We start from the raw sequence: 72,089 nt of genomic DNA, 5'->3' as shown, positions 1-72,089 counted from the left end.
TCCCATTTATCTATCCTGTTACTTACATCCTCAAAGAACTCCAATAAATTTGTTAAACACGACTTCCCTTTCATAAAACCATGTTGACTAATCATATTATGATTTTCTAAGTGCCCTGTTACCACTTCCTTAATAATGGATTCCAGCATTTTCCTGATGACTGATGTCAGGCTAACTGGCCTGTAGTTCCCTGTTTTCTCCCTCCCTCCTTTCTTGAATAGCGATATTACATTTGCTACCTTCCAATCTGCTGGGACCGTTCTAGAATCTAGGGAATTTTGGTAGATCACTCACACACCATTTAATTCTCTGATCTGTTTGTCCCTATACCAATTTGCACGTGGCTTAGGTAGTAATTCAGAGATTATTACCTTTGAGGTTCTGCTTATTAATTTAGACCCTAACCTCCTCAAACTGTCTCAGCAGAACCTCATTTTTAGTTCTACCTATATTGTTGATTCCTACATGGACCATGACAACTAGATCCTTCCCCTCGTGCTCCAAGTTCTTTTCCAGCAGCAAGGAGATATCCTCAACCCTGGTATCGGGCAGGCAACACCCCCTTCGGGACTCTCGGTCGCGGCTGCAGAGAACAGTATCTATCCCCCTTACTATATTGTCCCCTACCACTACTCCCTCCACTTGAATGGCCTCCTATACCATGGAGCTGTGGTCAGTTTGCCCATCCTCCCTGCAGTCTTTGCTGTCATCCATATAGGTAGCAAGTACTTCGTACCTGTTGGACAAGGTCAAGGGCTAAGGCTCCTACATCACTACATCCTGGTTTCCCATACCTGCCTGACTCGCAGTCGCATCCTCCTGTCCCTGATCACTGACTAACTCTAAAGTACTACTTAACCTAAGGGTTGTGACTGCCTCCTGGATCAAAGTGTCCAGATAACTCTCCCCCTCCCAGATGCATGGCAATGTCCGCAGCTCAGACTCCAGCTCAACAACTGAAGTTCCTCGAGTGGCAGGCATTTACTGCAGATCTGGTTGCTCGGGATCTCGCTGGTCTCCACCAACTCCCACATTCTGCAGTTACGACACACCACCTGCCCTGTCATCTCTATCTAACCTTGTTTTATTTAATTTGTTTTAAAAAGTTTTTATTTAATCAATTATTTATGGTTTTATTAATGAATTTGTTAATCTAGTTTAAGTTATTAAGCTATTAATTTAATAAAGTAATAGCAGTTTAATTCTCCCAGCTCTTAATTTAACCCACTGCACTAACTTAGAGAGGGAATAAAGCTATAACACTCACCAATTAATCACCTACCTGCTGTCCTGTGACATCACTCCTTGATTTTTGTTTTTGATTTCACGGTGAATTCTGTGATTACAGACCAATTAAATAATCTCTTTACATTCTTTTTATCCTCCCACTATTTTAATTTCTTGAATCATGGCCTCATTCAATCTTCTTTTCTCCAGTTCAGTTTTTTGAGTCTTCCTTCATAATTTAAAACCCTAAAACTCAAAGTCAAAGTCATCCATCTTGCTTTTCTCCGAACTCCCGTCAATGCATCAATAACCATCTGAAGATACAGTTACCAGGACTGCACACAATATTCTAAAGGTGACCTTACCGATTATGCAGCCAAAAAGATGTCATTCCATATAAAAAATATTAAGCAATACTTTTCTTTGTGAAGAATTTTTTTTAAACCTCTGGAAATTACTTAGCATTGCTTAACAACAATGAAAACCAAACTTTCTGTTTTTTTAAAAAAGACCTAGCATCAGCCTGTTCAAAATTACATTAGATTTTGTGGAGTTTATGTTATAGATTTACCTGGCTAGTTGAATAGTTCCTTTGCTCCTCTTCAAAGAACAATGCTATGCATTTCCTTTCTGCAACAGTAAATTATTCTTTGATGGAATGTTTGCCAGAAGTGGGCTTTCTGAAAATACTTAATTCCAATATATCTTTCTATGACTTACTCTAAATTCTTTAGTTCTTATGATTACCTTGATCACAGAGGAGTCATTAATTTTCACTGTTATGCCCTCTCAGAAATGGCCTTTACGTTGTTTTTCTGTGGTTAATTTCTCCTCTCACCATCATTTTGAAATGTCACTAAATGAATCATGTGTGCTCTTGAACTGTATTATAAGGATTTCCAATAATCTAGCATCAAATGATTAAAGAATAACAACTAGATTTATTATAGCTTTTCACAACTTTATGTACAGCTAGCTGTGTTTAGCAGCTTTGCTATATTACAATCTCATTGCAGACTGCCTAGTCTGGATCTAACCAGTTGCTTAATTGCAAAATTAATACAGCACTTAATGCTGTTAAGGGAACATACTCAAACTGATATATAATCACAATGTGATTTTTAAAAAGGAATGCATATGTAACATTTGATTAATATTTAAATCCCGTAAATGCAATTTTTGATTGGTGAAAATGCAGTGCCAGTGCAAATCGAACTGCCCAAAGGTGCAAAGTTTGAACTTATGCGTGGGTTCAGGTTTAGGGTATTTTTTGCTGCATTAATGGCAACTGCAGCATTAGCAACAGCTAAAGGGAAAACTGAACCTACACCAAACAACAGTATAACTTAGTAATAGTTCCTTCCACTCCATTTAGTTTGAGTACTCTCAACTAAAATGTAGAGCTTTGATGTATAACAAACAAAAATAAAGGCCTTTGTTAAGATCTGCTTTCTATCTCTTGTATTCTGGTGATTGAAGTAAAAATATTAGTCAAACTATCTTGGTACATTGTTATATTCACTCGTGGATACTTTGGCACATGGCATAATTTATTTTGAATCGAATAATATAGGTTAATGTTTTTTTTTCAGTTTTAGTACTTGTTTGCAAATAAGAAAAAGATCACTAATGAGTTTTTAATTCTTAAGGAACAGAATGGTAGCCAAATTTACATGTCAAACCAGTTAATACTTAGCACCACTTGCCTCACTCAAACTGCCACAGTGGTGGTGTGGCCCTTATCACCAAGTCACACCTTGGTCACTACCTCTGGCACCTTCTCCTCTTTTGAGCACCTCACCTTCTTCCCTTCCTCTCACCGCCGTTAAAATCCTGGTTGTCTACCATCCCACTCAAGCCCTACCCCTAATTTCTAACTGAGATATCCTCTTTCTTTTCCTCCCTCAGCCTGTGATTTTAATTTCTATCTCAATTTCCCTTTGCCCGCTGTCCTCTGAAGTCACTGCACCTTAACTGCAAAAGAACTCTGTTTACTGAATGGGCTATTCCCTTGTGATCTCTCAATGAGACTTCAAATTCACAGTATATTTTGCCAAATTATGTCTGTTTGCATTTGACTGAAAACTGGATTGAAACCACCCATGCTCATTTTATGTAGGACCGTAGATAGAGGACATGTTCATTCAGTCAGTCTGGGTTGGATTTGCAGCCAGGTCCCAGAGGTGAAAAGATAATGTTCCAACCTACGGTGCCTTGTAGTCCCTTAACAAGAAATATCTCCAAACCAGCTCATTTTATTACAAGCAGAGGTCTAAGAATGATAAAATGGGAATGCAAGAGTTTGCAAAAATAGAACAGGACAAGGTTCTCCCCAAAGAACTCATGATGCTAAGGCTAATGAGCAATAGTACATCGGAGAAAGAAGGTTGGAAAAAGTTCTTCTGACAGAAATGAGCCTGAGGACAGTAAATGTCAAGATAAGTGGCAGTAATGATAATTGTCCTGGGCCTAGGAACTAGAAAACATACAGTTCAATTGGATTTCAATGCCAAAGGTCAGGACATTTCATTTGGGGGTAGGAACATAAGAACGTAAGAATTAAGAAATAGGAGCAGGAGCAGGCCATCCGGCCCCTCGAGCCTGCTCCACCATTCAACAAGATCATGGCTAATCTTTTACATCAATGCCATTTTCCTGCACTATCCCCATATCCCTTGATGCCTTTGATATCTAGAAATCTATCGATCTCTGTTTTGAATGTACTCAATGACTGAGCCTCCACAGCCCTCTGGGGTAGAGAATTCCAAAGATTCATCACCATCTGAGTGAAGAAATTTCTCCTCATCTCAGTCCTAAATGGCCTACCCCTTATTCTGAGACTGTGACCCCTGGTTCCAGACTCCCCAGCCAGGGGAAACATTCTCCCTGCATCTACCCTGTCGAGCCCTGAAGAATTTTGTATGTTTCAATGAGATCACCTCTCATTCTTCTAAACTCTAGAGAATACAGGCCTAGTTGACTCAATCTCTCCTCATACGACAATCCCGCCATCCCAGGAATCAGTCTGGTGAACCTTCATTGCACTCCCTCTATGGCAAGTATATCCTTTCTTAGGTATGGAGACCAAAATTGTACACAAAACTCCAGGTGCGGTCTCACCAAGGCCCTATATAATTACAATAAGACATAGAAACATAGAAAATAGCAGCAAGAGTAGGCCATTCGGCCCTTCGAGCCTGGTCTGCCATTCAAAATGATCATGGCTGATCGTCTAACTCAGTACCCTGTTCCCGCTTTTTCCCCATATCCCTTGACCCCTTTAGCATTAAGAAATATATCTCTCTCCTTCTTGAATATATCTAATGACTTGGCCTCCACTGCCATCTGTGGTAGAGAATTCCACAGGTTCGCCACCCTCTGAGTGAAGAAATTTCTCCTCATCTCAGTTCTAAATGGCATACCCCGTATCCTGAGATTGTGACCCCTGGTTCTGGATTCCCCAGCCATCGGAAACATCCTCCCTGCATCTAGTCCGTCTAGTCCTGTTAGAATTTTATATGTTTCGATGAGATCACCTCTCATTCTTCTAAACTCTAGTGAATATAGGCCTAGTCGACCTAATCTCTCCTCGTACGTCAGTCCTGCCATCCCAGGAATCAGTCTGGTAAACCTTCGTTGCACTCCCTCCATGGCGAGGACACCCTTCCTCAGATAAGGAGACCAAAACTTCCCCCCATACTCCAGATGTGGTCTCACCAAGGCCATTTTTAACTGCAGTAAGACATCTCTGCTCCTGTACTCAAATCCTCTTGCAATGAAGGCCAACATACCATTCGCCTTCCTAACTGCTTGCTGCACCTGAATGCTCGCTTTCAGCGACTGGTGTACAAGGGCACCCAGGTCTCGTTGCACCTCCTCTTTTCCCAATCTATCACCATCCAGATAATAATCTGCCTTTCAGTTTTTACAAACAAAGTGGATAACCTCACATTTATCCATGTTATACTGCATCTGCCATGTTCTTGCCCACTCACCCAACTTGTCTAAATCACATTGGAGCCTCTTTGCATCCTCCTCACAGCTCACATTCCACCCCAGCTTTGTGTCATCTGCAAACCTGGAAATGTAACATTTAGTTCCCCCACTAGTCACTGCCATCTACCCGGAATAAGACCCATTTATTCCTACTCTCTGTTTCCTGTCTGTCAACCAATTCTCAATCCATGCCAGTATATTCCCTCCAATCTCATGTGCTTTAATTTTGCACACTAACCTCTTGTGTGGGACCTTATCAAAAGCCTTCTGAAAATCCAAATACACCACATCCACTGGTTCTCCCCTATCTATTCTACTAGTTACATCCTCAAAAAACTCCAGTAGATTTGTTAAGCATGATTTCCCTTTCATAAACCCATGCTGACTTTGTCCAATCCTGTTAATGCCCTCCAAGTGTTCTGTTATCACATCTTTTATAATAGACTCCAGCATTTTCCCCACTACTGATGTTAGGCTAACTGGTCTGTAATTCCCTGTTTTTTCGCTCCCTCCATTTTTAAATAGTGGGGTTACATTTGCCACCCTCCAATCTGTAGGAACTGTTTGAGAGTCTATAGAATTTTGGAAGATGATCACCAATGCATCCATTATTTCCAGGGCCACTTCCTTTAGTATTCTGGGATGTAGATTATCAGGCCCTAGGGATTTGTCAGCCTTTAGCCCCATTAATTGCCATAGCACTATTGTTTTACTAATACTGGTTTCCTTCAATTCCTCCCTCTCACTAGACCCTTGGTTCCCTAACATTTCTGGCAGGTTATTTGTGTCCTCCTTTGTGAAGACAGAACCAAAGTATGTGTTTAATTGTTCTGCCATTTCTTTGTTCCCCATTATAATTTCCCCCATTTCTAACTGTAAGGGACCTACATTTGTCTTCACTAATCTTTTTCTCTTGACATATTTATAGAAGCATTACTCCTGTACTCAAACTCTCTTGTAATAAAGGCCAACATATCATTTACCTTCTTAATTGCTTGCTGTACCTGCATGTTAACTTTCAGTGACTCATGTACAAGGACACCCAGGTCCCTTTGAATATCAACATTTCCCAATATCTCACCATTTAAAAAATACTCTGCATTTCTGTTTTTCCAACCAAAGTGGATAACTTCACATTTTTCCACATTATATTCGATCTGCCATGTTCTTGCCCATTCACTTAACCTGTCTATATCCCCTTGAAGCCTCATTGCATCGTCCTCACAACTCAAATTCCCACATAGTTTTGTATCATCAGCAAACTTGGAAATATATCACATTTGGTCCCCTTATCCAAATCATTGATGTAGATTGTGAATAGCTGGGGCCCAAGCACCGACCCCTGTGGTACCCCACTTGTCTACGTCTGCCAACCTGAAAAAGACCCGTTTATTCCTACTCTCTGTTTTCTGTCTGTTAACCAATTCTCAATCCAAGCCAGTTTTTTACCCCCAATTCCATGTGCTCTAACTTTGTTCACCAACCTCCTGTGTGGGACCTTATCGAAAGCCTTCTGAAAATCCAAATACATCACATCCACTGGTTCCCCCTTATCTATTCTACTAGTTACATCCTCAAAGAACTCCAATAGGTTTGTCAAACATGATTTCCCTTTCATAAATCCATGTTGACTCTGGCAAATCTTACTATTTTCTAAGTGTCCTGTTATCACATCCTTTATAATAGATTCTATATTTTCCCTACTACTGATGTCAGGCTAACAGGTCTGTAGTTCCCTGTTTTCTCCCTCCCTCCTTTCTTAAATAGTGGGGTTACATTTGCTACCCTCCAATCTGCAGGAACCGTTCCAGAATCTATAGAATTTTGGAAGATGACAACCAATGCATCCAATATCTCTATAGCCACCTCTTTCGAAACCCTGGGATGTAGATCATCAGGTCCTTGGGATTTATCGACTTTCAGTCCCATTAATTTTTCTAGTACTATTTTTTTTACTAATACTAATTTCTTTCAGTTCTTCATTCTCGCCAGATTCTTGGTTCTCTAGTATTTCTGGGAGGTTTTTTGTGAAGACAGACACAAAGGGCTCGATATTGCCAGGGCTGCGGGTTCACGGCGGGGGGGCTATTGGGCGCGTGGGTAACGTGCCCGGTGAAATCAGTCTGCCCCACGTGCGATGACAGCCTAATTGGATCCACTTACCTGGTCTTCCCGATTCCCCGCTGCTGATCTGCGCGTCGGGCAGACTGCGCATGCGCAGTAAGGTCTGTCAGCTGGAGGAGCTCTATTTAAAGGGGCAGTCCTCCACTGACTGATGCTGCAACAAATAGGAAAAATTACAGCATGGAGCAGCCCAGGGGGAAGGCTGCTCCCAGTTTAATGATGCCTCACTCCAGGTATCATTAGATGGGGTGAGGAGGAGGGGGAGGACAGAGATCTTCCCCCCGGCGGGCGGGAGGAAGCGGCCTGCTTCTGCCACCAGGAAGGCCTGGCTCGAGGTGGCAGAGGAGGTCACCTGCACCACCAACATATCGCCCACCTGCATACAGTGCAGGAGGCGCTCCAATGACCTAAGTAGGTCAGCCAAAGTGAATACACTTACTCATTCCCCTGCACTCCGTCTGCCACATCACTGCCCCCACCCCACATCTCCTTCTGCACTGCCAACACTACTCTGTCACATCACCCCTCACACCCACTCAAACCTCATCCTCATCTTACCTGCACTTACTCACCTCGCCAGTACTCATCCCGCCACTACCACTCAACCCAATCCTCATACAATCTCATGGCTCTATCTCATACTCACCCTCTCGTGCATATCTTTCACGGTCAGCCTCACTCAACCTGCCACTACCTGTGCTGCAGCCACAGGGCATGCATCACATATGTGCAGTAGGAAGCGTAAGGCAAACGTGTCGTGAGCATGAAGGGGATGCACAAGGGTGTTTGAGGGTTTGTCATGGTTTTTACTGCTATTTAATTTCTGAGCAACTCACATCACATATTATATTGGCACCATTACTGCCACGTCTTTGCGAATCTTGTCTGGTTTGTGCAATAATGCCCTTTCATGAGGATCACTATGAAGACCCACACCTGATGCCACCCATTGTGTCACTGCAGAGTGGGTGTAGGTGTATTTGCAGGGCTCTTTTGTGCAGACGACTGAGAGACGTCGGCGATGTCCCCGGTGGCACCCTGGAAGGATGCGGAGGAAAAGTTGTTGAGGGCAGTGGTGACGTTGACAGTGACAGGTAAGAAGATGGTGCTCGGGCCAGCCGGGAGCAGCTCGGCATGAAGGAGGCTGCAGATGTCCACGACTACATGTCGAGTGACTCTGAGCCTCTGTGTGCATTGCTGCTCAGAGAGGTCCAGGAAGCTGAGCCTTGGTCTGTGGACCCTGTAGCGAGGGTAGTGCCCTCTGCGACGCATCTCTCTCTGCCGTTGCCCTCCCTCCTGCTGTACAGGTGGATGTGTTACAGCACTGTGTTGTGGAGCTCCATGTGTCAGAGGTGGACAGCTTGGCCGGCGAGGCTGGTGATGCTGTTCGCCCTCAGAGGAGGTCATGACTGCAGCTACGGCGGCCCCCATCCGCAAGATGCACATCTGAGGGGGTCCACAAGGTGGGTACATGTCTCTGGACCCCGGGGTATGTGTGCAAGTTGGTGAATTTGATTGTCAAGAGGAGGGTGGTGGAGGCCAAACTTTGTCCCAAGTGACAGAGTGGCCTCCTGCTATGAGTGAGGGTCTCCCCCCCAACCCCCACCTGTCAAATGGACCTTTGTAGCTGCCACAGGCTGATAGCTGCAACACGTTCATTTGAACTGGGAGTGTTTCCCCCAGTATGGGAAATAGTCCCAGTTGTTTCTAAAATCCCACCCCTCCAGACATATTCCCTTAATCAGGTCTGTTAATGACCTGAAATAGCAATGTAAATAGTCTCAAGTGGCACCCCGCCGGCTTTAATTGCCTGCGGGATTCCCACCAGCGGGGGTCTGCGCACGCACGTCGGCGCGTCTGTGGGGAACCCGGAAGTGGGCGGGTTGGAGCCAGGTTCTGAACCCGCTCCGGAGGATTCCCTGATTTTCGGAGCCCCCCCCGCCAGGAACGCATCCGATAGCGGGTGCTAAAATGGAGGCCAAAGTATTTGTTTAATTTCTCTGCCATTTCCTTATTCCCCATTATAAATTCTCCCGTCTCTGTCTGTAAGGGACCCACATTTGCCTTTGCCAGTCTTTTCCTTTTTACATACCTATAGAAGCTTTTACAGTCTGTTTTTATGTTTCTTGCTAGTTTACTCTCATATTCTATTTTCTCTTTCTTTACCAATTTCTTGGTCCTCCTTTGCTGAATTCTAAAATGCTCCAATCCTCAGGCTTAATGCTTTTTCTGGCAACTTTATATGCCTCTTCCTTTGATTTAATACTATCTTTAATTTCTCTTGTTAGCCACAGTTGGACCACTTTTCCTGTTGGGTTTTTGTGCCTTAAAGGAGTTTATATTTGTTGCCAATTATGTATTCATTCCTTAAATGCTAGCCATTGCCTGTCTACTAGGAGGCAAGGACTACTAGACTTGCCCTTCATTATGGATGACTGCAGATAATAGGAACTGAGCTGACCTAAGAATTCACTTGTTCCGTTGACTTTCACAGCAATTTTAATGGTACAGATTTGTGGTTGAGTTCGACAGCCTGATTCAATTTGGGACAAATGAAGCTGGACATTTGGACAGTTGTGTTTCCTACTGGCTAAATATGAAGTGGCATCAAAGGCACGGAAGAAGGCCAAATCATCTGAGCGCCTTACTGGAAGAGGTTGTACAGCAGGAAGAGCCACCTACAGGGAAAATAAAAGGGGGGAAATCACAGAGACACAACACTTTAAAAGATTAAAATTGAGTGACTAAACATTTTTACTGCAAATTCTTACTGCAAAAATGTTAAATAGTTTTCTTAAAGAAATGACAAACAAAAACATTGATGTAGATCTCGACTTTGTGCAATGATGCAAAACGGGTAATAGCGAGTCAGCAGCCTGTTTTACATCTCTCCAGATTTTTAATTTCCGTTGACTACCTATTTAGTTTTCAATGACCGTGTAAAATTCAAATATTATACATCAGTCACTGTGAAGGTTTCTCTTTTTTGCCTGAATTTTGACGTTAAAAAGTTAGAATGTAAAATATATGGTGTTTAATGTAATTATGGCAGAAGTAAATTAATTTAATATGGCTACATTGTTTATTTATAGGGTTGTGATTTTAAATGTAATTTTATGCATAAGTAGTGTATCAAAATTGAAATGATAGTGAATAAAATCTGATAGTCCTCATTTTATCAGCTTTCCTGAGACTCTGGAATTGTAACCTTAAGGCTAAAGAAAATAATGAGTTTATCACCAAACTGTAATCACAGAAATGCCTGAGTTGTTAATATCCGTCAAACATTGGTAGAAAGAACCCATTAGAGAACGCTATTTATTTAGTTCAGAGCCCCTCAGGTTCTAAATCAAATTGTGAAACACTCAGGCAGCCACATTGACTAGTTCAGTTGCAAGAGAATCCTTTGATTTTGCCAATTTACTCATTAAGCTTTCATTGTTTCAGTGCCAATGCTATTTAGTCTTTTAAATGTTATGCCATAGGTTTCAAGTGTGATGTATATGCCTTTGAAGATAGTGATGACATTTAATCAAAATGGAACATCTTTCAGTGATTTGTTGTGGGGGGGGAATGGGGTTGCTGTAATCAGCAAAGAAAACATGTTCTTTTCAAAAAACTCTTATCAGGTAAATATGTTTTTTCATTGTTACTATTTGGACCCTGAGCTGCTGCATAGGGATATATTTCATGCAAACCATGTGATTAAAGTGAACAAAAGCTATAAAGAACAACATGGTTGCTTTCTGAAAATGGCAGCAAAATCTATTTGATAGTTGGCAGAAATCTCAGGCTGCTTAAACAAGGATCTCAGATTAGCAGGATTTTCCCCCCAGAGAATATTGGATATGTTGAATAGACTCTCGGGTAAAACAATTGCCTGCTGCATTGAATAATACATTTAAAAAGAAAAGCTGGCTAAATGCTTGGCTATGAATAGGATAGAAGGTTACATTTTGTTTGCTGCTCCAGACTTGAGACCATTACTTCTATCTCTTCTTCCTTTCTCTTGTCCCCTCTTAGGCCCTTCTCTCCTGTGTCCTCCCCTTCCTGTCCTTCAGTCATGCCTCCCTTTTACTTCTCCCATCCTTTGCCTCCTCCAATCCCTACCATAACCCATTAAAATTCCATTATCTTCCTTCTCTCCTGCTACCGTACAAGGCTTGAATCCCCCTCGAAAAAGCTCACAGCTGCCCTGTGTGCCTCTCTTGGCATTCTTCATAGGCCCCAATGAGGCACCCTTCACTGCCTCTTCACGAACAGCAACTCCAACTGCCCCATCCCCCTCTCTTGCTGACCTTCCCGCCCAGCGTACCCCGTGGGGGTTTTCCCACTAACTTCCTTCCCAATCCATTCACCCCACCCACAACTAGCCCCATTGACTCTGGCAATGGATCAATCACCATCCCTCTCCACGTTTCCCTCAGAATGTCCATTCACTTGCACAGAAGACCCCTGCCATCTGTAACCTTGTTGTGGATGATGGCATTAACATCCTGGCTTTGACTGAAATTTGCCTCACGAATGGCGACACCTTGCCCCTTTCAAAAACTTCACCACTGGACTTCATGTTCCCCAAAGCCACAAATTTAAAATCATCATCCTTGTCTTTAAATAATCCATGGCATCAGCCCACCTTATGCCTGCAGCCTCCTCCAGCCCTATATCCCCTCTGAACACTCTGTTCCTCTGACTCTGGTCTCTTGTGCATGTCTCCTCCCTTCACTCTGCTATTGGTAGCACAGCCTGTAGCCATCTGTGTCCTACTCCATGGAATTCTTCCTTAAAGCCTTCCACCTGTCTGCTCCTTTAAAAACCTCCTCAAAACTCAACTGTTCGGCCAAGCTTTTGGTCACCTCCTGCTAATCTCCCCCTCTCTGGCTCGGTGTTCTTTTCCATTCACCTATCTGAGAAGTCCTTGGAACATTGTGTACATTAAATGCAATGTACAAATGGAAGTTGTTATCTCTTCATTTTAATAAGAAAAGCATTATTAATAATAAAAATATACTATATTAGTGACTTGCTCCATAATTAACTTTGCACTGTGCATTATTTTGATTTCATATTTATTCACCCAGTGCTTCCTTCTGGTTTTCTTACTTCAAATAATTAACTGATGGTCAAGAGGCTTTATTAATAGCTCATGTCTGTATCACTGAAATGAAGCTCAGATCAACTCACCTTTAACAAGCTGTGTAGAATATTTTGAGGCACATTACATTGATGACATACGAGGAAAAAACCCGCAGAGTAAATATGGACCAACAATAGTAAAAAAAAGTCTGTTATAAAGGAGTTGTAATGTTTTTTTTTATTGAATGCAATCTCTACGCATAAATTTCTGCTTATCAACATCTTGAAAAGAATTGGGTATCGTTAAATTTAACAAGTTAGAACAGAGAAGGTTTCTCATTGTAGTTCATTCGATTACTAATAAACTGTACAATCATGCTGCCTTCTGCCAGAGTCTTTTGGCTTTCAAAAATAGAAAAGAGTGCTTTAAATAAAACAGCGTATATAAAATGAGCCAGAAAATGCACAGTTATTCCAGAAGTGATCCCAAAAAATCATGTGTGACCAAACCATAATCTTACCTGCCTTCTTTCTCATTGTAGTAATGCGGGGCTGTTGTGCATAATTCAAAACATAAAAGCTTGATTTTCCAGTAAATAAATTGTCCCTTTTATTACTGGTTCATTTATTCCCTTCGTCGCAAAGTTGCTGCCATGCATTAACATGTTAGAGAGCAACACTTTTACTAAATTAAAGGTAAGTGTGAGCTTATAATCGATTTGAATGATGTTTCATTGATCCAAATTTGGACAAAGCATGGATCTTGAGTGATATCACGGCTATACAACAATTTTATGGATGAGAAATTTTTCTTTTAGAACTTCTAATGCATGGCTCTGATGGAACATACTTGTGAGGGAAATTCAAATGCATGGAACTAAGTTTTTAGTGGCCATTATTTGCCATGAGAAATGGAGATGTCACCTGCTTAGGTGTTTGGATTTTTAGATTTCTACAAAGTTCTGTCATCAGTTCTTGAAAGATTACCCATCATTTTTCATCTTGCTAGTCTATTTCCTGTACCACGATACATGGGAAGTTACTGCAGTTTGATATGTGTGGAATCACTTTCTTCAGTTTTAACAGAAACCAAAGAGTCCAAGTATGTTTTTTTGTTAAATATAGTTCTCCCCAGTTTTGAGGTTGCCCCCGCCCCCACCTCCTGCCACTGTATCTCACCTCAAATGTGGTCCGGGCTGCAGATTCCTATGTGATAGAACGATAGAACCATACAAAAGATACAGCACAGAAGGGGGCCATTCGGCCCATTCTGTCCCGCCAGCTTGAAGAACAACCAGGTGCCCATTCTAATCCCACCTTCCAGCACCCGGTCCGTAGCCCTTCAGCTTACAGCACTTTAGGTGCAGGTCCAAGTACTTTTTAAAAGAGTTGAGGGTCCCTGCCTCTACCACCAATTTGGGCAGCGAATTCCATACACCCACCACCCTCTGGGTAAAAAAGTTTTTCCTCATGTCCCCTCTAATCCTTCCGCCAATCTATCAATATCACCATCAATATCACTGGAAATCATTACCAGAAAGTGTTCTTCTGTGGAGCAAAGCTGATTCTGCCAACTCTTCCCCTCCATTGACATAAAAATAGTTGCAGGTGATTTTTTGTTACACAAGAAGCCTAACTGAATATCAAATAAATGACAAAAACACAAGTGTGATATTGTTGAGAGGGGTCACAGGTTGCTAAAAAAAAGATCATGCCACACTGACATCTATTGGCTCTACTATTCACACAATTAAAGTGCTTAGAAATGTTAAACTATTTTCTCCTTTCATATAATTTTTTTTGTGCAAGCATTTAATCCTTAAAGGCAAAGTATTACCAGGCACAGTCCAACAAAGCATTCTGGTATGTACTATTGCTATTTCCAGATTCTCCATAAGACATGATGCTGCATTGGTTGTGGGGTCAATTTAATTGTGAAAGAATCTCATTGTTGTGTGGTTCTACATTTAAGGAATCCTCAAGGACAAGGCATCCATTTGGCCTTCTCCTCGAGTATCCTTTTCAGAAGTATATTTTAAAGTAATTTATCCATAAGATAGTTTTAAAAACATGCTATAAATGTAAATGTAAATCTGTAATTTCTATGGAAAGGCGTTGAAAGAAGACATTTTGTCATGCAGTCTTAGCTCCCAATATTCCCTCTACTCATCATTTTCAAAAGCTTTAAAAAAAAGCTTTTTTTAGTATTATTATTTAAAAGTGGTACATTTTTCTGATGACTTCAGAAGGATAAAGCAAGTTATTTTCCTTTAACAGCCTTGTCAAGAATGGAGAAACAAAGCTCACAAGTCTAAGTCCAAATGTCAGTGAAGGCTGGGATTTAAACTTGTGACTCTCAGGATTTAAATACAGGGTAGTGTCCATTTAACTGTAATGCAAGAAGTACCAAGGTTAGTGGGTATTTCACTGATAAATATTTTATAATTCTATTTGAACACTGCACTAAACATATACATAAATGAAATATCACTGGAATAAGTAAATTCACTGGAATATATTGATTTACCTTTTTTTAAAGAACATTGCACCAAATCCCTTTGGTTTCTATTGAAATTAATTGCCACCTAGACATCTACTCAGTGGCGAACTAAGGCCTCTCTTGATGTATATCATCAGCCTCCAGCTCTCTTCCAGCTCTAATTTCTAATTCAAACCTAATATAAAGCACATGTTTCTGATGAAATGATTCAAATATCCACCCACTTTGCTGAAAAGGCCATCTGTTTTTCCTCTGTGCGATCCAAAGCCTGGCTATAATCTATTCCAGTGGCAGACCTTGATGTTTGATACACTGCCAAATTTTCCTTTCAGTTTTAATCAGAACCAAGAAAATTAAACCATAAAAGTAAGATTACCTTGTATGGTCTTCTTATTCTTCAAATGACAGCATCAAAGGAACCTGTCTAGTCATCAGGATGTCCCTGGTGACCCTCTATTCTCGCACTGAATAAAGATCCAGGATCTGCAATAGCTCAGTTCTTATTCCCCTATACTGACTTAAAAATGACTTTGCCTTAAAAATACCCCAGCCGTAAAATAACAATGATTCTGGGATTTGTTCCGGATTGCAACGAACCAACATAGATATGATAGGTCAAAAGGCCTCTTTCTATGCTGTAACGTTCAACAATTCTTTGGTTTTAATTTGCTTATTATTAAAGTGCTACCAATCACAAATAGCCCTATCACCATGTAATTACAAGCACCCTTCCCCCTCCCAGAGAGATGAGACAGTCTGCAGCTAGGTGCCACTTAACTTCATCGAAAAGTGAAGAGGTGGAGAGGTGCCCACTCGAGGGTAGGTCAAAGATACCCTGACCTGCTGAGGGCACCAAATTTGGATTGTCAGCAATCACAGTCTCTCCAAGGAGTCAACAGAATCTTCCAAGGGGGCATCATCAAGTCAAGGGACCACCTAAACTGCCCATTAGAGTGAAAATGAGGGTACCAGCTAAACAGTTTAGGCTGTGATAAAAAGGTTAATTTTCTGGGAGCTTACAGGCAGCCCATGCTTACTCAGGAAACATTTTCATTTAAATCTTCTCTTCCTACTGGCAAAAAAAAAGCTACTAGGAGGAAAACTTCTGCAACTGGACTAGAAACAAGTTCTGGAGGCTGCAGTATAAATTGACCTGTACCTTTAAGACCCTAGGCATATCCCACCTGAGGTTGAAATCTGATCGCTTCTTTGGTTAACCACTCTGGGGGAGAGGTGGGAGGGATAACCTGAACAGGTAATTTGAAGGCTGATGATCAATGGCTCTGATAAACAATTGGTCTTGAGCTGGGAATCCCACCCCCTCTTCCTAAGGTAGGAGGAGCTTTTTTGCCGTTTTAGATAGACAGATACATGCAACACCTTAGCTCCTTCCCCAGCTAGACCAGTCTTGGTTAGAAGGATCCAATGGTGTGACTGGATTTTTTTAGGTTTCTTACTGTTTAAGAGTTTTTATTTCATTTTGGGTCTTCCATTTTATTAATTCTAAACTGCCAAGTTTGATTAGGCAAGCTGATAAAAATTTGGCAGTTAGAATGATTGTGAGTTGGGGAAACACAATTTGTGCAATTTTCACATCTATTTACAATGAAAATGGATAATCATTTTTCTTTATCTGCCTTACACCTTTGGAATCAACAGAGACAATGATGTCTCCCTACCTCGAAATCCTGGCTCAAGTATGAACATTCTTTGAAATGGATCAGAGTAGAATTTGATCCTGGCTCACCACTGTCTCTTCATTATCACTTAACATTGGTAATTCCTAGTACTCAGTCTCTGGCAACAAAATGAGGTTGGATGAAAGGTCTCTTACACCCCCTACAACCTGAGATCAATGGAAGCTTTTAAAGAATACATTGCTTACTGGATCTGGGTCTGAATGATAAAATGTAGAACTCACCGAGGTCATGTTATGAATATTCAAATATCTTAGGCACAGTAGCTACAGGGACTAAAAAGCTGTATCCAAAGTAATCACCACCCTGCCCCACCACTCTACCAATAGAGACTGGTCTCGTGCTCAAAGCTACAATACCAAACTTGAAATTTTTATTTGCTAATGCGCTAAGACAATGCACTGAACTATTTTGGGGAAATTGAAAACTCCAGAGTTATAGTAAGTCAGGTCTTGCTCAGCTCACACAAAAAGAATCAACTGGAAGAGAAACAGACAAGGCAGTATAATAACTAAACTAAAAGAGCTGAATACTATCCTTATCGTTCCTAAAACTCATTAAAAACTGCAGGGCCTGGTTCTGGAATTTGATTAAGAGTAACACTGGGAGCTTAGGGTACCTTCTCAAAACTGAAGGAATAAAAAAGAGCTATCACACAGGCCCTGGGCCTTTATAAAGTGCAGGAGCAGGGAGTCACCTGGGAGTGATCCCAATGACATAAAAAAATACATGTGCTTCCCCACAACAAATCAATGTTGGGCCAGCTGCCGCAGTGTGGGACGGATGCCTGAATAATGAAGAATGTTTGATTTCTCTCCTTCAAGAAAACTCACAATGCCCTCATCTGTCCTTCATTCAGTACCAAAGGCACGTCCACACACTTTCAGTCCTTAGCTGGCTTTTTCAGTCAGGGATCTTATTGTCAATTTTGTTCCAGCAGAAAACAAAATAAAGTCATAACTTCTCATATTGGGAGTGATTTTAAACCCCAAGAACAGGTGGGTGGGGGGCGGGTGGGAGTTGAAAATAATTTTTTTTTGGGTTGTGACCACAACATTTTTGGACTTCGCATTCCCAGTGGGAAGCCTGGACTTTTTCGTGCTGACATTAAACCCAGAAATAAAGCCGGGTTGCGGTCGCGACCTAAAAAACAATTATTTTCAATTCCCACCTGCCCCCAACCCACCTGTTCTTGGGATTTAAAATCACCCCCTTTGACTTTGTGTTTGTCATGTTGGAATTTCATTGAGAGAGAAGTTTTATTATATTGGGAGGCAATAGTTATGCTGTAAATGTATTTAGGGCATGTTAGACTTGTCATTATAAAGAAGGGTAGGAGGTGTCCAACCCGTGCCATGCGTGCCGAATCTAGCTCACTTCTCAACATTATCTGGTCTGTGCAGCTTCGTCTTTTCATCCCTCCCATGAACAAAAACAGCTGATTTTCCAATAGGGTTGTGGGAATTTCAAAAAATCCACTGACAGTACTGCCCCCTTTCTAAGCAGGATCGCACTGGATTGATCTATGCCTTCCAGTCCCAGTAGCACCACTTTTCTCCTTCTGCTTGGATCCAGTCTGCAGTTCCTGACCTGATGGAGCCAAGCACTACTAGTGCAAGCTGAAGACCAATGCACTCCTTCCAAGAAAGCCAATAGCATGGTATCATTTTTTTAAAAATCCCTATGACTCCACAGGTTCACTGATTCGGCTGGTGTTTTTTTCCAGAGAGAAGTACTTTTCATTAATAGAACTCTCCTCATCTACTTCTAGCTATGTGCCAGGCTTGGGAGTGGGAATGAAGATAACCCACATTGGAGTAACTGATTGACCCAGGCTTGGATCGTAAAGAACCATGAAACATGTTAAAAATAAGAATATTACCCTAAACACTAGGAGTGACAGCCCTGGTGTCCTCTATAGTCCTAAAACCAATTTTAATGCTTTGACTGCCATCCAGTTGGGATAGGCTAGATCAGCATAGAGCAGGTATGTGAACCTTGGACCTTCTTAGGCAGCATGACTCAGACTAATAGTAAACAGTGAATTTATCAACTGAGCCAAGAAATAGCTCCAGCAAGGGGCTTTACTCAGGACTGTTTAAATTTAATTTGGAGCCAAATTAGTTCAATAGAGCTTGATTGGGTCTTTCTAGAAATACAAGAGATGCCTTTTCTGTTTTTACCCTTACTTTGGGTTATCTTAGCATTTCAACAATGAAGCATGTACAACATGTATCTTCACATTTTCCCCTCAACTTAGTAACTAAAACACTGTAGTCACCTAGTTGTGCAAACCAAAACCACCATTAACTGAGAATTTATACCCCAAAACAGCCCAATGCACTTGACTTAAGGCCTTAAGTCTCTGATTTATACAGATAGTTCAAAAAAAACATGCTGTATTTGATATTGTCTGCTTCTAAGTGAGGCGGTCAGAATTCATTTTCCTCAGTTTGGCGGGCAAATTGTCTTCCATTCGTGACCCGGTGGGCTGCAGGCCACGCGCCCTCTGTGGCAGATCCCCCGTTGACTGAGTGATGGGTTCTGAATTGACTTTGAAAGCCTTCAGTGGAAGTCTTTCCTCAACACCGGAATTGCTGGGGATAGAACTTATCCTCTGCAGTTTTAGAGGGAGGTCCCCAGTGCTGCAAGTTTTTTCTCCTATATCTGCAGTCATCCTGAGGACTTTCCTCTGCAGATCCTCCCTGCAGGAGCTCATTTTCTGAAGCTTGGCTGGTAACTTGCTGCTCTTTTCCTCTAGGGTATCGATACAGTCCAAGGAGAAGATTCTCTCTTTTCTATGCTTGCTGTTACTTATAGAGGGAGTGGTGCAGGGTGATGTAAGCGATAGCTTCTCATCTTGTTCCTTTACACTATAGGGAGAAGTGGGGACCTCAAATGTGGAGTGGAATTGGGAATAATCTACACGGAAAAAGCCTTCTTCGAGTGACATGACTGGGAGAAACCTATGGCCCCAAAGCACTTCATCTTCTGTGTACGAAGTCCTCGCTTGACATGTCATCCCTGCAAAGCAGAATAACAGGTGGCTTTTAAAGTTTTTTTTAAATAGATGGGGTTTACAAAATTGGTTCATTATTTAAATTGTAATAATTAGAGAAAAATTCTAATACACAATGCATTTGCAAATCATAAATGTCAAGTCAATTGGTATGGTTGAACATAAATAATTGAAAATGGCATTATTACTCCCATTATGAAAATACATTTCTAAAAGGCATAAAAGGTATATTATATGATTAAGTACAGTTAATTCTGCATATACAGTAGCAGATCAGGTACAGCTGTCACCTGATAAATACGCACCTTAATTTGCAAAGAAATACCATGCTTTAAACAGGATTCTGCTCACATTAAATATTATACAAATTATAGATAAAACAGCTAATTTTCAAATCTTTACACCATTTAGTTATGATGAGAGACTTGAAAAACTTGGACTGTATTCACTGGAACACAAATGTTTGAGGAAATTCAACAGGAATGGTTGTGAGAGAGTAAGCAATGAAAAGGTGATTTCCACTGGCTGGTGAATCGGTAATTACAGAGCATAAACTCAGGATTAGTTTTAGAAGCATAAAGAGGAGATTAGAAGAAATCTTTTCACACATAGTTATTAGAATATGGAATGCATTACCACAATTGGCTATTGAAGCCAATTCAATCACAATATTTAAGAGGGAATTAGATAAATTCTTGAAGCAGAAAAATATTGAAGGGTACATGGAAAGAGCAGAAAACAAAGGCTGCTTACCTGTTAGCTCATATCTATTTTTTTGTTCAAATTAACACAGAGAGTAAAGTATGCCCAAAGTGCCAATCAGTGCCAATTATTGGTGTTCTACCATGTGGCACCAACGTGGGACTGGATCATGATTCTGCATTTCCCACATTGTGACCTCCCAACCTGGGTTAGGGTGTTGAAGGGAAGTGACTCTCAGGGGAAGGGAATGAAATCAAAGGTCAAATTAACCCAACCATTCCTTCATTAATTATGCAATTGATTCCAGTAATTGTTCAATGTCGGTCAAGAGATACACATGCAGAGTGAAATTCTCCCATTTGTGAAGCAATATCCATCTTCGGAACTGTGTTGGAGATTAATTAGTAAATCATTCACATATCAGGTGTCAGCCGTGGCTCAGTGGTCGCACTCTCACCTCTGAGTCAGAAGGTCGTGGATTCAAGACACACCCCAGAGACTTGAGCACAAAATCTAGACTGGCATTCCACTGCAGTACTGAGGGAGTGTGGCACTGTCAGAGGTGCCGTCTTTCGAATGAGACAACAACAACAACTTGCATTTATATAGCATCTTTAATCGTAGTAAAACATCCCAAAGTGCTTCACAGGAGAGTTACCAAACAAAATTTGACAAGGCCCCATCTGCCCTCTTGGGTGTACACAAAAGATCCCACTGCGCTATTTCGGAGAGGAGCGGGGGAGTTCTCCCCAGTGCCCTGGCCAATATTTATCCCTCAACCAACATAACTAAAAAAACAGATTATCTGGTCATTATCACAGTGCTGTTTGTGGGACCTTGCTGTACACAAATCGGCTGCTGCATTTCCTACATTACAACAGTGACTACACTTCAAAAGTACTTAATTGGCTGTAAAGCGCTTTGGGAAGTCCTGGGATCGTAAAAGGCGCTATATAAATGCAAGTTCTTTCTTTCTTTTTCTCTTTCATTATCATGGAGGTTCTGAAGAGGAAGAAAAATAAATAAACGGATAAAAAATAAATAAACCTTCTGACGAAAGGTCTTCGACCTGAAATGTTAACTCTGTTTCTTTCTCCACAGATGCTGCCTGACTTGCTGAGCTTCTCCAGCATTTTCTGTTTTTAGTTCAGATTTCCAGCAATATTTTGCTTTTAAATAAACGGAGAATGGGAGGAAGGCAACATTTTAAAAAATAATCGCAGTGCTGAAAAATCAGATTCAAACTTCTTTCCAAGTATAGCTGGACAAAACGTAGATAAGTCTCGCACCTCATTTCAAGTACATAATAAGATTATTATATCTAGTTTTGTTGCTGGGTTAACTTGTCATTTGTCTTTTCAGATGCTGAGGCCTGCTGTGTATTTTCTGTTTTTAAGACGATTATCGTGCCAGTGTGATTACAGTGTGATTCAAACCTTTTTAAAAATACACAATGAAGCAGATATTTGCAGACTCTTTTCATATAGTGTTTGACATAGAGTTCAACAACTATTTATAAGCTTTCCACTTGTACAAAGTACACATGGAGTAGCACAAAAACAAAACAAACAGTACAAGAATGGATGAGGTCAAAAAGAAAGCCTGCTTGAAATGTGGAATAAAGTCAGAAAACGCTGGAAGTGCACAGCAGGTCTGTTGTATCTGAAAAGGGAAAAGGCAGGGTTAAGTTTCGGGTGAAATCCTTCATTGGGATCTCTAATCTAACATGAATGAGATCTGTTTTTATTTCAGATTTCATCACAAATCATTGGTCATTTAACAAGCCTGACATACGTTTGCTCAAAAATAAGAAATAAATTTGAAGTACTTTAAATGAAACAAAACCAGTTGGGAAAATCACAGGCACTATTAAAGTCAACACTTACAATCCACTAGGACCCCTCAGACACATTGGGCATCATTTTAGCACCCGCTATCGGATGCATTCCTGGCGGGAGGGCTCTGAAAATCGGGGAATCCCGGAGCGGGTTCGGAGCCCGGCTCCAACCCGCCCACTTCCGGGTTCCCCACTGACGCGCCGGCGTGCGCGCGCAGCCCCCGCAAGTGGGAATCCCGCAGGCAATTAAAGCCAGCGGGATGCCACTTGAAAGTATTTATGTTGCTTGTTCAGGTCGTTTACAGACCTGATGGAGCTGTTTTATTAGGAGGGGTGGGATTTTACACTGAACTGAGACTGTTTCCCATATTGGGGGAAACACTCCCAGTTCAAACGGAGGTGTTGCAGCCTTCAGCCTGTAGCAGCTGCAAAGGTGCATTCGACAGGTGGCCACTCCGTCACATTGGACAAAGGTTGGCCTTCACCACCCTCCTCCTAACAAGAAAATTCACCGACCTGGAACCGCAACCCCGGTCTGAGGACACACTTACCTACCTTGCGGACCCACTCAGATGTACATCTTGCGGATGGGGGCCGCTGTAGCTGCAGTCATGACCTCCTTGGAGGGCGAACAGCATCACCAGCCTCACCAGCCTCGCCGTCCACGCCGTCCACCTCTGACACGTGGAGCTCCACAACACAGTGCTGTGACACATCCACCTGTACAACAGGAGGGAGGGCAACCGCAGAGAGAGATGTGTCGCAGAGGGCACTACCCTCGCCACAGGGTCCACAGACCGAGGCTCAGCTTCCTGGACCTCTCTGAGCAGCAGTGCACACGGAGGCTCAAAGTCACTCGACATATAGTCGTGGACATCTGCAGCCTCCTTCATGCCGAGCTGCTCCCGGTTGGCCTGAGCACCATCTTCTTACGTGTCGCTCTCAAAGTCACCACTGCCCTCAACAAATTCTCCTCCGCATCCTTCCAGGGTGCCACCAGGGACAACACCGACGTCTCTCAGTCGTCTGCACAGAAAAGCCCTGCAAATACACCTACACCCACTCTGCAGTGACACAATGGGTGGCATCAGTTGTGGGTCTCCATAGTGATCCTCAGGAAAGGGCATTATTGCACAAGATTCGCAAAGACGTGGCAGTAGTGGTGCCAATATAATATGTAATGTGAGTTGGTCAGAAATTCAATATAAGTAAAAACCATGACAAACCCTCAAACACCCTTGTGCATCCCCTTCATGCTCACGACACGTTTGCCTTACGCTGCCGACTGCACATATGTGATGCATGCCCTGTGGCTGCAGCACAGGTAGTGGCAGGTTGAGTGAGGCTGACTGTGAAAGAGATGCATGAGAGGGTGAGTATGAGATAGAGCCATGAGATTGTATGAGGATTGGGTTGAGTGGTAGTGGTGGGATGAGTACTGGCGAGGTGAGTAAGTGCAGGTAAGATGAGGATGAGGTTTGAGTGGGTGTGAGGGGTGATGTGACAGAGTCGTGTTGGCAGTGCAGAAGGAGATGTGGGGTGGGGGCGGTGATGTGGCAGATGGAGTGTAGGGGAATGAATAAGTGTACTCACTTTGGCTGACCTACTGAGGTCATTGGAGCGCTTCCTGCACTGTATGCAGGTGCGTGATATGTTGGTGGTGCAGGTGACCTCCTCTGCCACCTCGAGCCAGGCCTTCCTGGTGGCAGAGGCAGGCCGCTTCCTTCCGCACGCCGGGGGGAAGTTCTCTGTCCTCCCCCTCCTCCTCACCCCATCCAATGATACCTGGAGTGAGGCATCATTAAACCTGGGAGCAGCCTTCCCCCTGGGCTGTTCCATGCTGTACTTTTTCCTATTTGTTGCAGCATCAGTCAGTGGAGGACTGCCCCTTTAAATAGAGCTCCTCCAGCTGACAGACCTTACTGCGCATGCGCAGCCCGCCCAACGTGCAGCTCAGCAGCGGGGAACCCGGAACAAGAGGTAAGTGGATCCAATTAGCCTGCGATTGCGCGCGGGTCAGACTGATTTCATCGGGCACGTTACCCACACGCCCAATAGACCCCCCGCCGCGAACCCGCTGCCCTGCTAATATCAAGCCCTAAATCTTTCTGCGCCTATCTCTAATTCTCCTAATATTATTCAAAATATTCAATCTATTATCTGCCAGAAAATTGTTTGAGAAAGAAATCCTTGTTTGAGACGAGAATCAAAGAATCATACAGCACAGAAGGAGGCCATTTGGCCCATCGTGCCTGTGCCGGCTCTGTGAAAGAGCTATCCAATTTGTCCCACTCCCCTGCTCTTTCACCATAGCTCTGTAAAGTTTTCCTTTTCAAGTATACATCCAACTCCCTTTTGAAAGTCACTATTGAATCTGCTTCCACCACCCTTTCAGGCAGTGCATTCCAGATCATAACAATTTGCTGCGTAAAAAAAATTCTCCTCATCTCCCCTTTTGCCAATTATCTTAATCACAGTTTCTCCATGTTTACTCTATCAAAACCGTTCATAATTTTGAACACCTCTACTAAATTTCCCCTTAACCTTCTCTGCTCTAAGGAGAACAATCCCAGCTTCTCTAGTCTCTCCACATAACTGAAGTCCCTTATCACTGGTGTAATTCTGGTAAATCTCCTCTGCACCCTCTCTAAGGTCTTGGCATCTTTCCAAAAGTCTGGTGCCCAGAAATGGACACAATACTCCTGCTGAGGCCTAACCAGCGTTTTATAGAGGTTTAGGACAAGTTCCTTGCTTTTGTACTCTATGCCTCTGTTTATAAAGCCAAGGACCCCATATGCATTTCTAACAGCCTGTTATGTAATGATTTATGTATGTGAACCCCCAGGTCTCTCTGTTCCTGCACCCCCTTTAAAATTGTATCATTTGGTTTATATTGCCTCTCCTCATTCTTCCTCCCAAAATGTTCAGGATCTATTGCTCAGTGTTGAAATTTTGATTTTAAAATCATATTTGTTTAATTTTACAGCAAGACTGGATTATAACAATTAAAGGAAATTAAGCTCAAATGTTTACAGTGATCACTCCAAATGTATTGTTGTTTATGGGGAAAATGTAAGGTTTTCTATCTGCTGGCTGGTCTTTCCCTGTGGCTCAATAGTTGATTCCGTTACAAATGTTCTTGAGTGAACCCTATTCATGATTTTATTAGGAATTGTTGCTTTTGTATATTTGGGGAGTTTGAGAGAGATACTCGGAGGCCCCTATCACAAACACAAACAAATGGGTCCCTATTTGGCTGGAATCTTTGGATAGAATATTAAACTGGGGCCTCATCTGTCTGTTCCAGTTGTTCAGGTGAATATAAAAGATCCCATGGCACAATTTGAAGAACAATTCTTACCTCAACCATTAAAAAGAAACAAATTAATTGGTTATTCACCTCATTTGCTGTTTATGTGACCTTGCTGTATGCAAATCGACTGCCATGTTTGTTCATGTAAAAACAGTGACTACAAGTCACAAAGTAATTCATTGGATGTGAAGAGGTTTGAGACATCTCGAGAAACGTGATGAGGTGCAATGCAAGTTTTATCTTTCTATCTTTCTCTTCTCCATCGACCCCCAAAGCTGATGCCAGTCTCTTTAATTGCTTGTCCAATGTCAAGACCTGGGTACGCTGAAGCCTACTCCAGCAAGATGTCAACAATACTGAAACTATCCTCTTCAGCTCTCACAAACACCTACACACTGATCCTGACTCCATATCCTCCCTGGCTGCCACATCAGCTGTTCTAGTAGTGCAATACCTTAATGTCCTGCACGACCTGAACTCAGCTCTCTTCCTTATATCCAATCCATCACCAAGACCACTTTCCTTTACCTTAATAACATCATCTGCCTCTGCCCCAGCTCTCTCTCCCTACTGCCAAACCTTTATCTACACACTTATTATCTTGAAGTTCAATTTCTCCATTGCACTCTTTGCGAGCCTCAACTGACTCCAGTCCTCCCCACCCCACAAACTAAAACCATCCAAAATTCCCTCATCCTCATCAGTACCTAGGCCCACGTCCCCATTTCTCAATGGCCTCGCCCTACCCTACCTCAGAGATCTCCAGGTGTACATCCCTGCACACTGCCTACCTCCACCACCATCAGCTTACTCTTTGTTCCCCACTTCCTCTGCTCCACCATTGCTGGCCACTCTTCCAGATCCTGCCGCCTGGAATCTCTTCCCCATTTCTTCAGCCTTGTCACTGCCCTGCCTGTCTTCAAAAACCTCCCCAAGTCCCTTCTTTTCAACCATACCATCACCTTCAGGCCTACTTTTTCCCTTTCCCCTTCTGGCTTAGTGACTACTCTTTGTCCACTGCCCTGTGAACTGCTTTGAGACTTCTCTCTGCATGAGCAGTGCTATAGAAATGCAAGATGCTGAGGTTTACTCTTATTTATCTCCTTTTCAAATTAGGTCCCCTAGTTTTTGAACCCTTTATCAGTGAACAATTTGTCTGGATCAACTTTATTATTAATCGCCTTTTGAAAATATCTATTAGGTCACCTCGAAACATTCTCCTTTCAAACATGAACAAACCCAATTTCCTCAATCTTTACTCATAACTCAGTTCTAGAGTTCTGATATAATTTTGGTTGTCTCACATGCACCTTTGCAAGGGTAATAATATTCTTTCTATGTAGGGAGACAATCAGTCTGATTTTGAAGCTGGATGCCCTCTAATTCTGAAGACTGAAAACCAGAAAGAAAGAATCTGTTTTCCAAGGCTGGGTTTAAAAAAAGGGTTGCACATATGCATGGACAAGGGTCTAATTTGAAATGTGGGCAACCAGACAAGAGCACAATGTACCAGATGGATCCAATTTTGAACTGGGCAAAATGTGGTCACCCTATTCCTATAACTGTGTTAACCAAACTGCACATAATAATCCAGATGAGGTGGAAGTCATGCCTTAAGCTGTGTGAGATATAAGGGCAAATTCACTGATCCTGAGCTTCCAACAGTGAGCCTTGTGCAACAGGAGTGTGGGTCGGAGAATCGCTGCCATAGTGTGGTAGTCCTGCTTCTGACCTGCACTCCCATTAAGTGAGGCTCCCCACTGGGAGTTCAGGATTGCTGAAGTTACCCTGTAATAAAACTATCACTTATTTTGATTTGAATTCTATACAGCATACATTAGCATTCTTGAACCAAGTATATATAAAACAAGTTTACAATTTTTTGGTGTCTTCAAAGAACTAGCAACGTTAGTCCTTAGCTGTACCTTATTCTTCTTCCTGTTGTACTGGCTCTATTACTGATAGACTGTCAGAATTGTGGGATAGATGTTATATGCGCCTCATTTGAAAGTTGCATAGGATATATGCTGCTGAAAGGGTTAAAATAATAGTGTAGAAGAAAGGTTTTATGCATGATTAAAATTCTAATGAATTTCCTAGTGATATAAAAATCCATTGCTGAAGATCCAAAACTACAGCTTTGAACTGAAACAAAATTATGCTGGCATTGCAATCAGCCAGATTTTGCATAAGGGTTGTAATAAAAAATGGTGCAATGTTAACACTGCAATCAAAATTAATGACAGCAGGAGCATCCAAAACCAAATTAAAATCCTGGTAATTAGAACAGCTCCAACCTGCTCTTACATTATTGTAGAACTTCTTTGTTAAATTGCTGTAGCACATATTTTCAGATTGGATCTCCTGTGGTCGCATCAATGTCCCCAATTTTCTTTCAAACCTAGTATGTATTTAATTATCTTACTGTCTATGACTTCCCTATGGGTTTTATTTTATTTATATGTTAATTTATTTATATGTTAATTTACATTATTAATTTATTATATTAATTAAATTAAATTAATTTATTTATATGGGAATTGGATAAATATTTACAGAGGAAATATTTGCAGGGCTATAGGGAAAGAGGAGGGGAGTGGGACTACTTGGACAGCTCTTTCAAAGAGCCGGCATTGGCAAGATGGGCCGAATGGCCACCTCCTGTGCTGTATGATTCTATGTGTGTCCTCTTTAACATCACCTCCCACTGCTTCATCCTTCTGCTGAACCAGAGGGACGCTTTGCACTGCAGTTCGCTCCATAACCAGCATCAGTGCCAATTTGCTGACAGCAGCTGCCTCACTAACTGGTTGTAACAGGTTTTCCACCCCCTTGTGAGATGAAACACCCGGCTGCCGCCAGTGGAATTGCAAAAAACTGATGAAAGCTGTCCAGTAAGAATGGGGGAGTTCAAATGATAGAACTATCGGCAACAATCACCTCCATCATTACCACCAAAAGAAGCATATTTGCTGTTCACTGATCATAACATGGACACTACGAAAACCCATGGGGCTAATTTCTAGTACCAGACGACTGAGTTATGAGGAAAGGCGAGAAAATCTCATACTCTACAGCACTGAAAGAAGGTGAATGAGAGGTGATCTAATAGAGGGATATAAGATACTAAGCAGAATAGGAAAGATAAATCTGGAGTACTATTTTAAGTTAAACAGCTTAACTGTGCGTGAACATCTATCCAATAGCGATCATAACATAATCGAGTTCAATGTAATGTTTGAAAGGGAAAAAGGTGAATCAGCTGCTAAGATTCCAGATTTGGGTTAAGCCGACTTCAATGGGATGAGACAGAGACTGTCCACAGTAAACTGGGCAAATCTGTTAATGGGTAAAATGACTGATGATCAGTGGGAAATGTTTAAAGAAACATTTAACGTGATACAGAATCGGTTTATACCCCTGAGGGGCAAGAACTCTACTTGCCAAAAAAAACAGCCATGGACAACTAAAGAGGTAAGGGACAGTACAAGACATAAGGAAAGGGCATACAAAAAGGCAAAAATTGGTACAGATCCTGGCGAATGGGAAAGATACAAAGATCAACAAAGGGTCACAAAACAGATAGTAAGAGCTACAAAAAGAGAGTATGAAAAGAAACTTGCAAGGGATATCAAAACCAATATGAAGAACTTTTATAGTTATATTAGGAAAAATAGGGTGGTCAGGAGCAGTGTTGGCCCCTTAAAAACTGAAAGTGGTGATATTGTCATTGACCATGGGGAAATGGCGGACATGTTGAACAATTACTTTGCGTCAGTATTTACAGTAGAAAAAGAGGATAGCATGCCGGAAATCCCAGGAAAACTAATATTGAATCGGGGACAGGGACTCAATAAAATTAACATAAGTAAAGCAACAGTAATGAAGAAAATAATAGCACTAAAGAGTGACAAATCCCCAGGACCAGATGGTTTCCATCCCAGGGTTTTAAAGGAAGTAGGTGAGCACATTGCAGATGCCCTAACTATAATCTTTCAAAGTTCTCTAGATTCAGGAACTGTCCCTCTAGATTGGAAAATTGCACATGTCACTCCACTTTTTAAGAAAGGAGAGAGAGGGAAACCAGGGAATTATAGACCAGTTAGCCTAACATCTGTTGTGGGGAAAATGCTGGAGTCTATAATTAAGGATAGGATGACTGAACACCTCAAGAATTTTCAGTTAATCAGAGAGAGCCAGCATGGATTTGTGAAAGGTAGGTCGTGCCTGATAAACCTGATTGAATTTTTTGAAGAGGGACTAAAGTAGTGGACAGGGAAATGTCAATGGATGTTATTTATATGGACTTCCATTTGATAAAGTCCCACATAAGAGAGTGTTAGCTAAGATAGAAGCCCATGGAATCGAGGGAAAAGTACAGACTTGGTTAGGAAGTTGGCTGAGCGAAAGGTGACAGAGAGTAGGGATAATGGGTAGGTACTCACATTGGCAGGATGTGACTGGTGGAGTCCCGCAGGGATCTGTCTTGGGGCCTCAATTATTCACAATATTTATTAACGACTTAGATGAAGGCAAAGAAAGTCTCATATCTAAGTTTGCCGATGACACAAAGATTGGTGGCATTGTAAGCAGTGTAGATGAAAACATAAAATTACAAAGGGATATTGATAAGATTAGGTGAATAGGCAAAACTGTGGCAAATGGAATTCAATGTAGGCAAATGTGAGGTCATCCACTTTGGATCAAAAAAGGATAGAACAGGGTACTTTCTAAATGGTAAAAAGTTAAAAACAGTGGATGTCCAAAGGGACTTAGGGGTTCAGGTACATAGATCATTGAAGTGTCATGAACAGGTGCAGAAAATAATCAATAAGGCAAATGGAATGCTGGCCTTTATATCGAGAGGACTAGAGTACAAGGGGGCAGAAGTCATGCTGCAGCTATACAAAACCCTGGTTAGACTGCACCTGGAGTACTGTGAGCAGTTCTGGGCACCGCACCTTCGGAAGGACATATTGGCCTTGGAGGGAGTGCAGCGTAGGTTTACTAGAATGATACCCGGACTTCAAGGGTTAAGTTACGAGGAGAGATTACACAAATTGGGGTTGTATTCTCTACAGTTTCGAAGGTTAAGGGGTGATCTGATCGAAGTTTATAAGATATTAAGGGGAACGGATAGGGTGGATAGAGAGAAACTATTTCCGCTGGTTGGGGATTCTAGGAGTAGGGGGCACAGTCTAAAAATTAGAGCCAGACCTTTCAGGAGTGAGATTAGAAAACACTTCTACACACAAAAGGTGGTAGAAGTTTGGAACTCTCTTGATACTAGCTCAATTGCTAAATTTAAATCTGAGATAGATAGCTTTTTCGCAACCAAAGCTATTAAGGGATATGGGCCAAAGGCAGGTATAAGGAGTTAGATCACAGATCAGCTATGATCTTATCAAATGGCGGAGCAGGCACAAGGGGCTGAATGGCCTACTCCTGTTCCTATGTTCCTATGTTCCTAATGCAGAACAAGAGGATATAAGTACAAACTGGTAAAAGGCAACTTCAGCACTGACGTCAGGAGGCACTTCTTCAAACAATGGAAACGAAAATCAAGAGAGGTGTATAACGGGTGGCTGATACGATATTGCCTGTTTTACGCTATCACCAAGAATTAAAATTACCCCCTTTGTGATCAATACCTGGAATGGTCTTGTGAGTAGGGCAGTGAAGACAAAAAAAGGTGGAATCATTCAACAAGCAGTTAGATGCTTAGATGGATGATGAGCTAGACGGGCCAGTTTAGAATTAGATTACTTGCCAGTTACAAAATGAAAAAAAACACATAAGCACAAAGGGATAGAATTGATCTGATTTTTTTTCCAAAGTTTGCATTTTATGAAATTGGGTGTTGATAGCCAGGAAAGAATGTATGGATAAGTTTGATTCATACACTAGTATAAAATGGTGCCTTGAAGAGGGAAATGCACTGTTCAGTCTACAATGCATTGATCAGCCTGCAATGAACTGATCGGCCTACAATGAACTGATCGGCCTACAGTGAACTGATCGGCCTACAGTGAACTGATCGGCCTGCAGTGAACTGATCGGCCTGCAGTGAACTGATCGGCCTACATTGAACTGATCGGCCTACATTGAACTGATCGGCCTACATTGAACTGATCGGCCTACAGTGAACTGATCGGCCTACATTGAACTGATCGGCCTACAGTGAACTGATCGGCCTACAGTGAACTGATCGGCCTACAGTGAACTGATCGGCCTACAGTGAACTGATCGGCCTACATTGAACTGATCGGCCTACATTGAACTGATCGGCCTACAGTTCACTGATCAGTCTGCAATGCATTGATCAGCCTGCAATGAACTGATCGGCCTAAAATGAACTGATCGGCCTAAAATGAACTGATCGGCCTACATTGAACTGATCGGCCTACATTGAACTGATCGGCCTACATTGAAGTGATCAGCCTGCAATGCACTGATCAGCCTACGTTGAACTGATCAGCCTACGTTGAACTGATCAGCCTACGTTGAACTGATCAGCCTGCAATGAACTGATCAGTCTAGAATGAACTCGTCAGCACACAATACACTGATCAGCAGACAATATTGTAAAAATGCTATAGGTAGCAGCATGATAATGCTGAATGTGTTGGAAAAGCAGATTGTGAATGATACTTCCAACAGCAGAGCTTTCGACTCTCAATGTTGGCTATCATTTGAGTTTGGAAATTTTATAGGCATAGTTCCCCCCTAGAAAACAGAATGGGGGATCTTGCTGGAGCAGGGCATCTCGTGGTGTGCGCCGTTAGTTAGACTTGGTTTTGCACCCTTCAGCTGGAAGAATTTTTGCGATGTAACTTGCTGGAAGTGCGAGCTGAGATAGGTGTAGCGAGGGCAACGGGGCATCTGGGATCTTAGTGAACGGCGGGACCAACAGTGTATCTCCTTAACTAATGAGATTTAAAAAGTGAGAAAGAAATGATGGGGATGGTGGGTGAATTGGAGTGGGTGAATTAGAATTAGTACAGAAAGAGAAATAGAGGGAAAGAAAGATTGGATTAACAGTAAGAGAAAAATGAGACAAAGAAAAAGTAAGAAATTTTTTTTAAAATTTTACATTTTTTAAATCTCTAACAAAAATTGACTACATGCAGAAATGAGATTGAACAGTTTCAATTGTTCCCTTCCTGGGCCAGAGAGGTTGATTTGCATTGCATTAAAAATGATCACATCGTTATAAAGGTACTTACCCTGTTAAGTTCCAGCTCTAACTTTCTGCGGCGAGTTTAATAGGCAACTGATGTGCAAATCCAACAAGTTCTTAAAAATAATGGGGAGGCTAAGGGCGAGATGCCGTTTGTGTGAAGCAACGTAAATCGACCAGCAAGTTCCGGGGATTCGCAACTCACGGCATATCTCTTAATCCCCTGAATTTGCTGGCCGATTTGCACATTAATAACGGCGTGCAGCATTAACGCACCGATTTTTTTTCCAGCAAGGTCCGGCCCAATAAAATTAAAAGAATAAGGAGTGGTGGAATGATGGGTTAGTACAATAAGACTTCACCTCTGAGGCCTGTATTCAAATTCGGTCCAGTCTGATGGGATGAGAATCTTCTCCCTGTGCCCTAAGTGAAATTAGTTTGGGCACCCTCAACCCACTTGAACTGGAGACCAGCACAAGTCTCCAGCTCAAATTTATTGGCAATTCAGTACCACTAGGCACAAAATTGCCTTTCACTGAGAGAAGCTATGTCTGGTGTGGGAAATGAAAATGCCACACTGATGCAGTATGGGATCCATTTCTGTGTTAACATTAAAGTACTTTGTTGAAGCAAGGTAAATGGAATTTTGCCGTGCCTCTTCCCTTGTGTTTCATTAGGCCTGGCCTGCTGAAACTGGAGTCTAAAAAATTTGAAAGATGTTCTATTCCCCAGCAACACATCTCATCTTCATGAGCACAATTCATCCAAAATCCATTATTTTGCAGCACTCCATTTGTAACTTATATTTGATTCAACCAACTTTATCATTTATACTTTATGCAGTTATATAGCCCATTATACGTTTATAAGAACATATAAATGTAAGGGATAAGAGGCCATTTAGCCCTTCAAAGCTAATCTCTCTAGGACATTAAATCTCCCATCACAGCATCCAATTGTAGTCTGAATTACCCAATGTTTTTTATCGTTATTACATTACTTGGAAGATTATTCCAACATTTATCAGTCATTGGGTGGAGAAGTCTTTCCGGATTATCTGTTCTAAATATATATGTCACTAATTTCCATTTATGTCCTCTGGTCCTGATTTCTTGGTGTACTTTGAAATGCTGGGTTATTTTATCTATACCATTTAATATTTTGTATACTTAAATAGTTTCTTTCTAGATTGTAAAGCTTAAACATCTTTATATAACATTGAGCTTTTATTGCCTGGCCTCTGTTGCATGATCCCAGAGAGCCGAGATATTTTGCTGTGCGGTATTGGTGTATAACAGCTTAACGCGTTCTTTTGAAATGATCTTTTCTGCTATTAAAACAGAGGCATTTTCCAGATTATTTTAAACAGGTTAACTCCTTCATTAAAATAGCAAACCAAGTAATTTCATATGTTCAGTTATTGTATATTAATATTGTGCAGCATAATTGCTAGGCTTGCTTTCTTTATTTTTCTGACTAAATGTAAGATTTTAGTACAATGCTCAATAAATCATTGGGAATACAAATCACTATTTATGTCTAAAAATAATACATCAGTCAGGTCTCTAGAATTTAGTTAGTAAAAGGGCATTAAACAGGCTAAAATTTATTAAGTGCTAGAATAAAAACCATGCAGCATTATTTACGCCAACCATATTTCAGAATAAACGTTCCCACGACTAACTTTGAAGTTTACCTGCATCGTGAGAAAGGAGATATACACCTGTCTGATAGAAATGGGCAAGAAGAAAAATCTCAGCTCAAGTGTCAGGGTGATCATTTTATAGCACTCAGTGCATGAATCTAATCTGGGCAGCCTACAATACATAAATTCTGAGAGACTGTATTCACATCTGCCCATTCCGATCCTTTGCGGGACTGTAGTAAAACAATGTCTGAGTGCCATTGCTTAGGATTCCACGATATATCACTAATGCCACAGCTTTAAATCTGGACCAAATTTGAGCAGCAGAAACTGAAGGTCGCATAGTGCTGTACATAGGAACATAGGGATTGCTGGACGGGAAAAGACCAAGGTCCACATAGTTCACCTTCTACCATCATGGCAGACACATGATACAACGATATTGGAGTTCTTGACTAATCATAACAATCAATCTCTATCAATTAGTCCACAACAGACCCAGAAATGAGGAAATACCCCAGTGGTGGGGAGCTTTGGGAACTACAGGTCCAAAGTCATCTTTTTCCTCCCAAGAATGCCATACTTACCACATGTCATGTCTCAAATTACTCATATGCTTTATCCCAAAATGTTTGGGTATAAATAATATGCAAGGTCTGAGGGTGAGCCAAATACAGTGACTGCAGATAAATCTACATGAATGGAAATATGTGGAGTCAAAACTTGTAGGGCATGCTTAGAATCACTTTCAAACTATTGCGTAACTGATTAATAAAGTACCACATCAGAAGGCCTACAAAAGACTACTCTCCTCACTCAGTGTGCGCTGCTATATGCATGCACTGAGGGAATCCAAACCAATTTCCTTGTTCTCTCCACCTTGGAATAAACCTCATTAAGATCCAGTTACCTTCAAAAGTACCTTAACCCAGCAAATCCACAAAAACTTAAAAGTCTGGTGTGAGAAAAGGACATGGTCCACCAATCTCATATCATCTAGAGTCTATGCAAAATTTATTCTATCACGGATTCCCCTACACCCATTGATCCCCTACTTTAATGAACACAAATTTCTTTCCCTACCTCCTCCGAAAAAGAGATTAAGCATGGCTATTAGTATCTCTAGAGCACTCAATCCTCAACAAATAAGAGTAATTACATGATCCTTGCTCCATGTGGGGAGTGCACTGACAAGGAGCATGACTCAAAGAATTGGGTTACAATGCAGTAGCCCTGTCGCCAACCCATGTTTCCTGTGAGTCCAGCTTCCCATTGGGAGTGTGGAATTAGCCTTATAGATCCTGCTCCCTCTTAAGGGTGGCAATTGACCACAAATAATTACATTGAAAGTCTGTTCCATAGGTCCACTCTCCTTTTGGTGGGGGAGGGGGATTTCTCAATTTCTAGGCTTGCTTGAGACTTCTGAATTTGGTACTTGTGTCTGTTAATCCTATTCTCATGCAAGCTAAAAGCTTGCTTGCTTTATCTACACCAGATAACGATAACCAAATGTAAATCTGGACCCATGATGACTAAAAACATATCACATGTCAGGGGTGAGTCCATGATCAGTGCTCGAACCAGGAAAAGGTGCTCACAGGGAACGCATCTCAGGAAATCGCAGGCTGCAACCCATGATTTTCCATCCATTCATTTTAATTTTACTGAATGGAAAATCGCAGGCAGCATGACCACAATTTCTCGAGATATACTCCCTAGTAGGGTGCCAGATTGCAGAATCACTCCTTACATAGTCTTAAAAAAATATTAGTGCGTCCGTGTATAAAATTATTGAAAATATAATTTTTTTTACAGTATCTTACATATTTTTTCTACTATAGAATGCAACCCTTCCTCCAACTAGAAACAGAATCATGGACTCTGCTTTATGCGTTCAGGGCCATATGAGGTCTTCAGACAGCATTATAAAAATAAAAGCAAATATTTGGCGCAGCACGTCCATCTTCTGAATCCTAGAATTGAATTACTCTCTTACATTCACAGAGCTGTATCTGTTATTGTTTCTAGCACATACACAAGTGGATCGGATTTTCTTTATAATTCTTTTTCTCCGTGTTGCATTGTCACATTCTATTTCCACTGCCGTTGCTGTTTTAAGTTGTCATGTGATGTAGGACCTTAAGGAAAAACAATTGAAATATGTCCTGAAGGGATTTGCAACATAGAACTGGGAAGTATATTGAATTACAGAAAGGGACATGTAGTATATTTGGTGTGCTGTATTACAAGTGCCTTAAATTTACTATAATCTGGTCTCCCAATTTCATTTGCATCACCATTAGCTATAATGCAATGCACTAGAACCTCCATGTCAAATTGCTCCATACTACACTAAAGGGCTTTTGTGATCAGGAGCAGAATGGAACAATCCAACTTTACTGCCTAAATCATCACGGTTTATGAGAGTTGGATCACTACAGAGAGTTGGATAACACAAAAAAATTAAAACATGCCCAGAGGTAGTTGATATTCAACATTACTAATCTGACATGCTGCATCACTGAGTGTTCCCCACACAATGGATCATCTCTGCTGGGGGTGCAACAGAAGGGTAATGTACTTTGCCTAAGTTAGGAAAGGGAAACTGGAGAACAGGTCAACTTGTTGCATCCTTATGCATCCTCTAATGATTGGCTTTGAGGAAGTTATAGGTGCAGGCATAGAATCAGCTGCTTGTCTGCCTTCCTGTTGGAGGAATAGTCTATGATGTATACATGGAGGACCTTAGTTAGAGGGACAAATACCTGGGCTCCACTATAGATCATGTTTTCAGTGGTTACCAGGAACTACTCATCATTTCACACCACCTGTATATGATTCTGGTAAACATGCCCATATAACCAAGTTAAACAACAACAACAACTACTTGCATTTATATAGCGCCTTTAATGTAGTAAAACATCCCAAGGCACTTCACAGGAACAATTATCAAACAAAATTTGACACCGAGCCACATAAGGAGATATTAGGACAGGTGACCAAAAGCTTGGTCATAGAGATAAGTTTCAAGGAGTGTCTTAAAGGAGGAGAGAGAGGTAGAGAGACAGAGAGGTTTAGGGAGGGAATTCCAGAGCTTAGGGCCTAGGTAGCTGAAGGCCTGGCCAACAATGGTGGAGTCATTAAAATCGGGGATGCGCAAGAGGCAAGAATTGGAGGAACACTGAGATCTTGGAGGGTTGTAGGGCTGGAGGAGGTTACAGAGATAGGGAGGGGCGAGGCCATGGAGGGATTTGAAAACAAGGATGAGAATTTTAAAATCAAGGCATTCCCGGACTGGGAGCCAATGTAGGTCAGTGAGCACAAGGGTGATGGGTGAATGGGACTTGGCGCGAGTTAGGATACGGGCAGCAGAGTTTTAGATGAGCTCGAGTTTATGGAGGGTGCAAGATGGGAGGCCGACCAGGAGAGCATTGAAATAGTCAAGTCTAGAGGTAAATAAGGCATGGATGAGGGTTTCAGCATCAGTTGAGCTGAGGCAGAGACAGAGGCGGGCGATGTTACGCAGGTGGAAGTAGACGATCTTGGTGATGGAGCAGATATGTGGTCAGAAGTTCATCTCAGGATCAAATAGGAAGTCAAGATTGTGAACAGTCTGGATCAGCCTCAAACAGTGGCCAGGGAGAGGGATGGAGTCAGTGGCTATGGAATGTGTGCATCTATGATCTCTGTCAATTATACGCAACACGTTAAATCATATTTAAGATCAAAGTTCGATTGAGTTTCCATTGTGGGCAGTTAAAGGTTTAGAAGCCAAGTGTACAATTTTCCAAGCTGTGTGGTTTGTGATTTAATAGCTTATGATTCAATCACTGTGAACAAGCTTGGAGAAAACATATGCCGGGGTGGGGGTGTCTGTTCAGTATTTAATTATCAGACATGCCATGGATCAGCAGCTGACATGAACCCTTACTCCTTGCTGAATGAATCCCTCTGATTATTTTCCAAGATGGGTGCATCTTATGTTTGAACTTTGACCTGACCCTTTTAAAAGCAATACATTTCGAGCCTGGTCAGTCATCTCTATGAGGCGTTTAACAAAGTGTTTCTTCATTTTATCCCAGTGCTGAGATGGAAGCCAATTTTCAATCTTTGAAACATCTCAAGCAATACATTGAAACCTTGTAGGATTCCTCTATTTCAAATATCTCTCCTGGTCAATTCTAGAATAAATGACAATGTTTTGTTGTCAACAGAACACCACTAGACATTGAAAAGTAATCAAACCAGATAAAAAGGTCATCACTCCAGAATAAAAGTTAATCATCCCACTACAATGGCCCCACTCTAGTGTAAATTCTGTTATATTACTCATACTAAAGTGTTAGCTGTGGCTCAGGCGTAGCACTCTCACCCATGACTCAGAAGGTCGTGGGTTCAAGTCCCACTCCAGAGATTGAAGCACAAAATCTAGCTAATATTTCAGAGCAGTACTGAGGGAGTGCTGCACTGTCGAAGATGCTGTCTTTTGGGAGAGAAGTTAAACCGAGGCCCCATCTGCCCTCTCAGGCGGACGTAAAAGATCCCACGGCACTCTTTCAAAGAAGAGCAGGGGAGTTCTCCCCGGTGTGCTAACCAATATTTATCCCTCAACCAACATCACTAAAAACAGATTATTTGGTCATTATCACATTGCTGTTTGTGGGACCTTGCTCTGCGCAAATTGGCTGCTGCGTTTTCTACATTACAACAGCAACTACACTTCATAAGTACTTAATTGGCTGTAAAGCACTTTGGGACATTCTGAGGTTGTGAAAGGCACTATATAAATGCAAGTCTTTCTTTTATATGAATACTGGAACCAATAAATTAAAATAGAGTAACTAAAGGATCCTCTGTGATGTTACATACAGTAAGTCCTGTTTATCATGCCAGGAGCATTACACCATGTAATGCACAATGCATTTTTTTCTGATAAACTAGAGCTGTGCTTAACTTGGCTTGTCCCTTTAACATCGCAAAGTCTAATTGCTGTGAATAGGCCTATAACGAGGTCAATAACAGGATAATTGCTGTTGCTGAGGAAGGTTTATCAATTGACAGTTGCTTCTAAATCCAAACTCCAGGTCAGAAGAAACCAACAGGAAATGATTGGTTCCCTTTCTCGTTTTTTTAATACTTCTTTTAAGATATTGCTTTTTCATTGATAGGTTCCCTATTAGTTTAGTTATGATTTACTTCAGTTTTCCGAATATCAGGTGTAAAGTTGATACAGACTTTGCAAGCTTGACACTTTCAAGTGTGACACTTCCAAATGGGACAGAAGTGGTACATGTGAGTTTTATACATATTAGCTGATCTCCTGTGTTGTTATTCATGGGTAGTCATGGATCTGAAGCATAGTTGCATAGTTCAACTGTTAACCTGGCCTATTCTTTTAAGGCCACTGCTCAGGTGTTAGCTGTGCAGAAATGGTCTAACTTGGTCCTGAGCTCAATTAGAGGCTAATTATTGTTGCTGTTGGAAGTTTCTCCAGATTAACAACTGTCTTATTTATTTTCCTGCTTTCTTAACGACCTCTCCAGGTTATCTCAGGGTCAGAAGAAAACATTGGGAAATAAGTGGATTTCTTTCTCTTTTTTGTGTACATTTTTAAAGATTGCTCAATTATGATTCGCTGGTGTTTCATGCAAAGTTTGATGGCTGGAGCGTGACTCTTGGACAGATGCTTTCAAAACTTTTACTTAAGTAGAATATAGGTGCAGTGAGTTACAAGGCAATAATTCAATCAAGTAGTTCTGATATTATAAATGGTGAGAGCAAATCTCAGGTCATTCACCAACATCAATGGAGCCCTGGCTTTAAATTTATCTCATTCACTTTGCCAACTGTTTGTTATTCTTTGTAACACAAATGGATTTAATTTCCTTTGTGCTCTATTTTTTAAGTAGTGGTTGACAAAGTTGTGTTAAGCCATGATCTAATTGTGTGACGGAACAGGCTTGAGGGGCTGAATGGCCTCCTCCTCTTCCTAAGTTCCCAGGTTAAAAAGTGCACTAAAAAAGTGTGGACAGCAATTTAAAGCAAACAAATTTACTTGTGTGGTAAAATAATCCACAAGAGAAATCGAACCCTATGGTGTATAAATTGTTTTTAACAATTGCCTTTGGTTTTTACTTTTCTTTCATCAGCATGCACACTTGCCAACTCTCATTCATTTAGAGTAGGACTCATTTATTTTAGTTTAATTTAAAACATAACCCATTTTGACATACCTCACTTTTAGGCTGTTTCTCCGAAGTTTCTGCACATCTTCCGTGGAAGTTACGGTGAACGGTGAGGAGAACCCCCACGGAAATTCAACTCTGCATAATGTAACTGGGTTTGTGATCCTTGTCACTCTTTTTGATCATAAGTCACACTTCAGTTTGTAGGTTCAAGGCCCACTCAAGGACTTGAGCACATAAACTAGGCCGACACTCCGGTGCAGTACTGAGGGACAGACAGAGACAAAGACAGAGATAGGGGGAGACAGAGAGAAAGGGGCAGAGCCAGAAAGAGAAAAGTGACAGTCAGAGAGAGAGATTATAGAGACACAGGCCTTGATTTTTACAGGGACGCAGGAAAGGTGCAGGGGAGCCAGGCAGCGGGTGATGAATCTGACAAGGTCAGGGACATGGAGGCCCTGCCAATCTTAACAGCAAGGCCTCATTTGAATAAATATTTGCAGAGTCCTGCCCGACACCCGACCAGATTGACTACCTGGTCGGTGGGCGGGAGTGGGAATTTGGCCTGAATTGCCGCGGTAAATATTACGATGGCCAGGAACACGGTGGCTTAGAGGCGGGATCTCGATTTTTAGGATTTTAACCCCTCGGCTGACACTTGCCTGCTCGGAGGTGGTGGGGGGGGGGATATTGAGGTCACAGTTTCAGACTTGACCTCTCATTATTATCATTATTGTTCTAAACCACAAATAAATGATGCATTCCCAGATTTGATAGGTTTGCCTACAAGCTAAGCAAATCACTTTGTAAAGCCATTCTGGATAGGTTATAGGTTCAAACCCTGTTAGTGATAACACGTTTTGACAATAATATTCATCAAATACATTTGAATGTTTTGTAATTTAAATTTCATTATTAATCATACATTGATGGTTCCTAACCATTCAATGCCACATTTTCTAAGCTAGCAATAATACAATTGTAACTTCTAGTTGACTGCACAAGGTACAAGACTGCTTTATATTTGGGGCATGTGATTAAAATGAAGGACTGCCCTATTCTCAGTTTGACTGTAGTACTCATGCTAGAGTGGAACCAAGACTTACTGCACTCACAGAAAACAGTAGTCTTTCCTACAGGCTAACCAACATAACTTTCATCATCTCCTCTGCTTCTACATGTTCAGATGAAAATTTGCTTGACCTTACCTCTTCTCAGTGATTTGGTTCAAGTATTAAATTGAAATGCTTTTTTCAGGCACCACTGAACACCCATTAGTGCTGGCACTTTGGTGGAGGCGTTAGTGCTGCACAATGTGGCATTGACACTCTTTAGCAGAGAAGCCAATAAAATTCTGCCCACAGACTTATACATATACATAATTTTAAGTAATAGAGCAGCTTCACTGCAAAACTAACCCCAATCCTATAGCCTTTCCTGGGGGTCCCAAAACATTATCCTAATCCCAACATTAGAGAAATGAAACAAAACAAGATGAGTGCAACTTAAAAGACAATTTATTACAAGCTGTTGGCATTTTCCTAACATTTACTATTCTGATTGAAAGACTCAGATGCAAAAAAATAAACCAAAGCTCCAATTTCTTCCAGTGCCTGTTAAGGTCCTTTATATTGTTTCTCTATAATAAGAAATAGCAGTATTTGTTTCACTAAGGTAACCTAGTTCACTGTGTTGTTAAATGAAATGCTGCTTGATATTTAAAATTGACATGCCTCTTGCATCCAATATTTACAGCACAAAGCTTCTTTTAAGCTTTATCAGCCTATTCCACACACTCAGGCTGAAACAATGTTCTTCCAAGGTATTTTTTGTCAGTATTTTGACATGAAGCAAAGTAGTCACAACAGAAAGCCTTCAAAAATCACCATCTGAAATCCAAACGGTGTCCTCATCCATATTCGTGTGTGCAAGTTCCTGCCAAAAAGCATTTCAAATTGATTCCAGTGTAATAAGACACTGCAGTTATGAAAGAAAGACTTGTGTATTTATATAGCACCTTAGCACAGCTCTCAGAAATAGCTGAAAGAGCTCTGTCTGTTGTCATTGCTCTTAGCAGTCAAGTGAAGCAAAGCAGAATCAACCATCAACCTGTGAGGCCTCAACTCCAGCTGCTGCACATTCTCATGTTTCACCATGACAGAAAGATTTTACATGATGCCCTCCAGGAATGGAAATCCAAAATGTCCTCTACTGGCATTAAACGGCTGAACTTGCTTCAGAAGTGGATTTAACCAGGGAATTTATTCTTTGTACAGTCCAATCCACTGAAAAGTACACCCCAAAACTCCTTTGAAAACTGGAAGGATTTGAAAGTTCCTTCAAGATTCATTTTCTGGATGTAGAGATATGTTGCAAAGCCAATGCTGTGATTTTGATTCTGCCGTTGAAGGCCTTGGTTGCTCCAGTCAAGAAGAAAGGGATGGGGCATCCTTGATGGCTGAATGAGTTTATCCTGTGAGTAGCTGAGCAATACAGACCAGGGAGGTCCCCAGTTCAATCCCTAGTCTGTGCTGAGTTAGCTGATCACAGCTAGGACACTGGGGGAGGTTAAGGAAGGGAAAATTGGATAACCTGCCTTCTCATGAGCGCTATGCAGCCAACCCTGCTGAAGTGCAAGTATGTGGATGTTGGGCGAGGGGAGACAGATTGGGCTCAGTTGTGATGCCCTTATTATCGAGTTACCTGGCAACTCTCACTGTCAAGGCTCAAGGCTCACACACCAAGAATGGCCACTTGGGTGAAACACCAGAGGGTGACTGGTTTCCTTGGAATTATGCCCCAGAAAGGAGTCAAAGCCTTCAGGAGAGGAAAGGAGGAGGAAAAGTCAATGTGGGGAAAAAAGAAAACCTGGATGACAATCAGAGGTGTTATTGTATCAGTACTGATCAAGCCAGCATCCGTCCCTTTGAATCAGACTGTACAGATGTATTGAATGAACTGTTTAACAAACAGTTATACCACAATTCAACTTGCATCCAATGTAACCACAGTAGGGTCACACCAGTTGCTTATGAAAGCCTAGGGCTTTACTAGAGATGAATTTTATATAGAATCATTGGATCATTCAGCACAGAAGGAGGCCACTCGGCCCATCATGCCTGTGCTGGCTCTTTGAAAGAGCTATACAATTAGTCCCACTCCCCTGCTCTTTCCCCATAGCCCTGTAAATATTTCCTTTTCAAATATTCATCCAATTCCCTCTTGAAAGTTATTATTGAATATGCTTCCTCCAACCTTTCAGGCAGTGCATTCTTGATCATAATATACATATCTAAATTGTGCCAAAATAAAATTATTTATGACAGTCCAATGCTTCATAAAATTTAATTCATGCAGTAGACATCTTTCCCCAATAGCTTGCTGTCAAAATAACGGTGAGGCTAGTGGTGCTCGCCGTTATTTATGCGCATTTGCTACAGCAACTTCAGGCGAGGGGCAGATGCGCGGTTAAACACGAAAATCCAAAAGTTGCTGTCCGAGATGTGCTGCTCCGCCATCAGCTTCACAAAAACGGCATCTCGCTGCCTGCCTCACCATTGAAATGCATTGAACGGCGTGAAGTTCCTGTATTTGCGTGGTCGATGCGAACTAAACTCAGTGTTATGTGAATCTGCGCAGCAATTTTTTTTCTAGAAAATAAGGCAAGTGTGATTGAAAAGTAATAACAGCCAGCACTGTACTGGGGAAATGGAGGATAGCAATCTCATCCTTCAAATTGACCATTGTTATTTAATGAATCTTACAACACCAGGTTATAGTCCAACAATTTTATTTTAAAATCACAAGCTTTCGGAGATTATCCCCTTCGTCGATTATCCCCTTCGTCAGGTGAATGAGTGAAAGGTTCTCAAATCGCAAATCTGATATTAGGCTGGGACAGCATCACGCCAATCAAAAGGTGTCGTTGTTGTTCAAACAGGCCAGTCACGGAGAACAGCACGTCCCAGTACACTGGATATACATTGTGTCAATTACACAGACAGAGAGAAAGAGACCCAAATGGCAGAGAGAGAGAGAGAGAGAGAGAATATTAAAACACATAACTTTTTTTTTCCCTTTTTGCTGGTGGGGTTATGTGTAGCGTGACATGAACCCAAGATCCTGGTTGAGGCCATCCTCATGGGTGCGGAACTTGGCTATCAACTTCTGCTCGACGATTTTGCGTTGTCGTGTGTCTCGAAGGCCGCCTTAGAGAACGCTGACCCGAAGATCGGTGGCTGAATGTCCTTGACTGCTAAAGTGTTCCCCGACTAGGAGGGAACCCTCCTGTCTGGCGATTGTTGCGCGGTGTCCGTTCATCCGTTGTCGCAGTGTCTGCATGGTCTCGCCAATGTACCATGCTCCGGGGCATCCTTTCCTGCAACGTATGAGGTAGACAACGTTGGCCGAGTCACAGGAGTATGAACCATGTACCTGGTGGGTGGTGTCCTCTCGTGTGATGGTGGTATCTGTGTTGATGATCTGGCATGTCTTGCAGAGGCTGCCGTGGCAGGGTTGTGTGGTGTCGTGGACGCTGTTCTCCTGAAAGCTGGGTAATTTGCTGCGAACGATGGTCTGTTTGAGGTTGGGTGGCTGTTTGAAGGCGAGTAGTGGAGGTGTGGGGATGGCCTTAGCGAGGTGTTCATCGTCATCAATGACATGTTGAAGGCTGCGGAGAAAATGGTGTAGTTTCTCCGCTCCGGGGAAGTACTGGACGACGAAGGGTACTCTGTTGGTTGCGTCCCGTGTTTGTCTTCTGAGGAGGTCTATGCGATTCTTCGCTGTGGTCCGTCGGAACTGTTGATCGACAAGTCGAGCGTCATATCCCGTTCTTACGAGGGCGTCTTTCAGCGCCTGCAGGTGTCCATCGCGTTCCTCCTCATCTGAGCAGATCTTGTGTATTCATAGGGCCTGTCCATAGGGGATGGCCTCTTTGACGTGGTTGGGGTGGAAGCTGGAAAAGTGGAGCATCGTGAGGTTGTCCGTGGGCTTGCGGTAGAGTGAGGTGCTGAGGTGCCCGTCTTTGATGGAGATTTGTGTGTCCAAGAAAGAAACCGATTCTGAGGAGTAGTCCATGGTGAGTTTGATGGTGGGATGGAACTTGTTGATGTTATTGTGTAGTCTCTTCAGTGATTTTTCGCCGTGGGTCCATAGGAAGAAAATGTCGTCGATGTATCTGGTGTATAGCATTGGTTGGAGATCCTGTGCAGTGAAGAAGTCGTGCTTGAACTTGTGCATGAAAATGTTGGCGTATTGGGGTGCGAATTTGGTCCCCATGGCTGTTCCGTGTGTTTGGGTAAAGAACTGGTTATCGAAGGTGAAGACATTGTGATCCAGGATGAAGCGGATGAGTTGTAGGATGGCGTCTGGAGATTGGCTGTTGTTGGTGTTGAGTACTGAGGCTGTTGCAGCGATGCCGTCATCGTGGGGGATACTGGTGTAGAGTGCCGAGACGTCCATTGTGGTGAGAAGTGTTCCTGGTTGAACTGGTCCGTGGGTGCTGAGTTTTTGTAGGAATTCTGTAGTGTCGCGACAGAAGCTGGGGGTTCTCTGTACAATGGGTTTCAGGATGCCCTTGACGTATCCAGAGAGGTTCTCACACAGGGTTCCGTTGCCTGATACGATAGGACGTCCGGGTGTGTTGGCTTTGTGTATCTTTGGGAGGCAGTAGAAGTCTCCCACGCAGGGAGTACGTGGGATGAGAGCACGTAGGATGCTTTGAAGGTCTGGATCGAAGGTCTTGATCAGTCCCGGAGCATGGTACATTGGCGAGACCATGCAGACACTGCGACAACGGATGAACGGACACAGCGCAACAATCGCCAGACAGGAGGGTTCCCTCCCAGTCGGGGAACACTTTAGCAGTCAAGGACATTCAGCCACCGATCTTCGGGTCAGCGTTCTCCAAGGCAGCCTTCGAGACACACAACAACGCAAAATCGTCGAGCAGAAGTTGATAGCCAAGTTCCGCACCCATGAGGACGGCCTCAACCGGGATCTTGGGTTCATGTCACGCTACACGTAACCCCACCAGCAAAAAGGGGAAAAAAAAGTTATGTGTTTTAATATTCTCTCTCTCTGCCATTTGGGTCTCTTTCTCTGTCTGTGTAATTGACACAATGTATATCCAGTGTACTGGGACGTGCTGTTCTCCGTGACTGGCCTGTTTGAACAACGACGACACCTTTTGATTGGTGTGATGCTGTCCCAGCCTAATATAAGATATGCGATTTGAGAACCTTTCACTCATTCACCTGACGAAGGGGATAATCTCCGAAAGCTTGTGATTTTAAAATAAAATTGTTGGACTATAACCTGGTGTTGTAAGATTCCTTACATTTGTCCACCCCAGTCCATCACCGGCATCTCCACATCATTGTTATTTAAATGATGGATTACTTTACTTGAAATTTAAGTCTTGTCAATTTCAGTCAAAGTTCCCTTTTAATGATGTGATAGGTGTTAATTACTGCCAGTCAAGCTCCCAGGCACTGAAAATTAACTATCACAAGGTTGGAGGAAGCATATTCAATATTAACTTTCAAGAGGGAATTGGATAAATATTTGAAAAGGAAATATTTATAGAGCTATGGAGTCTCATTCCTTCAGGTTTTAATTATTGTTGGAGATTTTTTAAAATGTAAAATTTAAAATTTCTTTTTACTTTTCCTTTCTGCCTCTTTTTTCTCTCTCTATTACTCCAATCTTTCTTTCCCTCTCTTTATTTCTCTTTCTGTACCTGATTTGACATTGAATTCACCCACTCTAATTTACACTTCCTCCTCCGTCCTCGTGCTGTTAATTTCACAATTTTTCAAGCTGATTGGTTAAGGAGATACCCGCGACCTCTACCACCTAGAAGGACATGAGCAGCAGGTACATGGGAACAACACCACCTGCACGTTCCCCTCCAAGTCACACATCATCTCGACTTGGAAATATATCGCCGTTCCTACATCGTCACTGGGTCAAAATCCCGGAACTCCCTTCCTAAGAGCACTGTGGGAGAACCTTCACCACACGGACTGCAGCGGTTCAAGAAGGCGGCTCACCACCACCTTCTCAAGGGCAATTAGGGATGGGCAATAAATGCCGGCCTCGCCAGTGACGCCCACATCCCATGAACGAATATAAAAAAAATACCCAGTTGCTGGCCCTGTTCACTCAGGCCCCAGATGCCATGTTTACCTCAATGTGACGTTATCAGCTCGGACTTTCAGCAACTCGCCACGCAAAAAATTTAAAAACCTGAACATGCAAGGGCAAGTCTAACTAACGTCAGATGTCATTAGATGCTCTCCCACAGCAAATTATGGCCCATTACGCTTTGTCATAATATTAAAATTGAACCAAACGTTTAAAAACTGAAGTAGTTGAAATTTGATCATTGAGGGTTTACTTGTAAAGACTAATACTTGGCCCAATTCGAGCCATTTATGCTCTGTCTAAATATTATATAAAATATATATAGCAGACTCATGCACAAAATATGTCCCTTCACACGTATGGCACAGTTTATGATGTTGCCCCATCAAGGCAGCTTATGGCTGGGAAGTTGATGCCTGTGGTACAGTATTAAAGAGAAGGGTTTAAATGTGTTATGGCGGTCACGATTAGACATTGGATGGGGGGGGGGGGGGTGATGGGGTTAAAACTGAATTCCTTCGCGTCTTAATGATGACTATGTCTCTTTAATAGTCCAGTGCAACAAGAGGGAAGAGAGAGGACGGGAAGCATCTTCCTTGCTGTTGAGAATTCCTGGCATCTGTCCCTGATTTACTGAATAACCTGACCTTGTCCTTACCAACTGAGATAGCTCACTCAGAGACCAGAAGTATGGCATGTGTGGAAGTGTCACATTGATCGAGCTGGGTGGTGGAGGGGGGGGGTCACTTCTGAGCTAGCAGTTGAGGCACACTGAGGGAGGGAGTGTTTGACGCTATCACTGGTTGAAAATAGAAAAACATTTCCAGCACTGTCAAACCTCAAAAAGAGAATACAAAACAGATCAGAGAAAGAATTATTTTCTTTATGGCCCAATCACAAGAATTGCAAAACACAAAGTCAATAATGTTGAAGCGGGAAATAGCTCAACTAGAAAAAGGCATAATCTATATAAAATGTAATAAATGGATTTTAGTCCTTTTATCTGGACAAATACAGTTAGTTTTCAAGGAGAATTTACAGACACTGGTGACAGATAATGAGGCAGAGCAGAATACCTAGCTTATTCCAACATTTGGATTCTGAGATTTCAAATTAAGATTCTAAACTTCAGTTTTTCTCTCTTCACTTGAACTGTCAGAATCTATCGAAATCGTGAATAAAATTCCTTCCAAGCAAATATAGAAGATCCCTTTTCAATCACTATGGAAATCAGGCCAATATCACTGCTGGGCCAGCAGAGATTTGGATGTATCAACTGACATTGGACTGCAAAGAAACTTTCTGAACCCCTTAGTGAAACTGCTGTATTGTAACAGCTCCCAGATGTCTACTCTTCTCCACTTCATGGCACTGAAAGCATATTTAAACAAAAAATAAAAATGGTGGTGCAAACACAAATGCAGTGCAATGTTACAAGTTTTATTCAGCAGCTCCTCAGAGAAACAAGAGGCCAAACTTCCTCTTCAGTGCAATAGCAGTGGATGATCAGTGGATCAGACCTTCCACCCACCCCTTTGCCTGCACCCCTGACCTGGTCCACTTTCCAGGCTCAGGTTCATTCACATATTGAGGACAGGCACCGGAGTATCTCAGGTGAGGCAAAGAAATTGCTACAGTGCTTTGCCACAACATAGGTTATCTCAGTTAATTCACTGTATGATCACACGTCCATGGATATTTTATAATATTTAACGAATATTGGTGATAGCATATTTGAGCATGAACTCATGTAATCGTTTGGAATTGCTGCCTTTTTCTAATTGTGTCAAAGACAGTTGAGTAACATGGAAAGCAAGTGGGATTGATGCGCATATATTTCAGAGTTCTGCTTGTACTTATTTTACATTTTAGATTAATTCTAAATAATTGACAAGAAAAATAGTCCCATATTTCTGTCCCAATATATTCTATAAATGTAGCTGGGCTTAGCTCCTTATTAATATCAACCTCCATTTTAGTTTTCTGTGCTCTAACATATGACAGGGTGTCAAACCATCAGCTCCAAATGGCGAGTTGTCTGCTGTTACATGAATCTGTGCAGCAATTTTTTTTCCAGAAAATAAGGCAAGTGTGATTGAAAAGTAATAACAGCCAGCACTGTACTGGGGAAATGGAGGCTAGCAATCTCATCCTTCAAATCGACCACTGTTATTTAAATGATGGATTACTTTACTTGAAATTTGATGTTTCATTACCTTGGCCCTATCATATGAATGAGGATAGACAGGAGCAAAACAGAAAAGGTGGTGTTGCTGTTTGTTTTTCAGAAAAGACTAATTTCTTTGTAAATTAGGTCCTGGCAGTCAGCCCCTGCCTACCAGTACTTCTTCTGTGAGATTCATGCAGTCATTATGTGGATGGTGGACATGGTGAAGTTCATATCCAGCACCAGTTTCCAACAGTGGCTGCAGAAAGAAGCATTCTGATATGAAACATCAATAAGGCTGCTTGCAAAATTAGCAAACAAAAATCCAAGTTAATAGAATCCTACGCACACTAGCTTCCAAAGCAATAAATAAATCTAAAAGCACTTTTGGTGAAAATAGTGGAGACAGATTGAAGTGGTACTTCTCTTTGTAACTCCGCTGATACGGATGAAAATATTTAAGCCTGGAAATTACAGAAGCCAATATTATTTTTTTCTTTTATTATGTGTTCTTGAGATGTGAGCGACGCTGGCAAGGTTGTAGTTATTGCCCATTCCCTAGTTGCCCTGAAAAGGTGGTGGTGGGTCCTCTCCCTGAATCACTGCAGTCCTGCACTCCCATGAAGTCTCATAGCATCAGATCAAATATGGGCAAGGAAACCTCCTGCTGATTACCACCTACCGCCCTCCCTCAGCTGATGAATCAGTCCTCCTCCATGTTGAGCACCACTTGGAGGAAGCACTGAGGGTAGCAAGGGCACAGAATGTACTCTGGGTGGGGGACTTCAATGTCCATCACCAAGAGTGGCTCGGTAGCACCACTACTGACTGAGCTGGCCGAGTCCTGAAGGACATAGCTGCCAGACTGGGCCTGCTGCAGGTGGTGAAAGAACCAACATGAGGTTAAAACCTACTTGACCTCGTCCTCACCAATCTACCCGTTGCAGATGCATCTGTTCATGACGGTATTGGTAGGAGTGACCACCGCACAGTCCTTGTGGAGACAAAGTCCTGTCTTCACAATGAGGACACCGTCCATCGTGTTGAGTGGCACTACCAATATGCTAAATGGGATTCAGAACAAATCTAGCAGCTCAAAACTGGGCATCCATGAGGTGCATCAGCAGCGGCAGAATTGTATTCCACCATAATCTGTAACCTCATGGCCCGGCATATCCCTCACTTTACCATTACCATCAAGTCAGGGGATCAACTCTGATTCAATGAAGAGTGTAGAAGAGCATGCCAGAAGCAGCACCAGGAGTACCTAAAAATGAGGTGCCAATCTGGTGAAGCTACAACACAGGACTAAATGCATGCTAAACAGCAGAAGCAACATGCTATAGGCAAAGCTAAGCGATCCCACAACCAACGGATCAGATCAAAGCTCTGCAGTCCTGCCACATCCAGTCGTGAATGGTGGTGGACAATTAAACAACTAAAAAGGAGGAGGTGGCTCCATGAACATCCCCATCCTCAATGATGGCAAAGCCCAGCACGAGTGCAAAAGACAAGGCTGAAGCGTTTGCAACCATCTTCAGCCAGAAGTGCCGAGTGGATGATCCATCTCGGCCTCCTCCCGATATTCCCACCATCACAGAAGCCAGTCTTCAGCCAATTCGATTCACTCCACGTGATATCAAGAAACAGCTGAGTGCACTGGATACAGTAAAGGCTATGGGCTCCAACAACATCCTGGCTGTAGTGCTGAAGAGCTGTGGTTCAGAACTAGCCACGCCTCTAGCCAAACTGTTCCAGTACAGCTACAATACTGGCATCTAACCGGACAAAGTGGAAAATTGCCCAGGTATGTCCTGTCCACAAAAAGCAGGACAAATCCAATCCGGCCAATTACTGCCCCATCAGTCTACTCTCAATCATCAGCAAAGTGATGGAAGGTGTCGTCAACACTGCTATCAAGCGGCACTTACTCACCTATAACCTGCTCACCGATGTTCAGTTTGGGTTCCGCCAGGACCATTCGGCTCCAGACCTTATTACTGTCTTGGTCCAAACATGGACAAAAGAGCTGAATTCCAGAGGTGAGGTGAGAGTGACTGCCCTTGACATCAAGGCAGCATTTGACCAAGCGTGGCACTAAGGAGCCCTAGAAAAATTGAAGTCAATGGGAATCAGGGGGAAAACTCTCCAGTGGCTGGAGTCATACCTGGCACAAAGGAAGATGGAAGTGGTTGTTGGAGGCCAATCATCTCAGCCCCAGGACGTTGCTGCAGGAGTGCCTCAGGGCAGTGTCCTAGGCCCAACTATCTTCAGCTGCTTCATCAATGACCTTCCCTCCATCATAAGGTCAGAAACGGGGATGTTCACTGATGATTGCACAGTGTTCAGTTCCATTCGCAACCCCTCAGATAATTAAGCAGTCCGTGCCCACATGCAACAAGACCCGGACAACATCCAGGCTTGGGCTCATAAGTGGCAAGTAACATTCACGCCAGGCAATGATGGAAATATATTGCCATTCCTTCATCGTCACTGGGTCAACATCCTGGAACTCCCTCCCTAACAGCACTGTGGGAGTACCTTCATCACACGGACTGCACCGGTTCAAGAAGGTGGCTCTCCACCACCTTCTCAAGGGCAATTGAGATGGGGCAATAAATGCTGGCCTTGCCAGCAATGCCCACATCCCATGAATGAATGAATAAATGAATTTGTGGTGATGGTGCTCTCTCCCACAATAGTTCGGGAATTCCTGAATATTGACCCAGCGCGATTATTGTAGGAGCTCTCAACGAGCTCGTACCAGGACACCAGAGTTAAAATGATGGAGAGAGAAATTTTTACAAACACATTAAGTGTTCGTATGTTAATGTTACTGATCACCATCTCCAGGCTTTAGTTTCATAAGGTAAATCGTACTGAATGGAGTCCCTGTCGGCATTCTTCTTTACTGCATTAATGTATTGCACCACAGTAGTAGAAGGCAGGTTTGTCCCTCAATCCTCTCAATCAAGGAGAGAAAAGAGTAAAGAGGAAAAAATAGCTTACAAAATGGAAGTAAGAAAGCAGCCCACAATGGAAAACATTTTGCCTAGTAATAGGTTACAGGAAACTGTTAGAAATATTGTTTTGGGTTATTTAAAAAGTAAAGAATAAATAAAACATCTTAACAACACACAGTAATCAACACAGACTTACCGGTAGTCTCCACAATTCCCTCCAGAATCACCACAATCTCAAATTGCTCACTTCTCAGAGATCGTTGAGATAGATCAAAGAAGGGACTTTTAGGATTGATTTCATGGCAAATAGTCAGAGGTGAAACAAGAAACAGTTGGTCTGCACCAGTCCCAAATCCAACATCCAACTCACACTGATCCAGGGGCAAGAACTCTCCTTCTGGGGTCTGCCTGGACTGAAAACAAGAGAGAAAAAACTGTTATATTTGGAGCTAGTTCTTTGTATTGTTCCTATTTGCTCATTAAGAATATTCAATAGGTCTCTCTCACTACAACAAGCTGATGTATTTCCAACATATACTAAGGTCCATGAACTGTTAACAGCTTTGAAAAGTAAAGTAATAATTACAAATTGATAACTTTTAGAATTCAAAGTAATTTGCTTTTGTATTAGCTTTCAGAAAGGCTGTTATTCAGATCTGCACAAGAATAAGAACATAAGAAATAGGAGCAGGAGTAGGCCAATCGGCCCCTCGAGCCTGCTCCGCCATTCAATAAGATCATGGCTGATCTGATCCTAACCTCAAATCTAAATTCATGTCCAATTTCCTGCCCGCTCCCCGTAACCCCTAATTCCCTTTACTTCTAGGAAACTGTCGATTTCTGTTTTAAATTTAATAGAACATAAAAGAGAACAAGAGATGAAAAGAAGGTACATGTGTTAATAATTATGGCTGCACCAGGAACTCTAAGGGGTCGATATAAACACCCTCACCCCGGTGGGCAGGAATGGGTCGGGGGGGCGTTCGAAATTAAAAATCTCAAAACGTGTCCCCAACCCCCGCCACGTACGCACCTGCTGCCATTTTTACAAAGGCAGGATGCATGGCGTATCAGCGTCCTGCGGTGGAGAGGTGGGACACCTCATTATAATATTTAAATAAGGCTCTCACAGTGCAGTTAGGAGCCTGATTTAAACTTAACGTTGGCCGCCCGGGTTTCCCAGGATTTGGGAAACCCAGCAGCTAAATGGAGATGGGAGTTGCTGGATCAAGCAGTACTTTTTATAGCACTGCTTGTAAGCCAGGAGGAGCAGGAGTGCTCCCCCCATCCCTTCAAGCAAACCTTCTGCCTATCATAGCCAGGCTCAGCCACCCCCCCACCCCCACCGAGTCCGGATCTTTATCTCCCTCCCTCCCAATTGCCTTGTCCCAACACCCCTCCACCAAGCCCCGATCTTTCCTGATTGTCATTAAATTCAGCAGGACCTCCGCATTCCCAGGATTTCCGGGATTCCTCCCCACAACCAGGCTCCCCGCTCCCTCCCCGCCTCCCTATAAAAATCGGGGCCTATAATTCTGATCCACTATCTAGATGGGAGAGGTATGTCTGATACCTGCCAGTCTGTACCCAACATTCTAGGGAATTGGAGGGAAAAGGAACATCCCATTGCTGGCAGTCTATGGCAGGGAAGAGAGAGGAGAGGAACATATCAATCAGAAGCGAGAGGAGAAAGACATCCCACATTTAGCAGGGAGTGAGGGAAAGTGTATAATCAAGTGGAAAGTAGCGGAACATCCATTGAAGATTTTACAGAATTTGAGTCACTGAATCACAAAGAAAATCAAATTCTCACCACCATTCTCCTCATACTACAATTGTTGGTTAATACCAATACAATGGAGGTCACAGGGAGAAGTGGAGTGCTTTGCGGACTTCATCTTTCATCCTTAATTTTCCTCTCTTTTGTCCTTTATTTCACTTCCTTAATGCTTTTTGTTCATTCTGCTTTTTATTTTCTTTTTCATTTTAGTACATTTCATTTTGCCTCCTTTATTTTCTTTTTGCCCTCTATCGCTCTCTCTCTCTCATTTCCCCTGTATTTTATCCTCCCCCAGGTTACACCAGGCTCTTAGACACAATGTACTAGCACAGCAGTATTTGATTGCATCTAACTATAATACATTAATGGGAACCAGGCCAACAGTCTAACCACATTAAAATGAAAAGTTGACAATGGTAAACTACGAGTTACAATTTCCATCCCTTGATGCATATAATTCAAACCAAGCGCAACAATTTAATTCTAGAAAACACTTTATCACTATGTCTATTCTAAATAAAAGCATCAAATTAGTGCCATGTTTGAAGATTGTTTCAGGCTGTATCAAATTATCCGTTAACAATTAAGGGTTTATTTCCCTCTAGATGTTAATTTCAATCAAAAATTTCCTGCAAGTAAACAGGTTAGCAAGTGGTAAAAAGCATAGTCAAATCCAGAGACCTGGTTATGGGGTACGAGAGTACAGGGGTTAAGTTACTGGACTAGTAATCCAGAGGCCTGGTTATAGGGTACAGTAGTGCAATGGTTATATTATTGAACTAGTAATCCATAGGCCTGGACTAATAATCCAGAGAATGTGAGTTCAAATCCCACCATTACAGTGAGAATTTGAATTCAGTTTTAAAAATCTGGAAATAAAAAGCTGGTATCAGTAAAATTGACCATAAAACTGTTGGATTGTCGTAAAAAAACAACTGGTTCACTTATGTCCTTTAGGAAAAGAAACCTGCCGTTCTTACTCGATCTGACATGCATGTGACTCCAGTACCAACATGGTTGACTCTTAACTGCCCTCTGAAGTGGAGTAGCAAGCCGCTCAGTTGTATCGAACTGCTACCAGTGGTTCAAGCAGCCAGCCCACTACCACCTTCCCAGGGCAACTAGGGATGGGCAATAAATGCCAGTGATGCCCACATCCCAATAATAAAAAAAAATGGGCTTGGTAATGTTAAACCAAAGGTAAGATTTGGAAATGTCAACAGAATTAATAATTACTGTTCAAAACTAATCACTGGCAGATTTGGGATAATTGTAAACAATTTTACAACACCAAGTTATAGTCCAACAATTTTATTTTAAAATTCACAAGCTTTCGGAGGCTTCCTCCTTCCTCAGGTGAATGTGGAAGGAGGAAGGAGGAAGCCTCCGAAAGCTTGTGAATTTTAAAATAAAATTGTTGGACTATAACTTGGTGTTGTAAAATTGTTTACAATTGTCAACCCCAGTCCATCACCGGCATCTCCACATCAGATTTGGGATAGGCAAGGAATGCAGCTGTGACTCAATTCCACTCCCACTGGTAGCCTTGATTCGACTTCCACTGGAAGCGCTGGTCTGGCCTTTGCTGACTGTTGTTGGTTACATCCCAGAGGGTCACTTGCTACTCATGAAACTTCATTTGTTAATTTCTCATTGCAGAAAATCCCCCTAACAACAAACACTTAAAACAACTTCACGTAACCCATTCATCTCCATATGGAGGTTAGAGGGTCATTTGTCACTCATGGAAATGTATTCATAATTTTTCTGTGTGAGAACATATCTCTGTGGCACCATCAGTAGGGCGTTCATGATCTGGCCATTAAATTAGACTTTCCAAACATTTTAAATGTTTCAATTTTGTGTATCCCATGGCTAAATTAACCACATTTTCCCGATTTATTCCTTTTAATCAGCTCATTAATGGCTTGAGCAGTGTGAAAGCAGCATTATTACAGATGCATGATGATTAGCATTGTGATTTTCTGCCATTCTGGCTAATAAAATGGGATTTCTTTCCCACAGGAAAATCGCGCAAACCCAATATTTTGAAACACAATTTATAAAATTATACAAAATAATAGTATTATTAATTATTTCTCACCAAAAGAGAGATCCTCCTAAATTATGATATTCATTTCACTTGGAGTTTTTAATGGATATATAGGTCACTCCATCTGTCTACACTCCATTTAGACCCAAATCAAATAAAGCAACCTAAATATCTCATAAACCTTATCAACCTTATTTACATGACTGTGTCACGTTGCCTGAACTGTTGCTCGATGCTGAATGTTTCTTTTTATCACATTAGCTTGCATAAGATTCTGTTTACTTGTTTCATAATGATCAAATAATCTTGATAAAATATGACATCAAGGTTGCGGTTTATGTGTCCTTACTGCCTCGTTTGTGCCTAAAAGTGGGGCCGTATTGGGACCAAACTGGTGAGTGGAATTGAAGCATCGAGTTACTGCTGGTTGTCCTTCTGTTCTGATTTTCAGGCAGGCCTTGGTAGGTGGCAAGAGCTCCTGCTGGAAAATGGCAGGGGCCTTGTTAATAAATCGAGATCAGATGATGCAGTTATGACCCCCAACGCCAATTTTATCCGTGCCCACATTGCTAATGCCAGTTCCTGACCCTGCCCACAAACCATGGGTGGTACAAATCAGGAAGCAGCCATTTTCAGCAATATTTACAGGAATCTATATCTACTCTCAGATAAAAGGCTAGAACGTTTGGAGAAAGATTTAACTTGTGTTACATAGTGGCTTTTGTTGCTTAGGCTATTTCAAAGTGCTTATAGTTGCTGTTGAATTTTCTGAACTCTCAAGGGGCTTCTAACAACGCACTTTTTTTTTCATGAGGGTCCTTCTGCTAATTCCACTCTAGTTACAGGAGGAGGAGCAGGAACAGGAGAGACAGCTGGAGGAAAGAGCAAACACAGCTGCAGCTGGAGGGAGACCAAATAGAAGGAGGAGGCTCGAAGAAATCCTTACCCTCCCAACAGGGTTTATAGACCCAGGACAACATAGCTGCAGTTCTCCGAATGGCAGTGCATAAGTAGGCTATTCTTCTCAAGGGAGGCTGTCACAGACTTGTGTTGCCTCCAGCAACCAGCTGCCACAGCTGGCACAGCATTACCTGTTGTAGTCAAGGTCACTAGAACCTTCAACTTCTTCGCATCAGGTCCTTCCAGACTGTCACTGGGCATATTTGTAACGTCAGTCAGTCTGCAGTTCATGCTTGCATTAAGCAGTTACCTGACGCCATGTTTGCCAAAGCAAACACTTTCATTACTTTTCCCCAAGGACAACTGGAAGCAGCAGGATAGGGCTGTGGGTTCACACAGATTGCAGGCTTTCCCCAAGTTCAGGGCATCATTGACTGCACCCTTGTCGCCCTGCGGACTCCTTCACACGACTCCACTGCCTTCATGAATTGCAACGGCTTCCACTTCATTAATGTGCAACTGGTGTGCGATGACCAGCAAGGCATCATGCAGGTCTGTGTCCACTTTCCTGGCGGCTGCTGTGAGGTTTTTATATTGCGTCAATCTTCCAACCACCACCACCACCCCCCCCCCAACTCTTTGCCTCTGCACAACAAGTGAGAGGCTGGCTGCTTGGGGATGAGAGCTATCCCTTGCACTCTTGGCTCATGAGTCCTCTCAGGAACCCATGCTCAGCAGCCAAAATGAGCTACAACGAGATCAATGGGTCAACTAGAGACTTCATCGAGCAGACCCTTGGAGTTCTCATGCAGGTGTGCTCCACTGACCCCCACGTGAAACCTTGGGCCTCCCCTGCCCAGGGCTACTCAGGTCCTCCCCTGATCACAATCGCCTCAGGACTCCTCTGACTACTTAACTTATGTCGCGGACTATTTCCTTGGGTCTCTGGCAGTGGTCTCCTGCCACCCAAAATCTCAATTCCTAACTCCAGTTAGCGATTCCTACCGGGTTTGGCTGCAAGTCTGTTTCATCATTTAAATAAGGCCCGGGAGTTAAAATCTCCTAGGTCCCGCACACCGCACTTAGGCCTCGAGTTAAAATTGAGCCTTATGTATCTGCACTTCTTGATTTCTCTAACCCTCCACTCTGCTAAGCGTCTTACCGTTTCGGCTACACTTCCTTTCACTGTTCTTCTTTCCCAAAACAAATTACTACACATTTATTTTTGTTAAGAAATTTACCTTTAGTTGGTAGCTGCTGAAGAATCCTGAGTGGGCAGGCCTGATGCCTGTTTCTCTGAGGGGATCCAAAACAGGTATTAGGCCCCCCAGTTACATATGTAAGGGACCTAACATCTTTTTTTAGCTAATTGCTAGGGATGCCTGAAAAATGGCCCTACCCAATTTTGGGTTGGACCTTTTTGCTCGTATTTTTGGAATGCAGAATGTTAGTCCCACAAATTGGGCCTCGTTGCCCCCATTTTATGTTTTATAGGCACAGTGAGGGCCAATTTCTGCCCCCATATGTTTGCTATTTCCAGTGAAATGATACAAGCAAAGAAAGTGTTTACAGTTTTGCAAGAAATAACAATCAGAGGAAATCTTCCCATTACATTTACAGCATCTTCACATAGTAACCATAGGAAATTTGTGTCCCCATGATCAGTTCCCAATCTCAGCCAGGGTCCAGGGTGCTTAGAGGAGGATTGGAGCAGACACAAGGAAGAAAAGATAAAGTAAAACGTATAACAAGTCAAATGAAGCCTCTCTCATACATCTCCTAACAACTGGTCTAAGAGTGGCACCAGCAGATTACTGAGAGAAAATTGCTTATCCATCTCCTCAACTCTGGGTGGATGTGGGGGAGTAGACCAAAAGACAAAGTAATCAGTACACACTCTGAAATGGTGGAACGATGAAGGTTTCTGACTCCAATGGGACACTGTAAAGTATGTTCTATCACAGATCTCATGAATACTTACTAACACATCAAGCTTATCTCTGTAGTGCATTGCCAATCAGCAGCAAATTTGAATCTTTTTTATTGTTTCAAATAATGGTACCATAGATGTCAAAGTATGAACAAGGTATTGTTTAGTAGTGCAAGTAATAAAAACAGAAACATTAACGATTGAACTCAGATCAGAAAGAATCTCCGTTGCTATAGCTACCAAATCATTGCTGCCAAATAACTGTTTCACAGTAAAATGTTGCTCAGTGCTGAAGAATTAATCACAAGTCAATAAAGAACTAACTTCTAAAAAGTAAAAAGGATTTTAAATTTATTACCTGTAGATGTAAGTGAAACTTTCCTCAGCATTTCATGAAAACTGCGCAAAGAATAACAATTTTTCTGAATCTAAAGTGCACTGCTGGATGTAATGTATTATGTAACGCATGCATTTAAAGAAATGTCATGTTATGTCAGGAATGTGAAACAAATTAATAAACAGGACCAAAAGTACCATTTGAAATGGCTTTAAAAGAATAAATACTAGTGGATCTCCTGTGGTGTTGCTCACAGGCCTGGTGCACTGATGTCCCAAAAAACTAGCATGACCACTAGAGATGAAGCAATGCCACACCTGTAGCAAGGGCCAGAAACAGAGGCACAGCCAGTGTCTGTAGCCACTGATGAATGTAAGCTCCACAAAAGGAGCAAAATTCAAGACCCAGTTTAGGCCTCGAGGCACTTTTATGGGTAAGTTTAATTCTTTTTTGCAAATTAATTAAGTTTTTATAGTTGTTATGTTATAAATTATAATTTTTGTATCTGTCTTTATTTGGCTGGTAAGGAAACAACATGGCAGCTGAAGCGATTTTCAAAAACATTTTGATTGATTTCATTGATTCCCCGTCTCTGCCTTGCCTTATGCTCTAATGGCAACTGTTTAATTACCATTCATTCCTGACAGATATTTTTTGCACTTTAATACTTCCCGATTGTTAATTCTCATATCTGGTTACCACTTGTTCATTGGTAAGTTCCCTACCTGTTCAATCGTGATTTGTTGTTATATTATGAATATGATATTTTAGCCAATTTGGTACAAGTACGGCGTATACTATGTGCCAGTGACACTTTCAGATGTGCCGCTTTGTGGTAAGGTTGACGCATGACTTTATAGCAAATATCATAAATAATTAGAATGTGTACATTGGTTATGACTCAACTTACAATGGTTACACCATTCTTGTTAATCCTTTATTGTGAATGTTGTTATTTGTTGAATACAAAGAATGAGAGGAAGACAATCTCAATTTCATCAAGGGATTCAGATATTGTCATAAACCATAACAGATTGTACACAACTGTTATAAAATTATTTTTTAAAATGTAATAAAAATGCCAAAAAGAAAAAAAACATTTTTTACTGCTTTTGCAGCTGTCTTCTCAAGATGTGTGGGCTGATAAATAATAACAAAAATTGGAAGCTAAAACAGCAACTTGTTTAACAGATTACAAATTAACAAATCCTTTAAGCCATTGCCTAAGTAACCCCAATTACAGCCAGGGATCAACAAGATAACAAGAACCCCTAAGCCGTTGTGTAGTTAACTCCAGTTATAGACGGCTTTGATGTCTGCTATATTACTTGCAAAAATAGGGAGCAAATACAGAATTTACTCGATATGAAAAAATATATAGATTCATGGGAGTGATGTCAAGGCTGCAATATTCCCTTGGGATTTAGGGTTTATTACTTAGTTGCAAAACATTCTAATGGATCATCTGAATCCCTGGATGAGATTGCCTTCTAATCATTCCCAGTTACCTGCGTTTATGTACCTGGTATGGTTTGATTGTATTGTTTACTGTGGTAGTACTTCTAAGTGGCAAAACCGTCCTATGAATGTGACCTAAATGCTAAGACAGTGACCCAGGTAGTAACCAGCTCTCAACCCTTCATATTCATGAACAGAAACATTAAATTCAGGAGAACTATTCTGTTCTGCAGCACTCTGGCAACAGACATAACGGACAGAGTGCGCAGAAAAGATTATTCTTTTAACGTCCATGTTTCTCTGCTGCTAATGTGTGATGAGCACTTCGGCCCATCTGTCTACACATAGAGCTCACCAACAGTTTAAAACGAATGTATAATTACTGCATACTGGCACAACAGCCTAGCAACACAACACACAGGTCAGTTTTGTGTAATGGTACGAGCGCTTACAAACTTGGCAGCATTCAAATAATAATTTCTCTGCTTTACTCTATTGAACTTGGCTAAATTCATATTGGAATCAGTGGTTTAACTAAAAAAAACACGGCTGAGTAAGGCAGGAATACATAACTCCTCGGGGTAAAAATTAGTCATCGTTGCACCCGTTTTCCGGATGGAAAATGGGAGGGGGGAGATGCAAAAATGAACAATTTCACGGGGCTATGCCCTGCGCCCCAAGATTGCCTGAATAAGAAATCTGTTGCCATATTGGTCTCGGACGATTATCAGGTATCCAGGGCAGCCACTTGAAACAAGCATTAGGCCCCTTGCTTATGTTAATGAGGAGTCTAATACCTGTTTTAGGACCTCTCAGGGAAAATTGAGCTGCCCTGACAGCGGGCCTACCCTGCTCAGGCTTTCCAGGTGTGCTTGCGGCCGCCACCAAAAAGGCAGGTTTAATTTTTTTTTTAAATCAGGTGGAGCCAGGGGGAGCAGGAGTGAATACTCCACAGCAGTCCTGGTGGTCGCGATTGTCTCCTTCCCATTGACCTCTCCCACCCTGCTTAGCACTTACCTGAGGGCCCCTGCCAACAAGGCAAGTGGCCCGAAATTGGTGAGCTGCCTGCGGAGGCACGAAAGGAGCTACAGTTCTGTGATCGGCAATTTACTGTACACCATTTAATTCACTTACATGTAACTACTTCAACAAGATAACTCCGTTAGTGACAAAACAAATGAAATGTAAACTCAAACGAAATCTATCTAAAGTGAAATGTGTGATTAAAAATAGGGAGATTTCTATATTTTATTCCGTACAATTCTGAAATAGCGAGAATTAACATGGAAACCATCTTTCCTTGCCAAGTTCAAAATGAAGGTTGGTGATGAACTGTCTATAGAATCAGGCTAGTTTGATTGATCTAGAAATTAGATAGATATGGGGCATGATTTTGACTTGGAGAGCGGAAGAGAGTGGGGGAAGAAGATTTTCAGGTGCAAAACCCGGAAGTAAAGTTGTCGGGTCAGACTGTGCGATCGTGACCTAATTGAACGATTAAAATTTTACTTCTGGGTTTCGCGCCCGGCAGCCAGTCTGATTGACAACCCTCGGGGGTTGGATGGCGGCGAGATTGGGATCTTTGGAGGTTGGATAGGGAGTGCTGATTGCGGCAGGTAAAGTTGTTGGGCCTGGAGGAAACACTCCTGCTCCTCCTGGCCCACAAGTAGTGCAGTAATGGCACTTACCTGATGAACTGGCCCTTCTTGCCTCCTTTTACCTGGCGAGATTCACAAACCCCAGGAAAGCCATCCGGGAGCCATTAAATTTAAAGCTCAGTTAAATTCAATTTAAAAAAATGCTACTTAACATCTCTTAACGATGTTAATTGCCCCGCTAAATACCTGCCCACTGGCAATAATTGGGGACGCGATGTCAGCCAGTGCGTTCCTCGCACACATCCAAACACGCCCACATTAAACCTGAAATTGGGCGTGTTGGAGCCCGGTTACGGTCATGATCCAAAAAAATACTATTTTCACCTGACTCCAACCCGCCTGTTCTTGGGGGTTAAAATTCCCTCCATGGGGTTTTGATCTATATGCGAATTAAATTGTACACGGTCTAGTCATTAACAGGTTCTCAAAAATTAGACACCATATGAGTATCTGCTCATGAGCATTCTATGCAATAGTTCACACCATTATATTTTAAATCATGAATGATTGACAGTTCTGACTTCAGAGTCTTTTGGAGTTTTTACGTACTGGGGAATTCTCCCTTGGATGCCTGGATTCATGTAAAGAACTCTGACCTTAAACCCTGGTAATGTAAAACTTAATAATGCAACCTCATGTGTCATCCTCCCAAAATTACCAGGGAGCTGAGTCCTGTTACCCCTTCCATTCAGAAACTCAGGGTTTGGATCTTATCTATCTACCAACATATGACCATTATGCCCTCTTCTACACTGACACAATGGGCAAAACCCTCAGAAAGCATAAACACACCATGCAACTCAACCAGCAGTATTATATAGCCCTCATCATCAGAGTGCAGGTGGTTGGACCCTTCTCCTTCAAGATTCCCCCACGCTCCACATTAGACATATAAAAATTTAGACAAAGAGATTTTTTTTTAATAGAACAATTTTAAAACAGACGGGTCACATGCTAACAAATTTTGACCAACAGGAATTGGACCTTCCATGGCAGAGAGACAAGCATTTGTTTTTTCTCACAAATTAGGAACAGAACTTTTTAATTAAAAAAATTACTTACTGATGATATTGTTGGCATGAAGTGGTATTTTGTCCTTCTGCTAATGTGCAACAAAATTATGGGGCATGATAAATGGAACTGTACATATGCCCTCGTCAGATGCAGTGAGACATCCTGTCTCTTTTGCACAATTGTTTTTTTTGATGGAAAAGTGTATCTGAATGCAAAATGCCCTGATCACTGCCAAAAGGTGTGTATTCAATAAATAATCCCAAATTAGGAAAATTCAAATCACTTTATCAACCTTGGCTCAGTGGTAACACTCTCACCTCTAAGTCAGAAGGTTGTGGGTTCAAGCTCTACTCTAGAGACCTGAGTGCATAATCTTGGTTGACACTTCATTGCTGCACTGTTGGGAGCCCAAAATTGGGCCTCGGGCCCCATTAACACTACTTGGGCATGGTGCCAGCACCTATCGCGCCGACAGAGGCAATTTGCCCATTTTAAAAAGATGTAATGATCTGATATGCACAGCCTGAAAGGGTAGTGGAAGCACATTCAATAGTAACTTTCAAAAGGGAATTGGCTAAATATTTGAAAAGGAAAAATTTGCAGGGCTATGGTGAAAGAGCAATGAAGTGGGACTAATTGGATAGCTCTTTCTAAGATCCGGTACAGGTATGATAGACTGAATGGCCTCCTTCTGTGCTGTACAATTCTATGATTTTAAGTTCAGTCTGCTTGCCCCACCGGCAGAAGCCCAAAAGTAAGTCCTTAGAGGGGGTGGAATGGCAACAGGGATGGGGGGGGGGTGCGGGGAGCGCTAATACCTAGTACTGTGGAGCTGGGGGACCATTCCTGCTCCTTCTGGCTCCACCGGAACATTTTAAAATGTTTTACAAAATAACTGACCTTTTAGTGGCGGCCGCTGATTAGGCCTCTGTGGCTGCTGAAGGATCCCGGGCACAGCAGGCCCAGCTTCTGCTCTCTGATGCCCAATTAGGTAGAAGGACCCTTAAACAGGTATTAGGCCCTTCATTTACATATGTAACGTCTGATTTAGGTGGCTGCAAGAATGCCTGAAAAATGGCCTGACCAATACCAGGTCGGATGTCTTTCAAGTGTCCTTTGGGCACAGGACATTGGTTCTCATTGTACCCATTTTACAGCAGTAAAACGGGCACAATGAGGTCCAATTTCTACCCCGAGATGTTAAGCTTAGACCTGTCTACTCTTTCAGATGGAAGTAAAAGATCCCATGCCACTATTTAAAGAACAGCAGGAAATTCAGTGTCCTGGTCAATATTTATCCCTCAACCAAATTAACTGGTTATTTATTTCATTACTGTTTCTGGGATCTTCCTGTGCACAATTTGGCTTCTGTGTTTCCTTACATTAGTAAGGAGTCTTACAACACCAGGTTACATTAGAACAGTGACAACACTTCATTGGCTGTCAATCGCTTTGTGGTGTCCTGAGGTCATGAAAGGCGCTATATAAATGCAAGTTCCTTCTTCTTTGCATTCTTGATTTGGTTCTGGAGTCATCCCTAATAGATAACATATCACTTCTGATATATTTCAGACTTGGAAAAAGGTTTTTTAATTATTTGCTTGTTACATGTTCACTGAATCATTAAAAATAAAAGCTTTGTCAGCATAGCTCTTTCATGATAGATGTAAGGGAATATCACAGGGTACTTATTACATTTCTGGATGAAGGATAGTTCCTTTAAATCTGTGGTATGGTGATACTAATTGAAAATAAAGGGAAATGTTTATAGTTTATACTCAATGCTTTTATTTGAAATGCAGAATTGATTTTAGTTTGAAATCTTTAGTTTGAAATCATTCCGAAGCTGCTTTACAACCTTGGAGACCGAAGACCTTAAGAATCTAAGAAATATGTTTTACCCCTCATCATATTTCTTTTCCACACAGTGTATTGCAGTGCACAATGAGAAGCAAGTACGGAGGCATGGAAATGGTTCAATTCATAAGGCAGTCAGAAAATAATTGGAAATGCCATTTTTGATTAGTGGTGGACATGGACAGGAAAATTGTTGTAGGCTTCAGAAGGGTTAAAGGGTTTGAATTATCTTGGCAATAAAAATAATAAGAGCTGGTAGCTGCAAATACAGGGTCAATTCTGAGGTAACTGGCATGATAGCAGACCATGAGACTCACTGTGATTTTTATAATAAGCTAAGTTTTTGAACTTAACCTAAAATTCTCGCTAATTTTTCAAAAATAGCTGTGATAAAAATGGTCGTGATTCCATGATGACACCAAATTCAAGCCCTATGTCTTGTGCTTACAATTCATTTTACGCCAGCAATTTGTTGCAAAATATCTTTAAATTTCAGTCTATCTTGGTTACAAATAAGAGCTCTTTCATATTGGCGCAGATCTACAACTGAGGCTGCGCACATTTCAAAACAAAGGTCCACAACTGAAAGTAAATACATTGCAAAACAGATGTGTAGCTGATATATCTATTACAACACACAGATCTATAACTGAAATTAAATACAATACAAAACAGACTGTATACGGTAGAAAACCCAGGTCTTAAATTCAGTTTATATGCACATTACAAAAGAAAAATCTAAAACAGAGGATTTATTCATTACAAAATACAAGCCTATGGCTGCGATTATATATTACCATACAGATTTACACAAATTCATTTCAAGCCAATTACTAATTTATTTTAGATGCTGACGTCAATTTTACAGCTTTTGATTAATGCATTAACAAAAACCCATTTGAGATTTGAAACTATCTCATTACACCCCCTGGAACAAAATACACATCCTAATGGCTACACATCTTGATACATGACCAGTATCACAAAAAAATATACAAAATCATAAGAATTATTTTATTATAATAATGGTTTACAGAAAAATTACGACGAGAAGTTTTAACAGATCAGATCCTTGGTTGCAGCATCCTCTCATTAAGTCTTTGTTTTTTAGATTCTACTTGCTAAGGTACCCATTTATCATGTTGATCATTCTAAATGTATTATACTGTCTATGTAATGCAAACATTAATAGAATATATATACTGGCTATTTACTTTGTATCAATTATATTTTTTTCACCCTAGTTGCAAAAAATTGGGATAAATTGGAGTTGGGCAGAAATTACAAAACTTTAATATCTTTGTATTTCACAACTGAGTTTGATGTAGATTTAGAAGGTTATTCTTTATTCTGTCACCTATAATATTTTTATACTTCAAGTAGTTGTTTACAACCCAAGTTGTACTCTGAATTTTTAAAATTATTTAAATTTTTATATTAGCTATGATTTGAAACTGTAATTATCTTTTTGACACTGTATTACTTACAAGTATGCTTCTAAACTTATCATTGATTTGGGGAGTGCAACATGCTCAATTTTCTGTATAGCTGCAGTAAATAACTTTGCATCCTAAAACAATGACTCATACAAAATGGCAATTGCACAAAATCTTACATGATTCTGAGGGAGACAAATCAACCAAATGTACTTTAGAATTTATTGGCCCAGAAATTCCTCGGGGATTCCGCCAGATTCCCATTGGAGCTCCAGCGGAGCCCCCCAGGAAAATGGCAGTGATCCAGTTGTGCCGGCTCTCCACTCTTTCTGGGAGTGAACTTTCATCCACCCCTTACAAGGCAAATGAGGGGCAGGAGGTTGGGCTAGGGGGCAGGGACTTCCTAGGTCAGACTTTCCCGTTACTGATTTTCATTCAATGATGTGAATTGCTGAACTGATTCTCATTCATTCGTTGTAGTGGTAGATGGTATGCCAAGTGATTGCAGGCATCCCAGTGCCTGGTGTCAGCGGTGCCTCAGTGGTAAGCACTGCATTCTCTTGAGTTAGAAGGTCATGGCTTCAAGCTCCAATCCACAGACTTCAGCACATTATCTCAGCTGACACTTCAGCGCAGTACTGAGGGAGCGAGTGTTATTATGCTAAACCTTTATGAAGCACTGGTTAGGCCACAGCTGGACTATTGTGTTCAATTCTGAGCAGCACACTTTAGGAAGGATGTCAGGCCTTGGGAAGGATGCAGAAGAGATTTACTAAAATGGTACCAGGGACGTGGGACTTCAGTTATGTGGAGAGATTAGAGAAGCTGGGATTGTTCTCCTTAGAGCAGAGAAGCTTAAGGGGAGATTTGATAGAGGTATTCAAAATTATGAAGGGTTTTGATAGAGTAAGTAAGGAGAAACTGTTTCCAGTGGTAGAAGTGTCGGTAACCAGAGGACACAGATTTAAGATAATTGGCAAAAGAACCAGTGGTGACAGGAGGAAAAGAAAGTTTACGCAGCGACTTGTTATGATCTGGGATGCATTGCCTGAAAGGGTGGTGGAATCAGATTCAATAGTGACTTTCAAAAGGGAATTGGATAGATACTTGAAGGGAGAAAATTTGCAGGGCTATGGGGAAAGAGCAGGGGAGTGGGACTAGTTGGGTAGCTCTTTCAAAGAGCAGGCACAATGGGCCGAATGGTCTCCCTCTTTGTTGTATCATTCTATGATTCTATGTGCCATCCTTCGAATGAGACATTAAACCAAAGTTCTCTCTGCCTCTTGGGTGGATGTAAAAGATCCCATGGCACTATTATGACAGGGGAGTTCTCCTAGTATCCTGGCCAACATTTATTCCTCAACCAATACCACTTTAATTGTTGATTTATCTCATTGCTGTTTGTGGGACCTTGCTATGCACAAATTGGCTACCATGTTTCCCTATAAAAGTGACTGCACTTCCAAAGTACTTCATTGGCTGGGAAGCACTTTTTGACGTCCTGAGGCAGTGAAAGCCACTATATAAATGCAAGTTTTTACTTTATGTGGGCCCCAGCAGAGGCTCCAGGCCAGACAAGTGGCCTGATTCCCCAAAGATCTCCCAAATCTTTTCTTTAAGCATTTGAAGATCTGCCCCCTGCCAAATAGATAATGGCTGGAGTCGGAGGGAGGTCTAGATATCCCCCACACCATCACCCCCCCCCCCCAACAATGGGCAGGTGCTGGGGTTTCCAGCAGGCATGGTCAAGTGAGTAGCCAAAGATGTGCTCCCACTGACCCTGTAAACTTCACCCACTGGAATGGCCACCTGAGGAATTTTGAAGCCATTGTTTTTATTTAAATAATAATTCAAATTATTTATCAACAACACAAACACAAGCAGTTCACTGAAATTCTGTAATTTCACACACTGAATAGCACCTCTGGTAGGATAGAGGAACAAGAAATGTCTTAGTGTTACATTAAGCATTAACTGCTAATATCCCCAACAGTAATTCTAGTCTACAGTCCCCAATTTACCTAGACATCTGGGCAGCAGGGAATATTTATATTATTTGAGCATATTCTGAAGGAGTCAGTATATTAAGCTAAGTTTGAAGGACAATGAAAACTGAATGCACTTGTAGTCCTCGTACTGACTTTCTTCATTAACTCCTCCACTGCTGAATTCTCCTGACAACAATATTTCTGTTATTGAAACATTATTTTTGTTTCAGTAAATGCTAAATGCTTTAAAATTAAATTTGCAACAATCTCCATTACTGAATGCAACACAATCTTGCAATAAAACATTTGTTTAATATAATATCAGCTTAGTCGAACAAATTATCCACAGAACAAAATCTAGTTAGAGAGAGTGTCTGGTTTGACTTAAACATATTGCAATGGCTTTTACTGGCAAATTAGTTAAAGTTTGTTTGTGCTTACCTTTATCACTTTGCATCTTATCTGAGCAGAGACCATATGGCTGTTTCTAAGGTTTCCTACTCGGAACATCAGACACATTTTGCCATCACGCTGAGAGATGACTGTGCTGTGGCTAAACATCAAAGTCTCTGCTCTCTTCTTTGGCTGGGACATTTTGATGAACATACACCCGATCAAAAAGGCATCCACAATGGAGCCAAGCAAGGATTGGAACAAGAAGAGGATGATGCCTTCGGGGCATTTCTCAGTGATGTATCTAAAGCCATAACCAATAGTGGCCTCTGTTTCTATGAAGAAAAGAAAAGCTGATGGAAAATTGTAGACATTGGCCACACACGGGGTATAGTTCTCACCATGAGACTGGCTTATGTCTCCTCGGATGTAGGCTATGATCCACCACATTGAAGCCATTACTAGCCAGGCTATTGTGTAAGTCAGAATGAAGATTAGTAGGTTCCATCTCCATTTCAGATCCACTAAAGTAGTGAACAAATCAGAAAGATATCTACTTGTCTCTCCACCTAAGTTCCCATGCTGTACATTGCAACGACCATTCTTGTCTACAAACCTTTGCCTTTTCTTTTTTATGGGAGCGTTGTAAGCAGAACCCCTGGAAGTATTGACAACTTGATAGTCTTCACCGAATTTTCTACGGAGAGCAGACATCCTTTCAGCAGTACACTGAGACCATTAATCCTTGTCCAGCGTTGTTTTATTCTTGAGGCAGCCCTAGTCTTCGTATTATAAAGCTGGTCCCCTTTCAAAACTGGAAGTTGGAAAAGCACTAAATGACATTGTTTAGTTGCTAGGTAGCCTAGGATTTTCACTTTGAAAGATGTTTCCCTGTTGCTAGGTAGCTTAATGTTTCCAGAGAATGTAGGAAACTGGGGGCTGTCCTCGCTTCAGCTTCTCTGGTGGTGATCTGTGGAGGTAGAAGGCTCAGGAGCATGTGCAGCATTGTTACAGGAATGCTGCTGTGGTCTTGGAGACTCCTGGGAACTGTATCCAGCATCACTGTGTTTCTGGAGATTGGAGCTGTACACGGCAGCTGGCTGACCAATTGGAGCACACTGCTGCCTTGCAATGGTCCCTCAGGAAAGTGATAAACAGAATGGGTGAACAACTGGGAGAAAGAACAGAGGCAGACAAATAAAAAGATAAAGTGAAATGAAAATGAGATTGGGAAACAGAACTGTGAAACAGAATATCAAAAAAGGGAGAGCAAGAAACAGACAGAAATGATGTAAGTGAAGATTGAAGATAATTTTAGTAATGCAAAGTTCAAACATTCAGAATACTATCAAATAATATTACATTTTTATAATTTCATATTAAATTATGGAGTTGTTTTACATTAACCATATGTCTTAAAAAAAAATCATTGTAACGGTGTAACACTGCAAATAAAAGAGCCTTTATTCCAAGATACAATTTGAATAAATTTAATTGCGAAATGTTGGTAGAATAAAGAGAACATGAAAAATCTAAGTTTACACATTGTAAAAGCCATACCTTTTAGAAAAAGAATTGCAATTTATAAAGGATTGAAATGAAAATGAGAATACTATTTTAACAAAACATAATGCTGCCCCCTACAGATAGAAGTTATCTATAAAATTTAAAGAAACCAGAGCCCTGAAATTATGTTGTGGGACATAACGTGTTTGTCTGAAATTTTTCTCTTGCGATTTTAGCGGAGGTTTTAAATGGGTTAATGCCTTCAACAAAATGGAAAGAAAGAAATTTCACACAAGTGCATTAAACGTTCATATGCTGATATCACATAGAGTAATTTAAAGAACCAGAACTAGGGTCTAACAGTCTCCTTACGAAACCTTATGAAAAAAAGACATACGTAAAGGCTGGTAGATACACAAGACAAAGCAGCAATGGATTAAACTTCCATGCTCGAAGCATCCCAGCCCCTGAAAAAGGACAGTTAGAAATGCTTCTGAAAATTTTGTTAGAAGTTTATGGCCTTCTTAAAGGTCGTATGAGCAACTATTGTGGCATTCTGTAGCTAGGGAGGCACATCAAACAGTAAATCGTTACAGAAGTTCAGACTTGGAATAAGTGAGTATTAGGTGAGCAGTGAACAGTTCCAGGGTTTTCTGGTCGTGGCCATTTGCTGAGCATATTGTGATGAAAGATTGAATGGGGAATGGTAAGCTACCCCAGGCAATGGGCTACTGTAATAAAGTGAGGAATAGTTCCAGAGGATGCTCAGACTCACCAAGGTTGTTGTGACTGAGGTAGGCCACTTGGTTCACGAAGGCCTACAGGAACAGTCAAACATCTGCATGATCACTAAAGATCTCAATTTTCATCAACTTTTATATCACTGGGGCATTGCAGCACTCACCAGCAATATATATTAGGAGCCTGCTGAAGCCCCCTCTCACTACACATCCCACTACATGCCCCTCAGACAGAACCAGCTGCAGACTAGTCATTGGAGCC

At 41.7% G+C, this 72,089-nt stretch overlaps 1 protein-coding gene across 1 annotated transcript; it reads right to left on the bottom strand.

The window, feature by feature from the left end:
- Positions 1-19,039: 19,039 nt before the first annotated feature.
- On the bottom strand, positions 19,040-70,295 carry LOC137300145 (G protein-activated inward rectifier potassium channel 1-like). The gene is made up of 3 exons (XM_067969230.1): positions 69,630-70,295; positions 52,974-53,190; positions 19,040-19,644 (listed from the first exon to the last, which is right to left on the bottom strand). Exons 1-3 carry the CDS (start codon positions 70,293-70,295, stop codon positions 19,040-19,042), a joined length of 1,488 nt encoding a protein of 495 aa, XP_067825331.1.
- Positions 70,296-72,089: the final 1,794 nt, after the last annotated feature.

Source organism: Heptranchias perlo, chromosome 30 (assembly GCF_035084215.1).
Source record: "Heptranchias perlo isolate sHepPer1 chromosome 30, sHepPer1.hap1, whole genome shotgun sequence".
Taxonomy (NCBI): domain Eukaryota; kingdom Metazoa; phylum Chordata; class Chondrichthyes; order Hexanchiformes; family Hexanchidae; genus Heptranchias; species Heptranchias perlo.
This window is presented reverse-complemented; position numbering and strand designations above follow the sequence as displayed.

Bases quoted from the DNA above. Each gene is read 5' to 3' on its own strand.
- LOC137300145 (XM_067969230.1), bottom strand. From the start codon at position 70,295: ATGTCTGCTCTCCGTAGAAAATTCGGTGAAGACTATCAAGTTGTCAAT. The intron at 53,191-69,629 runs GTAAGCACAAAC...TCTTGTTTTCAG, and splicing joins TAAGATGCAAAGTGATAAAG to TCCAGGCAGACCCCAGAAGG. The intron at 19,645-52,973 runs GTAAGTCTGTGT...TCTGCTTTGCAG, and splicing joins GGGAATTGTGGAGACTACCG to GGATGACATGTCAAGCGAGG.